General features: G+C 45.5%; 1 protein-coding gene, 1 non-coding gene and 1 pseudogene across 2 annotated transcripts; all 3 read left to right on the forward strand.

The window, feature by feature from the left end:
* Window positions 1–26,042: 26,042 nt before the first annotated feature.
* Window positions 26,043–60,445, forward strand: mesd (mesoderm development LRP chaperone). Its single transcript, XM_038813332.1, has 3 exons — window positions 26,043–26,245; window positions 29,449–29,681; window positions 59,258–60,445. The coding sequence occupies exons 1-3, from the start codon at window positions 26,093–26,095 to the stop codon at window positions 59,487–59,489; spliced, it is 618 nt and encodes a 205-aa protein (XP_038669260.1). The 5' UTR covers window positions 26,043–26,092; the 3' UTR covers window positions 59,490–60,445.
* Window positions 31,961–41,721, forward strand: LOC119974422 (annotated as a pseudogene).
* Window positions 42,437–42,690, forward strand: LOC119975310. The gene has a single exon (XR_005462727.1). It is a non-coding gene; the product is annotated as a small nucleolar RNA SNORA53 (small nucleolar RNA).
* Window positions 60,446–60,948: the final 503 nt, after the last annotated feature.

Raw genomic sequence — 60,948 nt, forward strand, 5'->3', positions numbered from 1 at the left:
AGATTCCCTTTGCTAAAGCGCATTAGTGAGCCAGATGGGATTTTACAACAATCAATGATCATCATTCGACTTTTAATTCCAGATTTTATTGAATTCAAGTTCCACCATTAGCCCTGGTGGTATTTGAGCCCGGATCTCCAGAGCACTATCCTGCATATCTGGAGTACGAGTCCAATGACAACACAATAATAATAATCTTTATTAGTGTCACATTAGGCTTACATTAACACTGCAATGAAGTTACTGTGAAAATCCCCTAGTCGCCACACTCCAGCGCCTGTTTGGGTAAAACTGAGAGAGAATCCAGAATGTCCAATTCACCTAACAAGCACATCTTTCGGGTCTTGCGGGAGGAAACCGGAGCACCCGGAGGAAACCGACACAGACACGGGGAGAATGTGCAGACTCCACACAGACAGTGACCCAAGCCGAGAATCGAATCCAGGTCCCAGGCACTGTGAAGTGACAGTGCTAACCACTGTGCTACCACTGAAAGTATAGCAGCCCCAGCATTCCAGATGATGCACCCTGAGGGAGGACCTCCCCACTGGGAGCTCAATGTGGTTGAATTTATCTTGGTAATTTATGACACAATTGCAGATTAATAAAAACTTTTGAAGTATTGCTGAATAGATGCTCTTGCTATCAATTCCATCCTGTAGGAAAACAAAGGTAGTTTCAAGGAAATTATATTGTATTGGTAAACATTAGAAATAAGGTATAGTTTTAAGTGGGTTTAATTTAATGTTTCTGTGTCTGGAAGGGTAAAACCTACAGTTAGATTCATGCTGGACAAAGGTGTTTGTATGTGTGGGGGTTGATTAAGTTCCAACTATGTTCCGATTGTGCTTAGTGCAAAGAATAAATAGGGCAGCAGAGGTATGTGGGTGTTGTTTAGCAACTGGGGCTTATAAGGTAGAGAAGCTTTTAAGTATAAATTTAGTTAATTTGGTTGCAGTTGGAGGTAGGTAGTGAGAGATAAGAAAGCTTTCACAGCAATTCTAGAAGCAGTTGGTTTAGAAGGCGAGAGAGGGAACATCTCTCTCAGCCTTTCCAGAAGAAAAGTCATACGATGGAGTAATGGTTAAGAAAGCAAGTGTAGAGATCTGAAGAGCAGCTAGTGAAGGAAACAAGAGAAATGAAGGTAAGTTTCCAAGAAGTCTGAGGTTAAATATACTAGACCAGAAAACCGTTCAGTGAAGACAGACAGAGTTAAGAAGAATGCTCAGATGCCAGAAAGATATGTGAAGTGATTTTCAAGTTTGTGGGATTTTACGACAGCGTGTGGAACGTGAGTTAAAATAACTATGGAAATCAGTGGTGGGATATCAGAACTTGTATAAAAACAGTTAAGACAAAGGTGTTGAAAAATCCTGGACTGCGTTCGTCATTAAAACTGAAGAGGAAGCTTTGCATGGAAGTGTCATTTGGAAAACCTAGTCTGGATTTCGGAATGCAAATTGCTGAGGGAAAGCATAATTATGAAAGGAGATTTTAAAGCATGTTTTTGGGAGTGGAGTTTGGAAATTCTCACGTGACAATCATCTAGGGGGCGATTCTGAGGAGACATTCACAAATATTCACCTGGGGTTCAGACTGGGGAGTGCCTAGTGTGCTGAGAAGGGACTTTGTGTTAATGAGACATTGTGGATTAAGATGCATTTTGTAATCCATGTTAATCCTAAAATCTGTGAATAATGGTTGAGCTAAGGGGAGAGTAAAGGCATATTGTATCATGATTCAATTTTTCATCTTTAATAAATGTGTTTTCCCTGTTCAAGTTAATTAGCAGTCCTGTGACCCTGTTCCAATACCTTTTATTTTTATTTTATTTTTTAAAAAATAATTTTTATTGAAAAATTTTGAATTTATACAACAATAGTATAATACCAAAAATAACAATAATATTAACAATCATAAACATTCGCCCCACCCCCATGCACAACACAGCATTTTAACAACAACGCAAATTAACACAATGTAAAGTTACAGAATAGAAACTACAATAAGGAACACACACACACACCCCCCCCCCCCCCCCCGGGTTGCTGCTGCTATTGACCAATATACCTATCTTTGCGCTAGGAAGTCCAGAAAAGGCTGCCATCGTTTATAGAACCCTTGTATTGATCCTCTCAGGGCAAATTTGACCCTTTCCAGTTTTATAAATCCCGCCATGTCACTGATCCAGGTCTCCACACTTGGGGGCCTCGCATCCTTCCACTGTAGCAGAATCCTTCGACGGGCTACTAGGGACGCAAAGGCCAGGACACCGGCCTCTTTTGCCTCCTGCACTCCCGGCTCTACCGCAACTCCAAAAATCGCAAGTCCCCACCCTGGTTTGACCCTGGATCCAACCACCCTCGACACCGTCCCCGCCACCCCCTTCCAGAATTCTTCCAGTGCTGGGCATGCCCAGAACATATGGGCGTGGTTCGCTGGACTCCCCGAACATCTGGTGCACCTATCCTCACACCCAAAGAACCTACTCATCCTAGTCCCGGACATGTGGGCCCGGTGCAGCACCTTAAATTGGATGAGACTAAGCCTCGCACATGAGGAGGAAGAGTTGACTCTCTCCAAGGCATCCGCCCAAGTCCCGTCCTCTATCTGCTCCCCAAGTTCCTCCTCCCACTTAGCCTTCAGCTCCTCCACTGACGACTCCTCCACCTCCTGCATTGCCTTATAGATGTCAGACACCTTCCCCTCTCCGACCCACACCCCCGAAAGCACTCTGTCCATCATCCCCTGCAGGGGCAGCAAAGGGAATCCCTCTACCTGTCGCCTAGCAAACGCCTTTACCTGCAAGTATCTGAACATGTTCCCTTGGGGAAGGCCAAATTTATCTTCCACTTCCCCCAGGCCCGCAAACCTCCCGCCAATAAACAGGTCCCTCAATTTGCTGATGCCCGCCCTTTGCCACCCCCTAAATCCCCCACCCTTGTTCCCCGGGATGAACCGATGGTTGCCACCCAGTGGAGCCTCCATTGAGCCCCCTGTTTCCCCCCTATGCCGCCTCCACTGTCCCCAGATTCTTAGAGTCGCCACCACCACCGGGCTCGTGGTAAACCTCTTAGGGGAGAGCGGCAACGGCGCCGTTACCATGGCACCCAGGCTCGTACCTCTACATGATGCCATCTCCATTCTTTTCCACGCCGCCCCTCCCCCCTCCATCACCCATTTACGCACCATTGACATATTGGCCACCCAATAGTACCCCAGAAGGTTGCGCAGCGCCAGCCCGCCTCTATCCCTCCCTCGCTCCAGGAACACCCTCCTCACTCTCGGCGTCCCATGTGCCCACACAAAGCTCAGAATACTGCTAGTCACTCTCCTAAAGAAGGCCCTGGGGATAAAGGTGGGCAGGCACTGAAAGAGGAACAAGAACCTCGGAAGCACCGTCATTTTGACGGACTGTACCCTCCCCGCCAACGACAATGGCAGCATGTCCCACCTCTTGAACTCCTCCTCCATCTGATCTACAAGACTGGTGAAATTATGCTTGTGAAGAGTCCCCCAGTCCCTGGCCACCTGCACCCCCAGGTACCTAAAGCTCTCCCCTGCCTGCCTAAGCGGGAGCCTACCAATTCCTTCCTCCTGGTCGCCAGGGTGCACCACAAACACCTCACTCTTGCCTAAATTTAATTTATAACCTGAAAAGGTCCCAAACTCAGCTAGCAACTCCATCACCCCCGGCATCCCTCCCACCGGGTCCTTCCAATACCTTTTATAATAAAACGTGAAAGCTACGGTGTTTTGAGGCAGGGTTCATTCTGGAATCTTCCTGTCCAGTTAGTACATCAACTGGAATAGTAACTGTTGTGTATTTATAATGATTTCTACAGCAGCATTGATTCTAAACAGGGCACTGTAAGATAATGCAAGCATGATGTCATTGAGGTGATGTCATCTCCTTAATAAAACTCCTTCATTTGTTGAACCTCCATGGCCTCCTTGCCTCAAAGTCCTGCAAACGGCAAGGTACAAACAGAAACTGGCGACGAGGAGGCCGAACGCTTGCAGCCGCCCTGAGCAAAAATAAATTGTCGAGATATTCAAAGAAAATAACTTTGAAGAGAAGGTCTCCATGTGTTCCAACCCAGAAAGAGCCCGATAGCCGCGAGTAACAATTACTCTGCAGCAACAAATCTAAAGCTGGGGGTGTTTTAATACAAGGGAAACAGGCTGAAGCCCAGGTTGTGCCTTGTTCGAAGAGGGGAAAAGCAAGGTAGTGCTCAAAATCTGTAACACACTGCACGCATACAGGTCCTTCCATAGAGAGAATATGGCAGGAAGTTTGGGTGCTGTGGACTGTTTGATGAGAATACATATACCGAACAATTTGACTGTTAGTACAAACTAACAATATAGCGGAGGATAGTTTCTTTGAATATCTCGACAATTTATTTTTGCTCGGGGCGGCTGCAAGCGTTCAGCCTCCTCGTCGCCAGTTTTTTTTTGTACTCCGGGCGGATGGGGAGCTGGTGGTAGGCGGACTTCAAGTCTACTGTGGAGAAGACTCGATACTGCGCAATCTGATTGACCATGTCATATGCGTGGGAGGGGGTACGCGTCGAGATACGTATACCGGTTGATGGTCTGACTGTAGTCAATGACCATCCTGTGCTTCTCCCCAGTCTTCGCTACCACCACTTGAGCTCTCTAGGGGCTGTTGTTGGCCTCAATTATCCCCTCCCGCAGAAGCCGTTGGACCTCCGACCTGATGAAGGACTGTACCGTCTGCTCCTAGTGGCGACGGGCTTGCAGTCCGGGGTGAGGTTTGCAAAAAGTGAGGGTGGATCGACCTTAAGGGTAGTGAGGCCACAGATGGTGAGGGGGGGGCAGGGGCCCGCCGAATTTCAAAGTAAGGCTTTGGAGGTGGCATTGAAAATCAAGACCTAGTAACAGGGCAGCGCAGAGATGGGGGAGGACATAGAGCCTGAAGTTGCTGTACTCTACACCCTGAACGGTGAGGGTCGCGACACAGTACCCCCAGATTTGCACGGAATGGGATCCGGAGGCCAGGGAGATTTTTGGGGAGTACTGGGAGGGATCAGCGCCTTTCCGTAGCAGGGTGGATGAAACTCTCTGTGCTCCCGAAGTCAAAGAGGCAGGTCATCTCATGCCCATTGATCTTTACCGTCGTCGTAGCGGTCACGAGGTTGCGGGGCCGAGACTGATCGAGGGTAATGGAGCCTTAGGAGGTTGAGGGACCTGTTTGTGGACGGGAAGTTCGCGAGCCTGGATGAGCTGGAAGGGAAGTTTAGGCTCCCCCCCGGAGAACACCTTTAGGTACATGCAAGTAAGGGAGTTTGTCAGGCAGCAGGTGGCGGGGTTCCCTCTGCTGCCGCCGCGTGGGGTTCAGGACAGGGTGCTCTCGGGGGTATGGGTTGGAGAGAGGAGGATCTCTGAAGCATACCAGGTGATGCAGGAGGTAGACGAGGCCTCGGTGGAGGAGCTGAAAGGTAAATGGGAGGAGGAGCTGGGTGAGGAGATTGAGGAGGGGACGTGGGCAGATGCCCTGGAAAGGGTGAACTCCTCCTCCTCTTGTGCAAGGCTTAGACTCATACAGTTTAAGGTGCTGCATAGGGCTCATATGACCGGGACAAGGATGTGCTGGTTTTTTGGGAGCGAGGACGGGTGTATTAGGTGCTCTGGGGGCCCAGCAAACCATGTCCACATGTTCTGGGCATGCCCAGCGCTGGGGGAATTTTGGAAGGGTGTAGCAAGGACGGTATAGATGGTGGTAGGATCCAGGGTCAATCCAGGCTGGGGACTCGCAATATTTGGGGGTGCAGTTGAGCCGGGAGTGCAGGAGGCGAAAGAGGCCGGTGTTCTGACCTTTGTGTCCCTAGTAGCCCGGCGGAGGATTCTTCTTCAGTGGAAGGATGCGAGGCCCCCAAGCGTGGAGGCCTGGGTCAACGATATGGCGGGGTTTATTAAATTGGAGAGGGTGAAATTTGCCCTAAGGGGGTCAGTGCAGGGATTTTTCAGGAGATGGCAACCATTCCTAAATCTCCTGGCAGAACGGTAAAATCAAAAGGTCAGCAGCAGCAGCAACCCGGGGCAGGGGGGGGGGGGGGGGGGGGGGGGGGGGGGGGGGGTTGTCTCTTTGTTTTTGTTTTGGGTTGAATCTTTGCCAACGACGGGCGTTTATTTATTTTTTCTCTTTTGTATATACGGGGGGGGGGGGGGGGGGGGGGGGGGGGGGGGGGGGGGGGGGGGTGGTTGTTCTTTTTGTTCTTAGAATTTTCTGTTACTGTTTGCTTTTTTGTGAAAATGTGAAAATTTGAATAAAAATTTTTTTTTTTAAAAAGGGTGATGGAGCCGAGCTGCAGAAGATGTTGGGAGGTCCCGGGCTGATCAGCGGTGGCGGAGGTATCAGCAGGCGGCGAACGGCCAGGCGAGCACGGGTCCTGATGCACGGGTCCTAAATGGCCTCGAAGATGGCGGCGCCCACGGTGCGCACATGGCGGGCAGCATCAAAGATGGCGCCCACAGGCCGCAAGTGGCTTGTGGTGGAGAAGATGGCGGTGCCCCTGGATCACACGTGGGGGGTGTAGCAATGCCGGGCCTGGAAACAGCGACGACCAACCGGGCCTGGCAAATGGAAACAAAGTGGCCCTTCTTCCTGCACCTGTTGCAGGTCGTGCTCCGCGCCAGGCAGCGCTGCCTGGGATGTTTGCTCTGGCCACAAAAATGACATTTGGGCCCTCCGGAGTTGGCTGGCTGCCACGCGGCGCAGGCTTGCTGTGTACTCGAGTCGGGAGTTGGTGGGGCCCACGATGCCCACAACGGTGCTGCGTAGCCGGAGGTGTAGGCCTCCAGATTACGGGAGGCCACTTCTAGGGAATTAGCAAGCTGCACAGTCTCTGCAAGATTGAGCGTACCCCTTTCCAATAGTCGCTGGCGTATGTACGTAGACTTAATGCCCGTGACATAAGCGTCTCTGATTAGTAGTTTGGTGTATTGGACTGCTGAAACTGCCTGGCAGTCACAGTTCCTACCGAGAATCTGTAGAGCCCGCACAAACTCGTCCAGAGTCTCCCCCGGGAGTTGCCGTCTCGTGGCCATTTAGTGTCCCTTTAGGAGCACCATCGCTTCTGTTGCCATGGATGTGTGAAGACCGGACACTGAGCAGCAGATTGTTGATGCAAGAATGCCATGTGCAGAAACTGTGGACGAAAGGGCCACATTGAGCTGGTATGTTGGAAAAAGAAGCAAGTTTTGGACAAAGGTAACAAAACGCAAGAGCTAAATAAAGCAACTGGCAAAGAGAACAGGGGAAAAAATGTCCACGTGATACAACAAGGACGAGAGAAAAGACTTGATTCACAGTCTGAGGGTGAGTTGTCATTGAATGTGATGCCCATTGCTGATGCTACAAATAGATACTGGATTGCCAAATGGACAGCCGGTAAAGATGGAGGTGGACAGTGGGTCAGCAGTCTTGTCTGTGCCAGAGACTGTGTACAAAGAAAAGCTCCGTCATATCCCACTGAGACCTTCGGAAATTGTGTTGAAACCTTACACTGGAGAAGTGGTTCCGTTGAGGGGCCGTATTGATGTAGCAGTACAATTACATAGGCAGACGAAGATTTGTCCTCAAACATAGTCAAAGGAAATTATCTGGCTCTAATGGGTAGAACTTGGTTGGAAAAGATCCAACTAAATTGGGTTGAAGTAAACCTAATGACAATTCAGAATCAGACCGTACCAAAATCCTGAAGAAACACACTGTTGTTTTCAATGGTGAGCTGGGAATATGAAGGACATCTCAGCGAAGTTGAAGATCAAAGAAGGGGGTCAGGCAAAATGTTGAAAGGTAAGGTCAGTGCATTATGCAATCAGACCGAAGGTAGAGGTGGATTTGGAATGATTGGTGAAGACGGGAGTCCCGGAGCCTGTTAACATTGGTGAATGGGCTACCCCAATTGTACCAATTATAAAAAAAGATGGATCCGAATGATTTGTTGTGACTTCAAAGTAACTATTAATCCTGTCCTCTGTGCGGAACAATACCTCTGTCCCTCATTGACAACCTGAAATGAAAATCGCTTATTGTCACGAGTAGGCTTCAAATGAAGTTACTGTGAAAAGCCCCTAGTCACCACATTCCGGCGCCTGTTCGGGGAGGCTGTTACGGCTGTTACCTTTTTTGCAGGGTTGGCTGGAGGCCAACACTTTAGCAAGATCGACCTAAGCCAAGTATATCTGCAAATTAACGTAGATCAGGAGTTTGCAACAGCCCCTGACGAGTGTGACACATAAAAGGTTATTTCGACACAGAAGATGATCATTTGGCATCACTTCAGCTCTGGCATTGTTCCAGAGAGCAATGGACCAAATCTTAAATGTGTTAAATGGAGTCCAGTGTTACCTGTTAAAGATGAGGAAGAACATCTTTGGAACCTGGATTCCACATTACAAAGATTAAAAGATTATGGATTAAGAGTCCAAGCGAACAAATGCAAATTTTTCCCATCTTCAATCAAATATTTGGGACATGTAAGTGATGCCAAGGGACTTTGAAGATCAAAGCTCTTACCAAGGCACCCGCACCTCAGAACGTTAGCCAACTTCAATCCTTCTTCGGCTTACTAAATTATTACAGATGTTTTGCCCCCAGTTTGGTGGCCATTTTGAAACCCTTGCATAATCTTATGTGTCAAAATAAAAAGTGAAAGTGGGTGGATTAATCTGAGAAAGTATTAGTGCAAGACAAGGAGGCGCTGCTCAAATCAGAAGTCCTGACACACTTCCTATCCCTATCGCTACAGTTAGCCTGTGATGTATCACCCTATTGTGTAGGGGCAGTGGTATCTTGCAAGTTACCGTCAGGTGAAGAGAAACCTTTGCATTCAGAACATTGAGTAAAGCATAAAGCAATTATACGCAAATCAAGAGAGAAGATGTATCTTAGGAATTATCTTTGGGACAAAAAAGTTCTATCAATTCCTGTACCGGAGGCAATTCACATTCTTGCCAGACCATCGTCCATTATCGGCAATGTTTGGGCCACATACAGGAATTCTATCACTGGTAGAGAGCAGAATGCAGGGATAGGTATTGATGTTCTCACGACATATGTGTACTATCAAGTCCTATCAGTCAATCCTTCATGGCAATACAGATGGGCTTTCCCGACTACCCTAACCAACTAGTTCATCAACAAGTAGTTCGAGAGGCAGCGTCTTCTACTTTAAACAGATTAGAGGGAAGTTATCAGCATTAAGGCCAGGATTCTCCATTTGAGAGAATAAGGGCTGATGCCAGGACTGATTTGGTCGTGTTCTACAACCACGGATGCGGTACCGGTTCCAGAGCAATTCAGGATCCGTTAATGGATTAGCAACGGCGCCACATGGAACTAGGGCAATTCCAATGAAAAACGGTGTCTGATTTGCCGGGCTGGAAATTGGCACTCGAGAGGCTGACGAACTCCAGCTGCATATCATTACTCCACTCCCCACACACACTCATTCTGGCCAACAAGGTGGAAACCCAAAGAGCAACACCCGATTTTGCCGATGCGGAGCTCGACACCCTGCTAGACATTGTGGAGGAGAAACGGGGCACCGTGTAGCCCATGGTTGGAAGGAGGCAGCCATCTGGGCCTGGGCGCCATGGGCCCCACAACCAGGAAACGCCAGCAATGCCAGAATAAGCTGCACCTCCTCCTCAGGGTTCCAGGGTGAGTAGCCATCACCATGTCCCTGGCACCAATCCCCATCCCACATATCCGTAACTCCCCAGTCCCCCCTGAGGGCAACCGAACCCCACTCTCCGGCAGTCTGCAAGCACCCCACTCTGCACTGCATGCCGGCACCCATACTGCCCGCCATGGCCAGGTACCCTGCACCTCGTGTAGGTGGAATAACCTTTACTCAAAACATAGACAGATGGGATTGTGAATTCTAAATGGATCTATTCGGGGCGGGGGGGGGGAGGTTTCATCACATGATGTCCCATCTCTAAACGCCCTGACCCCATCCTCCCTCGATTGGTCACTCGGCATGTCCATCCTCGCAGCCTTCCTATGCCGATTGTCGTAACAACACAGAAATAACAATGGTCCTTTGGCCAATTAAGTACATGTTGTCTCTCTGTGAAGTAATCCGGTCTTCCACTCTATCCTTGTGGCCCTGGAGGCTATTTCCCTTCAGGCGCTCATCCGATTTCCTCTTGAAATCATTGATCATTTCCACCAATCTACAATCCTCTCAGGCAGTGAGTTCCAAGTCATTTTCACTTGCTGCATCAATTTGTTGAATAATAAGAATAATAATCGCTTGCTGTCACAGTAGGCTTCAATGAAGTTACTGTGACCTCACACCCTTTTGGAATAGTGGCAACACATTTCAACAGTCTTCACAGAAGCGCCATCAAAAATTTAATCCCAAACCACAAAGGGAGATATTAGGACAGGTGAATGAAAGCTTGGTCAAAGAGACAGGTTTTATAGATTGATCACCCAATTATAAGTCTCATCGATTTCAATGGTAAATTCAATGTAAGTAAGGGGCAGAACGGTGGCGCAGTGGTTAGCACTGCTGCCTATGTCACTGAGGACCTAGGTTCGATCCCGGCCCGGGCCACTGTCCATGAGGAGTTTGCACATTCTCCCCATGTCAGCGTGGGCCTCACCCCGATAACCCAAAGGCAGGGTAAGTGGATTGGCCACGCTAAATTGCTCCATAAATTGGAAAAAAAAGAATTGGGCACTTTAAATAAACAAAACACCCTTGTAAGCAAATCAATTGATCTGGAATTCACAGTCAGAGATAAGCCACTCAGTCCAAAGGGTCCATGTTAGTGCTTTTGTTCACCAGATTCCTCCTCCCACCATATTCCATGTCACCCGAACAGCGCAGCCTTTCTCCCTCATATATTTGCCTCGATTTCCTTGAAATGCATGTGCTATTGGCCTTGAGTATTCCAGAGATCCACATCCTTACTGTTCTTTGGCCAAATAAGCTTTTCCTGCATTCCTTATTGGGTTATTAATATTCTAAATTACCGATTTCAATCATGCTGACAAAAAGGGACATGTGAGTGATTACACGGATGTAATCTAACTAATGGGTTCACATGATTATATTACAGTATCATAAAGCAACATTAAGCAGGTTATAACCAATAAAATGAATCTCCAGATTAGATTACAACCTTATAATTGTTGGCTGGTGTCTGGTCGTTGCAATATTTACAGCTTCAAAATGTTGGGAGATTTATTTGCTTAATACAAGTATGCCATCCCTGTGCTCACTGGTCTATTGGCTGCTAAATCCACTGAAGTTTCAATTTTAAAATTCTCACTCTTATTTTCATGGACTTGCCCCTCCCCATCTCTGGAACTTCCTCCAAGGCTACAACCATCTGAGTTATCGCTATTTCTCAAGGTGCAGATTTAGCAATGTCCCACTCCCTTTGTAATACCCTTAGCAGCTGTACTGTTATCCGTATGGACTCTGATGTTTGGGATTCGCTCCTTAAACCACTCTAACCTCTTGATATGATCCTTGAAAACCTATTGCCTTGAGTGAGCCAATCATAACGTCTCCATCTTTGGCTCGGTGTTCATTCTTTTATGTTCATAATGCCCCTGTGAAGCACATTGGAAAAATTTACACCGTTACAAGTATTAATGCAAGTTATTCATGGTGAGCTTTCTGCTCTCAGTCATTTAATGATTGTCCTCAATTTTGACCCTCTCTCCACATCCATTCCCTGTAAATATTAAAATATCAGGTGTTAGGATACCGGACCAGACCCCAACTTTTGTTAGGATACCAGATAAGAACACCAAGCAATGTTTCTATTTGTAAAACTGTGAGGGAAAGGATACCTCACCCCAGGAGTGATGCCTCTGACCAATAGTTATCTTTTATGTTAAAACAAAGTTTAATTTAAGCACAGAATTAACCACATCAATATCAAAGAAACAAGTTAGGGTTAGGTGGATTGGCCATGCTAAATTGCCCGTAGTGTCCTAATAAAAGTAAGGTTAAGGGGGGGTTGTTGGGTCATGGGTATAGGGTGGATACGTGGGTTTGAGTAGGGTGATCATGGCTCGGCGCAACATTGAGGGCCGAAGGGCCTGTTCTGTGCTGTACTGTTCTATGTTCTATGTTCTAAGTCTACAATTAACAGTTAAACAGTTTTTAAATTAAAGGACAAACTTGAACTTACTGTCTACACCTGCAACTAATTCCAATTAAGAAACCCAATACAGTTGAAATGCCACTGGTAAATAAAGTTAATAAAACAGGTTACTTGCTTATCTGTGCAGTCCTTTGGAGAGAGTTCCTTTCAAGAGCAGATCCAGTACACTTCTGCTTAACCTAACAGCATTTGGCAAAAGTGCTGAAATCCTGAAAAACTACAGACAGGCCTGGCTCTTCCCATTAATTACATCTGTATCCCACTAGTCACAATGACCTGCTTAACTAGGACTGACCACCACTCCCTCATAAATTATCTACACTCCAGGGAATCTCCGGCAATCAAAACAGTATTCCAGCAGCCCTTTATCTGTAACCATAGATATGGTTGGAACGAATGATCACCTCACCTTTTACGACTCTTTAATTACAGCTTTAGTGGATACACTGCCGGTATGTATTTTAAAGCAGAGTTTTTCACAACATTACTGCCGCAAATGTGAAATATAATATATAACAATTTCTACATTCATCACACAGATTCAAACAACCTGACCCCAGTCAGGCTCCATTCCTGTCCCGTTAAGTTTCAACACACTGCAATCAAACCATTAATGAAGTGCCGACAAAAGGCAGGGAGGGCACTTACTAACATTCCAAAGTCGCGGTCTGTTGATATCATTGCCAACATGACTTAGGTTGAACTGGAAGTGAAGAAGAGGCCCAAGTTGCATGAATCGCAGCATTTATGAGTTTCAGACTCTTAAAATACTAAGAACCTGCACTCCCAGCACTGCTTGTGGGCAAAGAGGCCCCTGAATGTGCTCCCCAGGCCTCACAAAGAAGCATTTTGCCTCCAGACCGACCCTGATATAACCCCCCCCCACCCCCAGTACTCCAAATTGTTACCGACAGCTAATGCTCCCTTCCTCATGCCTGGGACTTTCCCCAAGGGCCTCTGGCTGCTCCTGGTTTTCCTTCCTGCCAGCCTCCCTTATCCATTTGACCAACTGCAACAATATTGAAACAAGACCCGACTGTTCGATCCACAGGACCTCCATGTCCCTTTCTAATTTTTTTCAGAGGATTACCCGCTCTCTGCACCCTCCCTGGCTCCCCGTAAATATTGGGCCATAGATTTTATTAACAGAATTCGCTGTCACACTGAAGCAATGTTTAGATGAAAATTAATATGAATTAGTATTAAGAAAGAAAGAACTGGAATTTTGAAACATCTTTTATATCTTCAGGATAGTTGGAGGTTTCTCGCAGTTCAGCGTATACTTGCGAAGAGCAAGTAGGTATTATGTAGGAAAATGCAGCAGCCAATTTGTACAGTTTCGTCTCACAGACAGAAGATTAGAGAAATACCCAGTTTGGTACTTTTATTTGATGGGTGATTATTGTCCAGGGTACCCATTGGACAGCTTGAGGCAGGCACGGTCAATGTCCTATCCAAAACACACCGGCCTAGAAATTCAAATATTCTGCCCCTGCTTTTCGGATATTACAAGAGCTCCCTCGCCTCCAACATGGTGGGCTAAAAGTGAAAGTGCATTACAAGCCACGGATTTTCCTGTCCTTCGTATTGGGGTGAAGGGCAGGAATTCAAAGTGTATAGTTCCCACACCTGAATATGGTCTTAAGCCCTTTCCATGTACAAGTAAGAGGCCTAACGCCTATTTGATGGCCCACTGCATGCTTGCCAACCAGATCTACCTGTAGCCTACTTGACAGTCCTTAAAGGGGCAACCTGCTGCATGAAACTAACAAGGCAATATACTTACCTGACTGTGAATCTGGGAGGACCCAGGTAGGCTTGTGACTCCACATTGAAATCACAGGTCGTTGGCCGCCAACGCATCGTCCAGACCCAGATCACCATGATTTTGCATCCCTTGACCACTGTTACTGAGAGCAGATAATCCTCGAAATCACCCTCCTAACAGGATGATCACCTTATAGATTGCCCCGTTTCCCAATTTCCCTTTTCTCTGTTCACTCTATTTCCCATTTCCCCTGCCTTCCCAATCTCCGTGCTTCCCAGCCCCTCCTTCTCAATTCCCCTCTTTTCGGGCCCCCTCTTCCTTTTCCCAGTTCCTATCTTCTCAGTGTCCCTTTCTTGAGCACCCCTTACTGTTGCCCCATTTACTCAAGGGCAGCTAACAGTCAGTGTTGCATCAACCTGACCTTCCACTCCTTTTCACCAACGAGCTGCCTGGGGATGCTGACCAGATATGCACAGCCCATGACAATGACGTCCAAGGCCTAAGTTAGTGCATACCTTGGATCTCATCGGATTCATCGCTGGACCACCTGAGTGCCCACAAATTGGCATGCCCATGTTTCGAGACCAATATTTCCAACAGAGCAGCACTCCCACACTAAACTCTCAGCCTAGATTTCATGCTCAAGTGTTGCAGTGGGGATTACGACCAACCATCATCTGACCAATTGGCAAAGATATCAATAAGGACAGTTGAGTGGGGCACTCAAGTAGTGTCGCGCGACGCCGTACGCATCTGAGGATGTCTATTCAATAATTTTTTTAAGCATTGCAATGCAAACAAATTCCATGCCACCACCGCAATCTCCCTCTCCCCGCCCACTGCCCAGCAACCCCGCCGCACCACTTGTATCACAGAGAGCCAGTGATGAATAGGAATGACTAGCTTCACAAAGGAGACATTCGGATAACATCATAAACCACAACAGGGAAACGCAATGAGCTTGTGGTTATTTGAACCACGGCATGGGATTATTTGCATTGCATTCCTTTCCTCAACGGTTTAAATTTGTTGTTTTGTTCTGAAATTGGACACAGTCCTGTTGTTGCTGTGTGATATTTTCACAGCAATAAGTGTATTAGTTAGGGTCAGGATGCTACATTGTCATAACATCCTGCCGGAGTGGCTCCATTTGTCATGTCATCATTTTGTGATTATTGTTCTTTTTCATCCATAGCTAATTACTGGGAAATAACACTGCACTTTTTGATTAACAGATTGTTGGTGATAAAGGTGTCAGCTTTTTTAAATAATTGTTTCATGGATGGTATTTAGAAAGCTGCCATTTAGTTATCCTTCCTCGCTTGCTAGGGCACATTCTATTTGAAACGCTGTTCTTGAGAAGGCTCTTGCACACACTTTAAAATCCATACTCTCGCTACTAACTTCATCCCTCACCCTGGGAGCTGCAACCTTGGTGTCATATCTGACTCCAAGATGAGTTTCTGACCGGCCACCCACATCAGGATCAAGGCCACGTATTTTCACCTCCAGAGCACCACCCAATTCTGCTCCTGCCTCAGTTAATCTGCTGCTGAAACTCCCATTAATGCCTTTGTTGACTCACAACCATGGGAGTATTTACAATGAAACACAGTGTGCCCTGGCACGGAGCTCCCAAAGGACAGGGACCCCCAAAATGAAGGGTGTGGAGTGCCTTCAACCGGAGTACCAGGGAGGAAGAGGCTGACTGTGAGACCCAGGCCCCAGGGAGGAAGAGGCTGACTGTGAGACCCAGGCCTCAGGGAGGAAGAGGCTGACTGTGAGACCCAGGCCCAAGGGAGGAAGAGGCTGACTGTGAGACCCAGGCCCCAGGGAGGAAGAGGCTGAATGTGAGACCCGGGCCCCAGGGAGGAAGAGGCTGACTGTGAGACCCAGGCCCCAGGGAGGAAGAGGCTGACTGTGAGACCCAGGCCCCAGGGAGGAAGAGGCTGACTGTGAGACCCAGGCCCCAGGGAGGAAGAGGCTGAATGTGAGACCCGGGCCCCAGGGAGGAAGAGGCTGACTGTGAGACCCAGGCCCCAGGGAGGAAGTGACTGACTGTGAGACCCGGGGCCCAGGGAGGAAGAAACTGACTGTGAGACCCGGAGCCCGAGGAGCAAGAGGCTGACTGTGAGACCCGGAGCCCGAGGAGCAAGAGGCTGACTGTGAGACCCGGGCCCCAGGGAGGAAAACGCTGACTGTGAGAACCGGGGCCCAGGCAGGAAGAGGCTGACTGTGAAACCCGGGCCCCAGGCAGGAAGACACTGGCTGTGAGAACCGGGGCCCAGGCAGGAAGAGGCTGACTGTGAGAGCCAGGCCCCAGGGAGGAAGAGGCTGACTGTGAGACCCAGGCCCCAGGGAGGAAGAGGCTGACTGTGAGACCCAGGCCCCAGGGAGGAAGAGGCTGACTGTGAGAGCCGGGCCCAGGGAGGAAGAGACTGACTGTGGGAGCCGGGCCCGAGGAGGAAGAGGCTGACTGTGAGATCCAGGCCCCAGGGAGAAAGAGGCTGACTGTGAGAGCCAGGCCCCAGGGAGGAAGAGGCTGACTGTGAGACCTGGCCCCAGGGAGGAAGAAGCTTACTGTGAGAGCTGGGCCCAGGGAGGAAGAGGCTGACTGTGAGACCCTGGCCCCAGGGAGGAAGAGGCTGACTGTGAGACCCAGGCCCCAGGGAGGAAGAGACTGACTGTGAGATCCAGGCCCCAGGGAGGAAGAGGCTGACTGTGAGACCTGGCCCCAGGGAGGAAGAAGCTGACTGTGAGACCCAGGCCCCAGGGAGGAAGAGGCTGACTTTGGGAGCCGGGCCCGAGGAAGAAGAGGCTGACTGTGAGACACAGGCCCCAGGGAGGAAGAGGCTGACTGTGAGACACAGGCCCCAGGGAGGAAGAGGCTGACTGTGCGACCTGGGCCCAGGGAGGAAGATGTTGTGATTGTAGATCTGAGTAGATGCAGGCAGGCAGCATTTGAGGTAGCCGTAAGTTAAGCTCTGAAGACAGAACAAATTCACAATAAAGCATCTTCTCCACCTTTGAGACTACGAGCTTTATTAAGACATGAGGAACAACACATGGTACCAGCAGTAGCTTCAGACGCTTACTACAGGACAACTCAGCTGCAGACACAGAAAGAACAAAATGGCATGGAAATCTCCTACTGGACATCCGACTTGGGAAGCATCGCTTATTCGAGGATGTGGCTTGGAACCCCACCTCAACTGGACACGACCAGCAATGTAAGAAATGTCTGGAAAATATTTAAACAAATGTTCGATTTTTATATCATAGCTAATGATGTAGCAGCAGCCTCAGACGAAATTAAAATAGCAATGCTCACCGCAGGACATGAAGCTAGGAAAGTATATAATGGTTTTAAATACTCAAAAGCTGAAGACAGCAACAACTTACAAATAATACTAAAAAAATGTGAAGAGTACTGTAAGGAATTTGAACAGCACGGTATGCTCAGAGGCCAAACTGCACAGAGACTGAGTGGTGCAAAACTCTACAAACAGAAAGGGTTCAGTCAAGAAATCGCGAGTGAAAAGTACATATCAAAAAGAAGAAATAACTTGAATTTTTCACAAAGCCAAAACGCTGCGGTCCAGTTCAGATCGAAAGGAAAAGGTAACTTACAACTTTCAGAAAGAAAAAACGCTGAAATCCGTGATAAAATGGCGTCGGAGCACATTTTACAGTCTGTGGCAGACAAAGAACAAAAAACTGCATCTGCGCATGCACAGGAAATGGAAGCCGCGCATGCGCAGTTTAAAAAAGTTTGTGTTGCTGATCGTTATGTGCATGCGCAAGCCACCCATGCGCAGTGGACACAAACCCGCACAGTACAGGAAGGCCGATTTGCGTATGCGCAATTGATTCCTACGCATGACGTCATGAGCGTCATGACGTCTGAGCATTCGGACCACGCCTACTTAAAAGGGAAATGCCCGAAAATTGAAAACAAGATATTTAAAGCTGTAAAACCAAATTTTCTTGCCTCAGAACACAGAAAAACACCTGAACTTAAACCAGCAGTTGACAATAACTCTCACAACACTCTGAAAAAAGCAGTCTGCACCACCCAAAGTGAAGAGAACAAAAAGAAATCCGAAACAAAAAAAGATGATTTGGTTTTCGAAGATTACTACTCAGACATGGCTGAGTTATTCGGATATGCTGATCACAGCATCAGCGACACGGTCGCAAAGCTCAACATGAATCTACTCCTGGTAGATGAATCCAACACCATGGTGCCATGGCAGATCGTCGATACATTGGATGACAGCAATACCCAAGAAGAAGACGACGCCACACAGAGAGCACAGAAAGACTCCACAGAGAGAGCGATGACAGGCTCCACAGTGAGAGTGATGAAAGACTCCAAAAGGGAAGCAAGCAAACACTCCCTGGCGAACACCATGCATGAACAAGACCATGAAGGTCAACCCGCCGTATCTGAGCAACCGCAAGCAGACTATGAAAGTCTACCAAGCTCACATGAACAAGAAGAAGACAACGTACATCTACCCACTGCATGCGAAAACAGTGACAAGGTGATCACACTCGACATACAGGAGGTACAGGATCACAGCGAGACTGACAGTTCTCAGCTTGTCTGTACAGAAGCACAGAGTAGGGCCACCCAAGAGTCCAGTGAGACAACATCAACAGAAACCATGCAGATTTTGACTCCAGAAGAGGAGCACCAAGAGTCCTGTGAGACCACATCAACAGAAACCATGCAGATTTTGACTCCAGAAGAGGAGCACCAAGAGTCCTGTGAGACCACATCAACAGAAACCATGAAGATTTTGTCTCCAGAAGAGGAGCGCCAAGAGTCCAGAGAGACCACGTCAATTGAAATCGTGAAGATTTTGACTCCGGAAGAGGAGCACCAAGAGTCCAGAGAGACCGCGTCAAATGAAATCATGAAGAATTTGACTCCAGAAGAGGAGCACAAAGGAAGCAAAGACGAGGAATCAAATCCACCACAAATGACTGATGTCACCAGCATCAATGCAACATCAGATCAGTCTCACCATTCTCGAGACGAAACGTTCAATGCAACAGATTCCACAAAGGACACGCGCACCAATCACTGTGACAATGACTCAAATTATCCACACGGGACACTCATTGAGCATAACAAGAAAAACAAAAGCCAAAAGAAGCACAGAAGAAACGAGAACAACAACAGCAAGAACAAAAGCACCATGAAGCGCGACAGAACAATAAAAATCGCAAGAAGCACTGCAGAAACAAGAACAACAACAGCACCAACAAAAACTACAAGCACAATGACAAAAACTACAAGAAGAACAACAAAACCAACAAGAAGCATAACAAAGATAGCGACAACAACAAAGACAGAAACGACAAAAACAGCAACACGAACGGCAACGAAAACTACAAAGACAGGAACGACAGAAACAACAGCAATGAAACAACGACTTGTACAAAATGGTACAACTCTGCACATGAAGGACAATGCCACAGCACACTGCAAAACAATGACAAGACTACAAACATGCCATAGGATGACAACGAATCGCACAAACTCACATCTGCTCCAGAACAAGCAAGAACACCAGCTTTCAAGGCAGATGACATAATAAATCGATACCACAAGCACAGAAAAAAGTCCATGTCAGTCAACATCAGTGGTTCGACCATGCAAACACCTCGGGATGACGCATTGGTTACTTAAAATAACAAGAACACCGACAACATTCACCATGTCAACAACAACAAAAGAAAAAACTCAGTGAAGAAATTCATCAAGTTTGGACTCATAAATGTTTTTATTAAGAGTGGACTCATAAATATAAATTGGCTTTGTAAAATATGCAATAGCACCATCACTTGCAAAGATACACATATCATAAGTAACTGTTTTGTACAATTTTCTTTAACGATGTACAGAAAATATGTAAAGAAAAAAGGGGATGTGGTGATTGTAGATCTGAGTAGATGCAATATAACTGAGCAAGCACTAGAGGGAGCACGGGAGAGCTATAAATATAAGGGACAGGAAGTGAGGACACTTCACGGAAGGCAGAACTGGTAGCAGGACACAGGACAGGCAGGCAGCATTTGAAGTAGCCGTAAGTTAAGCTCTGAAGACAGAACAAATTCACAATAAAGCATCTCCTCCACCTTTGAGACTACGAGCTTTATTAAGACACGAGGAACAACACAGAAGTGACTGACTGTGAGACCCAGGCCCCAGGGAGGAAGAGGCTGACTGTAAGACCCAGGCCCCAGGGAGGAAGAGACTGACTGTGAGAGCCGGGCCCCAGGGAGGAAGAGGCTTACTGTGAGACCTGGGCCCAGGGAGGAAGAGGCTGACTGTGAGACCCGGGCCCCAGGGAGGAAGCGGCTGACAGTGAGAACCTGGCCCCAGGGAGGAAGAGGCTGACTGTGAGAGCCGGGACCAGGGAGGAAGAGGCTGACTGTGTGAGCCAGGTCCCAGGAGGAGGAGGCTGACTGTGAAACCCAGGCCCCAGGGAGGAAGAGGCTGACTGTGAGACTCAGGTTCCAGGGAGGAAGAGTCTGACTGTGAGAGTCATGCCCCAGGGAGGAGGACGCTGACTGTGGGACCCGGGCCCCAGGGAGGAAGAGACTGACTGTGAGACCTGGGCCCCAGGAGGAGGAGGCTGACTGTGAGAACCATGCCCCAGGAGGAGGAGGCTGACTGTGAGAGCCGGGCCCCAGGGAGGAAGAGGCTGACTGTGAGACCCAGGCCCCAGGGAGGAAGAGGCTGACTGTGAGACCCTGGCCCCAGGGAGGAAGAGGCTGACTGTGAGACCCATGCCCCAGGAGGAGGAGGCTGACTGTGAGACCCCGGCCCCAGGGAGGAAGAGGCTGACTGTGAGAGCCGGGCCACAGGGAGGAAGAGGCTGACTGTGAGACTCAGGCCCCAGGGAGGAAGAGGCTGACTGTGAGACCCATGCCCCAGGAGGAGGAGGCTGACTGTGAGACCCGGCCCCAGGCAGGTAGAGGCTGACTGTGAGAGCCAGGCCCCAGGGTGGAAGAGGCTGACTGTGAGAGCCGGGCCCCAGGGAGGAAGAGGCTGACTGTGAGAGTCATGTCCCAGGCAGGTAGAGGCTGACTGTGAGTTCCGGGGGCAGATGGGGAAGAGACTGACTGCGAGACCTGGGACAAGTGAGACACTGTGAAGCAGAGCCCTAAGTTATGGAGAGTGTGTGGAAGAAAAGGTTAATTGGATGTGTGGAAGTGGAAGTGAGTGTGTGTGGGAGAGAGAGTAAATGTGTGTGGGAGGAGAGAGTGTGTGTGTGTGTGGGGGGGGGGGGGGGGAGCGAGTGACTGCGTGTGCGGAGTAGTGAATGTGTGTGTGGTTGTGAGATAGTGAGTGTGTGTGTGGTCGTGAGAAAGTGAGTGTGTGTATGGGAGAGAGTGTGTGTGTGGGACTGAGGGAGTGAGTTTGTGTGACAGAGAGAATATGTGTGTGTGGCACTGAGAGAGAGCGTGTGTGTGCATGTGAGACTGACAGTGTGTGTGACTGAGAGAATGAGTTAGTCTATGTGTGTGGGAGGCCCATTCCAGGAAATGGATCCGTTCATTCTGGAGTGAGTCAATCCTGACAGCCGCCTCTCCCCTGGGATGTGCCACCTGGCATTGTATGCAGTTGGCTACTGGATGTTTTTCAAGGGGCTGCCTCCATCGCAGTAGGAAGTGGCAGACAGGAGTTTGGCACTAGCTCACCAGGAGAGGGAAGCACATTCTGCAGGTAATTCCCTCACTCTCGCACTGAGGCGAGGACAAGTCAGACCACTTTAGGCCTGCATTCCCTCAGAAAGAACAACATGTTCTGCTTTTCGGCTAATGTCCTCTCTTCCTTTCTGTTAATGCAAGCAGGAGTGAATAAGCAATGGTCTCTATTGTAGAATCTCAGCAGCAGGGCTGCACCTCTTTTGGCTTCCCAACCTAATCAACATTTCACAAGGATCAAGACTTGGGTCACGTAAAGCCAAATTCTCCAGGAATCTAGAGATTTCTTTAAACCCCAGAAGTTCTCTCAATCACTTCATTTATTCTGTTGAAAGCATAACCACAATAACTAAAATTAAAAGGTATCATGTATTTTGTAACAATGATAACTGGTCAGAAATTAAGGTGTGCTTCCTTATTCAATAAATAGTATATCAGGGAAAAGATCATTGAAGGTGCAGGCAAGAAATGACTTCCTTACTCAACATGTTGGAAAGTAATGGATTTAATCAGTAGCAGTACTCAGCAGATGATATGGGAATCATAGAATTTCACAGCACAGAAGAAAGATACTTGGCCCATCATTGTAACTGCACAGTTCCCGTAAAAAACAATGGATGGGATCCTCCGTTGGCTGACACCGGAATCGGGCGGACAATTGCGTGGCAGCCAAAAATCGAGGCCGGTGCCCAGCTTCCGACGGAATGCCATACTCCGGTGCCTCAACAGCAGCCTGAATGCATACAACGCCACATGTACAGTAAATGCTGTTGGCATATCATTAACGGGTCCGTACCAGTATTCTCCGGGGCTCCCGCGATGCTCTGCCTCTGCCAGGAAGAGTTACAGATGCCGAGGTTCACTTGTGGTATTAAAAATCGGGAAATAGGCGCAGCGGCGGATACGGGGGAGAGTGGGGTAGTGGGGCATCTTCCAGGGCTCGGGAGAGTAGCAGGGGTGACCGGAGCTAGGCCATGCAATTGGGGTGACCTCTGGTACTGGGGTATCCAGGCACGGATAGCCATTGGCGCGGCCTGCAAGGTAGCCATCCTGCTGCGCACCCTACTGACCGCCCACGGTTGCATAGTGTGACACCGGCTGCATGGGTGCACCCACCACCCCCTCACCCCCCAATCCCTCCCTCCATCATGCCTCCACCCCACAAACACCGCCCCCCCCCCCACCCCAACCCCCGAACCAGGAGCAGTCTGCCGGTGGGGCATCACAAATTCCACTCAAGGGTAACATTGGCCTCTACGGGAGGGCGCCAGATGGGTACCACAGAGCGTACCTCTGGCATGTGTCGCGCCAGTCACCAGTATCCCAGCCGGCACGGGCGGGTGCTGAGACCAGAGGCCCCTGCGGTGTAGGGAATCAGCTGGGCCAGGGGTGCGTTCCGGAGGTCTCATGGGTACTGATATTAGGTCTCCTGTGTATCGGCAGTGCCTGTCATTTCAGGTCCTGCCAGACCAGGCATGCCGCTGAGCACGGGGACCGTATGGGACATCTGCCAGATTATGCCGCACCTGGAACAGCGGGGTATGGGGGAGGGAGGTGGGGAGGGGGGACAACGGGGAAGGGGGAGGAACAATAGACCGATCCAGAGGGCAATGAAATGCACATAGAGTCAGTTAAATGAAGGACAAACTAAACCTCTCTGTCTGATAAAGGAAACTAGCGCGGGCGAGAAAAATGTGATGTGAATATACACAACTCTTTATAATTATGGGAAATGCCAATAAAAAGATTTATTAAAAAAAAGAAGTAACCTCACTGACTTGTTGCACATTGTACATACTGCAGCCACAGTGCACCATTGGATATTGCATTTGGTTGTAAGAATAGCTTTCAAGGAAACACTCCAGGTGGTGACAAACCTCTGTTGTTGCAGCTGCACTCACTAAAGCAAGATAAACGTACTTCTGTAAACAACTTGCACTCTTGTACCAGATTTCTATAGAATCATAAATTGCGAAAATACAGAATAGGATCTCTACAATGCAGAAGAAGGCCATTCAGCCCATCAGGTCTGCACTGACGCTCTGCAAGGTCACCCTAACCAGGCTCCCACCCTATCCCTGCAACTCCGTAACCCCACTAACCTGCACAACCCTGGACACTAACGGGGCAATTGATCAAGGCCATTCCACCAACCTGCATATCTTTGGACTGTGGGAGGAAGCAGGAGCACCTGGAGGAAACCCATGCAGACACGGGGAGAATGTGCAACCTGCATACAATCACCCAAGACCGGAATTGAACCCGGGCCCCTAGTGCAGTGAGGCAGCAGTGCCATCCACTGTGCCAGCATGCTGCCCCTTCATGTCTGGTTTGGCTCTTTGAAAGAACAATTCCACTTTTCCCACTCCTTGCTCTTTCCCTTTAGTTGTGTGAATGTTTCAAAGGTTAAGGGGCGGTGGGGGGGAGTTGTTGGGTTACGGGTATAGGATGGATACGTGGGTTTGAGTAGGGTGATCATTGCTCGGCACAACATCGAGGGCCGAAGGGCCTGTTCTGTGCTGTACTGTTCTAAATTCTAAAGTATATGTCAATTCTCCTTTGAAAATTACAATTGAATCTGCTTCAATTCTTTACAGGTAGTGCATCCCAGCTGCCAGTTCGCACACAGATACAACAAGTGATTGGGAAAGCAAATGGCAGGTTGGCCTTTATTGTAAGTGAATTGAAATACAAGAATAAGGAAGCGTCGCTACAACTGAATGGGGCTTTAATGAGACCACATGTAGAGCACTGTGTTCAGTTTTGGTCTCCATTTCTAAGAAAGGATATACATAATTTGAAGGCAGTGCAGCAAAGGTACTTTAAATTGGTTCCTGGGATCATACTCATAGAATTTACAGTGCAGAAGGAGACTATTCGGCCCATCGAGTCTGCACCGGCCCCTGGAAAGAGCACCCTACTTAAGCCCACACCTCCACCCCAACCTCGCAACCCAGCAACCCCACCCAACCCTTTTGGACACTAAGGACAATTTATCATAGCCAATCCACCTAACCTGCACATCTTTGGACTGCAGGAGGAAACTGGAGCACCTGGAGGAAACCCACGCAGACACGGGGAGAACGTGCAGACTTCGCACAGACAGTGACCCAAGCCGGGAATCGAACCTGGGACCCTGGAGCTGTGAAGCAACTGTGCTAACCACTATGCTACCGTGCTGCCCGGGATGAAAGGGTTGTCTTACAATGAGCGGCTGAGTAAATTGGGTTTATATTGTCTAAAGTTTGGAAGAGTGTCCAAAGATGTGCAGATTAGGTGGATTGGCCATGCTGGCTGGGTTACGGGGATAGGGCAGCGGAGTGGACCTGGGTGAAGTGCCTTTTTGAAGAGTTGGTTTGGACCCGATGGCCGAATGGCATCCTTCTGCAAGTACGGATTCTATGGTTCTTTGAATGAGAGATGAACATATTGAAACATACAGGATTCTGAATGAAATTGACAGGGTAGATGCTGAAAGGTTGTTTTCCCTGTCTGGGGAACCTTGGACATGGCAGCAGTCCCAGAAGACGGGGTTTCTCTTTAAGACAGAAAAGTGGAGACTTTTCTTCACTGGGTGGGTTGTGGATCTTTGGAATTTTTTATTACCGAGGATGATGAATCCTCCATCGTTGAGTATGTTCAAAGCTGGAGTAAATTTTTGGTGTTTCGGGGAACCAAGGAGTACGGGGAGCGGGCATGAAGTGAAGTTGTGGCAGACCTGTTTCCGCCCCCAAACCCAGGCTACTAATATATATCTCAACGAAGTCCAACAAGTTTGTTTGAAATCACTAGCTTTCCCAGTGCATCTCCTTCATCAGGAGAGTCACTAGCTTTCAGAGCGCACCTCCTTCATCAGGAGAGTCACTCACTAGTGAAAGCTAGTGATTCCAAACAAACCTGTTGGACTTTAACCTGGTGTTGTAAGACTTCTTACTGTGCCCACCCCGGTCCAACGCCGGCATCTCCGCATTATATCTAAATGAGCAGTGATCCTAATACTGGCTCCTGGGAAACACCAGTCCAAACTGGGAAGAACAATTCACTGTTACTTGCTGCTTTTTGTCTCTTTGCCAAATTTGTACCCACGCCGCTGCTGTCCTATAGTCCCAAGGACTTCAATAGTTTAATGGAGTAAATCTGTCAGCAGCTGTGTCAATGAATGAGAGGGTGCTGCAGAGTTACACTCCACCCAGCTGTTTGTCTGGGCGCGGCAGCGGCTACCAATCACTGCGGACGGGGCGGGGCTTCCTACGGTCAATGGAATCCCTATTGGCGACTGTTCAGTGACATGACGGGGGCTTGGCACTGGCCCCGCCCAGCGCGCACTGGGTGAGGCGCGCGGAGTCGGCCGGCGGCAGGCGTGTGGGGCGCGCACGTTCAGCACGCCTGGTCAAAGCGGCCGCGCTGCGGGAGGGCGGCCTTGGCTGTGTGAAGATGGCGGCGGCCTGGATTTCGGTGCTGATGTTCCTGCTGCTGTGCAGCACCGCTGCTGGGGAGGAGGAGGGTCGGCCCAAGGCCGCCAAGAAGAAGAAGGATATCCGCGATTACAACGATGCCGACATGGCGAGGCTGCTGGAGGAGTGGGAGGTGCGGAACCCCCGTGTCTGTGTGTGTGAGAGAGAGGGGAAGGCCCGAGGGTCGCGGCGGCCTGTGGGGGGCTCGGGGCCTAGCCTCTCTGGGCCATGAGCGGGTCTGGAATAACCTGATCCGGGTTAAATCCGCTTCCAGGGCCGGTGGGGCACATTCCCCATTACAAAAGAGAGGAAATGCGCTTTATGGCACAGAATAAAATAAATGATTGATATTCCTCTCAAAATTAGTGTAGCTGCTGCTATCGGGATCACAGCATCCTGCCAGGAGAAGGCCTTTCAGCCCATCATCCTGCTAGCTCTTTGAAAGAGCTAGTCAGTTATTTACAGACCTCAGAACAATCCTTTAGAAGTTGCTTCCACCACCCTTTCAGCTAGTACATTCTAGATCACATCTTGGTGCTGAGACTGTTGAGCAACACCAGCATTTTATGACAACCGCTTACATTTGTACAGCGCCTTCAATGTTTCAGCATCTTGTTTTACATGGGCCTTAAAGAGCCATATTTGGCGGATCAGTCATAATCTCACTGAGTGGCGGAGCAGACTCGATGGACCATAAGGCCTACTTCTGCTCCTACATCTTATGGAACGGAGCCACTTGGAGAGGAGGGTGCCCAGAAGCTTGATCAAGGAGTTGGGTTTTGAGGTGTGTCTGAAAGGAGATGGGGAAAGGCTAGGGAGGGGATTCCGGAGTTTGGGGCCTCAGCAGCAGAAGGCATAGCCACCTATTGGGGAACAATTAAAGTTGGGAATGTTTGAGGCTAAAATGAGATGGGTGCAGAGATCTGAGGTTTGTGTCGCTGAAGGACGAGAATTTCAAAATCGGGGTGTTGCATAACTGGGAGCCAGTGTGTAGGCCAGCAAACACTGGGGAATGCAGCACAGAAGGAAGCCAGGCCCATTGCATGTGTTGGCTTTCTGAAATAGCTGACCATTTTTTTCACTCTTTTCACACTCTTTTAAAATGAATTTTCAAATATTTATTCCCCTCATTCAAAGATTATTATGGATTGTGGGCATTAACATCTCATTCTTTTGGTGATCTTGTAACCACTAGTAAGCAGCAGGAACCATGACTTCAGATGTGGCTGAGAGCCAACCAGAAGCTAAACAACCAGACTGGGCCTAGATTTCCAGACTGCAGTCTGGTTTTCTGATGTCTCACAACTCTGAATCAGCTCTTTGGCTTCAAAGAATAGGACAACCCCTGTCATTGACAACATCTTGCAATGTCGCAAACATCCCCCTATGCTCGTAAGTGAGGATATAAATAAATGAAAGGTATTGCAACTGAGCCCAGACCAAAAGCTTGTTTGGAAATGTGAAGGCTTTTAATGATAAAAGCTAAACTGTAGATGCTGGAGACATGAAATAAAAATGAAGTGCTGGAAATACTCAGCAAGTCAGGCAGCATCTGTGGAGAGAGAAAGAGATAACATTTCAACTCCTGTTCAGAATCGAGGAGGTTTTTAAAAGTGCAGACATTAGTTGAGAGCTGTAGGTGTTCCAGGAGGGAGTTCAGATTATGGATCAGGTGACTGATGGTTTTACCAGCAATGGTGGGATGAATTTAGAAAGATGAAAAGAAAGGCTAAGGTCAGTAGACTGAAGGGTATAGGAGGGGTTGTTAGTTCAGAGGTAGTTACTTTGGAAGAATTTGAAGTTGATGATTTTAGAATGAGTGAGGAAGGAGGCTGATGGGGTGAGAAGGGATGGCGCAGCAGTTAATGAGCTGAGGTTTGGACAGTTGAAGAACGGCAGATCATCTGAGCAGCCAAATGAAAGACCCCAATCTGAGGGTCTCAAAGCAGCAATAAATACTTCTAAAATATTTCATAATTTTCATTCCATGACTGGGGCAAACATAGCAACCAGTTGGCAAGTTCAAAATACACCAGGAGTTGATACGATAATTGGTGAGGTAACAAGTGGCGAGGAGGATACCCTTAGATTACAGGAGGACATAGACGGGCTGGCCAGATGGGCTGATTATTGGCAAATGGAATTCAACCTGGATAAGTGTGATATGATGCACTGGGGGAAGGACAAACAAGGCAAGGGAGTGCATGATAAATGGCAGGGCCCTAAGAAGCACAGGATCAGAGGGACCTTGGTGTGCATGTCTCATACTCGTCCCTTAAGGTAGCAGAGCAGGTGGATACAGTGGTTAAGGATATGGCATACTTGCCTTTATTAGCCGTGGCATAGAGTTCTGGAATCCACCTCGTAGGAAGGATGTGGTAGCACTTGAAAGGGTAGAAAGGAGATTTACCAGGATGTTGCCTGGACTGAGCGTTTTAACTCTGAAGAGAAATTGGATACACTTGGATTGTTTTCCTTGGAGCTGAGGATACCGAGGGGGGACATGATTGAGATGTGTAAAATTATGAGGGGCATAGATGGAATTGTCAGGAAGAAACTTTTCCCCTTGGTGAAGGGATCAATGATCAGGGGGCATAGATTTAAGGTAAGAGGCAAGAGACTGAGGGGATTTGAGGAAAAACATTTCCAGAGGGCGATGGGTATGTGGAACACACTGCCTGAAAAGGTGGTGGAGGCAGAGACTCTCAACATTAAGTCTTTAGATGTGTACTTGCGATCCCAAAGCATACAGGGCTATAAGTCAAGTGCTGGGAAATTGGATTAGAATAGTTAGGTTGTTTTTGACCGGCACAGACTCGTTCAGATAAAGGGTCTTTTCTGTCATCATATTGCAGATAAAAAGTATTGAGACCAGATTTGTGGATGCCAGACATTACACACTGTCTTTCCAGTTGAGGGATTAGGTATTAAAATCTTATGTCTTGAAAGTTGTTTCTGTGTATATTCAGCCTTCAGCAGGATGTGGTCTGTGGTTAAGGTACTGTGGACCCTTTCCACTATGATTCTTTAAATTATTTAAGGCAATATTCACTTTATGGAAGAGCCCATTCAATTATAAGAACCTAGAGAGTTTAAGTTACATACTGGATTGTTGTGCTTTTGGACTTTTGGCAGTCGAGCACGATGATGTAGCGTTCAAATTAATCTGTAAATCTGAAATCATTAAAGAATATGGAAGAACACTTAACAAAATGGTAGTTTACATGAGGTCCTTGCTTAATGTCATCCGGCACAGTGCTGTTTCACATTAACTTCAATCTCCCAATTAACATGTTATTCTCCAGCAGAAATTTGTTATGCTTTATCTTTGTGCAGAAAGACGATGATATAGAAGAAGGGGACCTACCAGAGCACAAGAGAACATCTCCACCGATAGACTTTTCCAAAATTGATGCCAGCAATCCTGAAAACCTTCTGAAGATGACCAAGAAAGGCAAGACCTTAATGATATTTGCCACGGTGTCTGGGAATCCCACTGAGAAGGACACTGAGGAGATCACCAGTCTTTGGCAAGGCAGTCTGTACAATGCAAACTATGATGTCCAGAGGTAAGTGTCTTGAGTATTGTGGCTAAAACAAAAACTCTGTGGATGACTTGTGAATTGGCAAAACTAATTGTAAAGCTTAATTTTAGGATATTTGGCATTGTGGCACTATTGTTCCATGATGATGAAAATGGATCTCCCATCTGTGCCGAATGACACAAAAGGGAGCTTTAAACTGATTTCTACTCTTGTACTAACAAATGAATGGGTGTCTTTTCAGTCTAATCACCCATTCAGTGATCCCAGCGACAAAATGCACATGCTTGGATGTAAACCGATCTTGTGTGAAACTTCTTTGTTGAATAACCACTGACTTTACTGCCCATGTATGAACAGTTGCTGTTTGGATGGCGAAGTTGGACTCTGTTAGTATTTTTGGATCTATTCCCCAGTATGGGTCATTACGGTGAGGAGCTATTTAAGCAGGGATTTAAAGATTGCTTTAAGGAGCATATTGTTAAAAAGACTGGCATTAACAATTAGTTTTTTCAGATAAAGTTATAAAGGATTATTGATAGAGATACTGTAAGTGAAGATGAGGTGCTGACAGTCCATAATTTCATGAAATAGTCTAGCAGGCTCAAGGAACTGAGTAACCGTCTCCTTCTCCCATATCTAATATTGGTTTAACTCAGTTGGCTCCACAGCTGGTTTATGATGCAGAATGAGGCCAACAGCGTGGGTTCAATTCCCATACTGAGGTTATTCATGAAGCCCCCAACCTTGCCCCTCGCATGAGGTGTGGTGACCCTCTGGTTAAATCACCACCAGTCAGCTCTCCCCCTCAAAATAGGAAAGCATCTATGGTCATCTGGGACTATTGCAACTTTACTTAACATTGCTGCTGCAATTACAGGAACATTTTCTGTATTTGGAGCTGGCTGCTTTGGAAGACAGGCAGATGATGTGTGTGTTAATCCACGCCCTACAGCAAAGCCTCGTCTCCAGTCGTCTCTTGATATTCAGGTCACTGGGCCAAGACCTCGCTCCGCTGGGACCATGTGGTGGTTGGTGTTAAACGGCCACCCCAAGTTAAAAGAATGCACAGGCAGGCATCTTCCACCCCAACCCCACCCACCCAAATGAATTTCAGGACCTGGATGTCAGGATCCTTATGGTCAACACCAACAGAACTGAACACTGCAACGCCATCATAGCCCGGGAACTCCAATGACATCACATTGACTTTGCTGCCCTGAGGGAGATACGACTGGCAGTAGAAGGCTAGATTAAAGAACAAGGTGGCGGATGCACATTCTTCTGGAAAGGCAAACCAGAAGAAGAATGTCGTCTCTACGGCGTCAACTTTGCCATAAAACAAATTGGTCGAACATCTCAATGAACCCTCAACTGACTTGGCGAACGCCTCATGATCCTACGGCTAACCCTGGCCCAAAAGCAGCATGTCACATTCGTCAGTTCCCACGCCCCAATCCAAGGACGAAACAAAAGAGGCATTCTACTCCAGTCTTGACCAATCACTGTCCTGCATCCCAAAGGGAAATGAGCTGATTCTCCTCGGTGGCTTTAATGCTAGAATCGGGAAGGATTAAACCTTTTGAAAGACCCGAGGGAAAACAAATGCCAACGGAGTCGTCCTCCTGACAATGTTTAGAACATGATATGGTCATCACGAACACTGTTCCACCAGAGGGACAAGCAGAAGAGCTCATGGCAACACCCCCGCACCACGCCCTGGCACCTAGTAGACTAACTAAACCATCGTCCGAGCAAGGGACCCCAAAGATGTCCGCATCACCCGTGCCATGACCAAAGCTGACGATTGCTGGACGGACCACCGACGAATCCGCTCTACCATCACTCTGGCCACAAACCAGCACATACGGAAAAACTCTTGTCGCGGGAAACAATGTTACGGGACTTAATGATCCTGAGAAGAAAGAGATACTTATTCAGAGCCCCACGGCTAGGCAATGGCTAATGTGCCAGAGCTGCAGAATGCCCACACCACCTGGTCCTCCTTAAAAGCCACTATTGGCAACATCTGCGAGGAGACAGTAGGGCCCTCGACCAGGAATCATAGACTGGTTCGACGAGAATGACCAGGGTCTCCTTGACCACAGATGCAAGGCATTCCTGAATTGCCAACTCCACCAAAACTCTAGGTGAGAGGAAACAAGCCTACAGGCAACTGAAGGCCAAGGTGCAGCAACAAACTTGCACGGTAAAGAACAGATGGTGGGTGGAAAGCGCAGGAGACTTAGCAACTTGCTGACAATCATGATGGGAACGGCTTCTGCAACGCAATTGAAACCATCTACATGAGTACCCAGGGACCTACACCTCCGAGAGGCAAAGATGGAGAGGCGTTCATGAAAGACAGAGTGGCAGTCAGTGCCAGCTGGAGGGAGAACTTCAAGGACCTCCTCAACCAAGCCACGGCCTTCGTGCCATCGACATCATCAACAAGGCATCTGGCACAGATGGAAACCCCGCAGAAGTATTAAAATGCAGTAGGAGAGGCACTATTCACAGGAATCCACAACCTCATCGCCTTAGTCTGGAAGGAAGAGAGCATGTTGGATGATCTCAGTGATGCATTAATTGTGACCATCTTAAAAAAAGGAGGCTGGTCTGACTGTGGAAATTACAGAGGGATTTCTAAACTCTCTGCCACAGGAAAGGTTGTGAGACTCCTGCCAGTGGCAGAGAGTTCCTCCCTGAGTCTCAGTGCGGCTTCCCACCCCCATCAAGGCACAATGGACACACCATTCTCCGTGACATGCAAGCCTCGATCCTCACAATCAGAACAACCATAGACCCAATGCGTGTGCAAACTGGGTCAAACAAGGCTGCATCATCTGCACCAATGCTCTTTGGATTGGATTGGATTTGTTTATTGTCACGTGTACCGAGGTACAGTGAAAAGTATTTTTCTGCAAGCAGCTCAACAGATCATTCAGTACATGGAAGAAAAGGGAATTAAACAAAATACATGAGAATACATAATAGGGCAACACAAGATATACAATGTACTGCATAAGCATTGGCATCGGTTGAAGCATACGGGGTGTAGTGTTAATGAGGTCAGTCAATAAGAGGGTCATTTAGGAGTCTGGTGACAGTAGGGAAGAAGCTGTTTTCTCCACCTTCTTCACAGCAACATTTCATCCCATCACCTCAAAGCTCCCCATTGGAATGGAGTTAACCTACTGGACAAGCAGGAAACTGTTCACCTCCGTTTCCAGGCCAGAACCAAGAACACCCCGACTTCTATCATTGAACTGCAGAACGCAGATGACCCCTGTGTGTGTGCGCACTAAATTATCGTCGGCATTCCCCGAGGCATATGAGAGAATGGGCCTCAGAAACATCTGAAAAACATAGGTTCTCTCTCAGCCCCCCCGATCATAAAGATCCACGATGAGCCCTCAGACAATAGTTCCCATACTTCGAGAGCCTTCTCCCGGCGCAAACAGACAACGACTATGAAATCCAGCATCGACTCCAGTGTGCCAATGCAATTTTCAGACAGCTGAGGAACAGTGTTCAAAGACTGAGACCACAAATCCAGCACCAAGCTCATGGTCTACAGAGCAGCTGTGGTCCCCGCCCTCCTGTATGCATCAGAAGAAGGACAATGTGCAGGAGGCACCTCAAATCCCTGGAGAGATATCACCAACGTTGCTGTCGCAAAATCCTGCCAATCCAGTGACAGGATAGGTGTACCAATGTGAATGTCCCCTCCCAAGCCAATATCGCCAGTATCGAGGCACTGGTCACGCTCAATCGGCTGCAATGGGTGTGCCATATTGTCCGCATGCCCAACATAAGACTTCCCAAAACAATTGCTCTACTCCAAGCTCCACACTATCCGCGAAGGCGCCAGTCACCTCGAATGCCACAGGGTGGAGCATGTGAAGACCAAATGCAAACAGCGGTAAGACAGCACAGAATCCAGAGTGTCTCACCCACCCACCTCATCAAAGACCACCTGCCAAACCTGTGGCAGAGTCTGCGGATCCAGAATTGGATTATTCATCCACTGCGGAACCCACCTCGCTGGGGTGGGTGCAAGTCACCTTCGATCCTGAGGGACTGCCCAAGAAGAAACAGTTTTAGAAGGTAATCATGTTGTAAACTTGGACCTGGCCAGTTACACTGTCTGTGGCTGAATATATGCTGCCGAATGGATTATTAATTTATACAGTAATTATTGACTGTGTACTGAGGGACACATATGCAGAGTTGCCAAGTTTTGGATGAGATGTTAAACCAAGGTCATGTCAAGTAAATTTAAATGTAAAAGATTACAGCACTATTCAAAGAGGCACATAAGGGAGTTCTCCTCCATGAGGGTGATGGGTGGTGTAGTTGTAATGTCACTGAACTAGTAATCAAGAGGCCCTGGCTCATGTTCTGGGACACTGGTTCAAAACCCAGCATGGCAGCTGGTGGGATTTAATTAATAAATCTGGAATATAAAACTAGTCTCAGCAATCTACCATTGATTGTCTTAAAGTGCTTTAGGAAATCTGCCATGCTTACCCGGTCTGGCCTACATGCGACTCCAGACCCACAGCAATGTGGTTGACACTTAAACTGCCTTCTGAAATGGCCGAGCAAGGACATTTAGAGATGGGCAGTATATGCTGGTCCACATCCTGTGAAAGAATAAAGAAAAAAAATCATGGCAGACATTTATCCCTCAAACATCCTCGCTCGATAATATTATTATCCCATTGCTGTTTATGGGATTTTACCACATTTTGTGCATTCCAAAGGTTCTTCATTGGCTGTGAAGTGTTTTGTCCTGAGGCCATAAAAGGCACTATAGAAACATCAAGTTCTTTCTAACACTTGGAACAAACGTTATCATTATTTGCCGACTTTGATTAAATTACTGCTACTTTATGTTGTAGCTGTTCTGAAATAATATAACTACCAGGCAAAAGATTGAGTAAATGCCAAACCTGTCTCTGTAGTTTGTGTTTAAAGCTCACAGTCACAATTGGTATGGTGCAGAAGAAAACCAATTGGTCCACCCTGTCTGCACCCACCCTTTAAATGACCATCACGATTTACCTCTGCACATTGTTTCTTTTCAAATAATTATCTAATGCCCTCTTGAATGCCTCGATTGGGCCTGCCTCCTCCACAGTTCTAGAAAGTGCATTCCAGACCCAACAACCACTTTTCGCATCACCATTGCTTCTTTTGCAAATCACTTTAAATCTGCTCCCTCTCATTATGGATCCTCTTTCGAGCAGGAACAGTTTCTCCCTATCCACTCTGTTCACCTCCCCCCTCAAATTTTGAATATAACTATCACATCTCTTGGCCCTCTGCTCTCCAAGGAAAACTGTCCCAACCCCTCTAATCTATCTTCATAATAGACATTACCCAGCCCTGGAACCATCCTTGTTGACATCTTTGCACCCTCCAATGCGTTCACATCCTTCCTAAAGCATGATGCACAAAACACAATACTCCAGATGAGGTCTAACTAGTGTCTTGTATAAGTTCAGCACAACCTCCTTTCTCTTAATACCACTACTCATAAGCCTATGATTATTATTATTTCGCATTCAGGTGGATCCTGGAAAATATCAGAGCATCTTAAAAGGGTTTGCTATCACTGTGAAAGAAAATGGTATTCATGGCCAAGGGAAAGGATGGGCTCCAACCTTCATTGGCTATTTAATGCAAATTTGGTTTCTATGAGGTTTTCAAGAATGTTTATAATGAATTGCTGGGAGAAGAAAATGCATACCTCTGGTGCACTTCTCTGTATTTTCCTGCATCAGCCAGTGCTGAATTCTTTTCTGATATTGCACTTGCTCCAGTGGAGGCTTGTACGGTTTGAATTCAGACCCAACTTGGTTATGCAAACAGTCTGAGAGAAGCTTTTCCTGAAATGCATGCCGAAGAAGGCATTTGGGCATTCTACAAAGGTGCTGCCCCTCTGTGGATGAGACAGATTCCCTACAAAATGATGAATTTTGCTTACTTTGAGCGCACGGTTGAAGCACTGTACATGTATGTGGTGCCCAAACCTCATGCTGACTAGACCAAAGCTGAGCAGCTGGTGGTGTCTTTTGTTGCTGGTTATATTGTTTTGTGCTATTGTGTCTCACCCTGCTGATTCTGTGGTGTTGATGCTGAACAAGGAAAAGGGTAGCTCTGCAGTAGAGGTTCTGAAAAGGTTTGGACTTATGGGTGTGTGGAAAGGGCTGTTTGCCTGTATTATCATGATTGGTACTCTGGCTGCCTTGCAGTAGTTTATCTATAACTCTGTTAAGGTGTTGTTATGGACCAGGGCTTAGAAACTCCAAAGTGTATTATGAGGTTCACCTGACCTATAACTTTTATGTTGAATTTGGCTAGGATGAGCCCAAGAGCCTTCACTTCAGGTATGATTCATCAGACTTCCTAGGCGCTTTTATCAAAACAAAGCTTATTATAAGAACGTAGTTAACATATATAAAACAATTTGTTATCAATTACAAACATGAAACAACACACAACAGCTACAGTACTCTATGTATATAACTCTTAATGAATCCCCCTTAGCATCTGTTCCAATTCCATACATAAGAACATAAGAACTAGGAGCAGGAGTAGGCCATCTGGCCCCTCGAGCCTGCTCCACCATTCAATGAGATCATGGCTGATCTTTTGTGAACTCGGCTCCACTTTCTGGCCCAAACACCATAACCCTTAATCCCTTTATTGTTCAAAAAACTATTTATCTTTACCTTAAAAACATTTAATGAAGGAGCCTCAACTGCTTCACTGGGCAAGGAATTCCATAGATTCACAACCCTTTGGATGAAGAAGTTCCTCCTAAACTCAGTCCTAAATCTACTTCCCCTTATTTTGAGGCTATGCCCCCTAGTTCTGCTTTCACCCGCCAGTGGAAACAACCTGCCCGCATCTATCCTATCTATTCCCTTCATAATTTTATATGTTTCTATAAGATCCCCCTCATCCTTCTAAATTCCAACGAGTACAGTCCCCATCTACTCAACCTCGCCTCGTAATCCAACCCCTTCAGCTCTAGGATTAACCTAGTGATTCTCCTCTGCACACCCCCCAGTGCCAGTATGTCCTTTCTCAAGTAAGGAGACCAAAACTGAACACAATACCCCAGGTGTGGCCTCACTTAACCTATCCAAATCCCTCTGCAGACTTCCAGTATCCTCTGCACTTTTCGCTTTACCACTCATCTTAGTGTCATCTGCAAATTTGGACACATTGCCCTTCGTCCCCAACTCCAAATCATCTATGTAAATTGTGAACAATTGTGGTCCCAACACGGATCCCTGAGGGACACCACTAGCTACTGATTGCCACCAGAGAAACACCCATTAATCCTCACTCTTTACTTTCTATTAATTAACCAATCCTCTATCCATGCTACTACTTTAGCCTTAATGCCATGCATCTTTATCTTATGCAGCAACCTTCTGTGTGGCACCTTGTCAAAAGCTTTCTGGAAATCCAGATATACCATATCCATTGGTTCCCCGTTATCGACTGCACTGGTAATGTCCTCAAAATATTCCACTAAATTAGTTAGGCACGACCTGCCCTTTATGAACCCATGTTGCGTCTGCCTAGTGGGACAATTTCTATCGAGATGCCTCGCTATTTCTTCCTTGATGATAGATTCCAGCATCTTCCCTGCTACCGAAGTTAAGCTCACTGGCCTGTAATTTTCTGCTCTCTGCCTACCTCCTTTTTTAAACAATGGTGTCACATTTGCTAATTTCCAATCCACCGGGACCACCCCAGAGTCTAGTGAATTTTGGTAAATCATCACTAGTGCATCTGCAATTTCCCTAGCCATCTCTTTTAGCACTCTGGGATGCATTCCATCAGGGCCAGGAGACTTGTCCACCTTTAGCCCTATTAGCTTGCCCACCACTACCTCCTTAGTGATAACAATCCTCTCAAGGTCCTCACCTGTCATAACCTCATTTCTATCAGTCACTGGCATGTTATTTCTGCCTACCACTGTGAAGACCGACCCAAAAAACCTGTTCAGTTCCTCAGCCATTTCCTCATCTCCCATTATTAAAACTCCCTTCTCATCCTCTAAAGGACCAATATTTACCTTAGCCACTCTTTTTTGTTTTATATATTTGTAAAAACTTTTACTGTCTGTTTTTATATTCTGAGCAAGTTTACTCTCATACTCTATCTTACTCTTCTTTATAGCTTTTTTAGTAGCTTTCTGTTGCCCCCTAAAGATTTCCCAGTCCTCTAGTCTCCCACCAATATTTGCCACTTCATATGCTTTTTCCTTCAATTTGATACTCTCCCTTATTTCCTTAGATATCCACGGTCGATTTCCCATCTTTCTACCGTCCTTCCTTTTTGTTGGTATAAACCTTTGCTGAGCACTGTGAAAAATCGCTTGGAAGGTTCTCCACTGTTCCTGAACTGTTCCACCATAAAGTCTTCGCTCCCAGTCTACCGTAGCTAGTTCTTCTCTCATCCCATTGTAATCTCCTTTGTTTAAACACAAAACACTAGTATTTGATTTTACCTTCTCACCCTCCATCTGTATTTTAAATTCCACCATATTGTGATCGCTCCTTCCGAGAGGATCCCTAACTATGAGATCATGAATCAATCCTGTCTCATTACACAGGACAAGATCTAGGACCGCTTGTTCCCTCGTAGGTTCCATTACATACTGTTCTAGGAAACTATCGCGGATACATTCTATAAACTCCTCCTCAAGGTTGCCATGACCGACCTGGTTCAACCAATCGACATGTAGATTAAAATCCCCAATGATAACTGCTGTACCATTTGAAAATGAAATGAAAATGAATGAATGAAAATCGCTTATTGTCACAAGTAGGCTTCAAATGAAGTTACTGTGAAAAGCCCCTAGTCGCCACATTCCGACGCCTGTTCGGGGAGGCTGGTACGGGAATTGAACCGTGCTGCTGGCTTGCCTTGGCCTGCTTTCACAGCCAGCGATTTAGCCGTGTGCTAAACAAGCCCATTTCTACATGCATCAGTTATTCCTTTGTTTATTGCCTTTGTCCCACCATAACGTTACTATTTGGTGGCCGATAGACTACTCCTATCAGTGACTTTTTCGCCTTACTACCCCTGATTTCCACCCAAATGGATTCAACCTTATCCTCCGTGGCACCGATGTCATCCCTTACTATTGCCCGGATGTCATCCTTAAATAACAGAGCTACACCACCTCCCTTACCATCCACTCTGTCCTTCCGAATAGTTTGATACCCTCGGATATTTAACTCCCAGTCGTGACCATCCTTTAACCATGTTTCAGTAATGGCCACTAAATCATAGTCATTCACGATGATTTGCGGCATCAACTCATTTACTTTATTCCGAATACTACGAGCATTCAGGTAAAGCACACTTATGTTGGTTTTTTTACCTCAGGTTTGAATCTTAACATCTCCAGTTTTATTCCTTTTAGTATTACTGGGCCTATTCTCTGAGCTCCCCTCAGTCACTGTACCTTGTACTGTTGCCCTTTTTGATTTTTGACTATGTCTTCTCTGCCTTGCACTTTCCCCCTTACTTCCTTTTGCTTCTGTCCCTGTTTTACTACCTTCCAACTTCCTGCATCAGTTCCCATCCCCCTGCCACATTAGTTTAAACACTCCCCAAAAGCTCTCGCAAACATCTAGGACATCGGCTCCAGTCCTGCCCAGGTACAATTTGTACTGGCCCCACCTCCCCCAGAACCGGTCCCAATGCCCCAGGAATTTGAATCCCTCCCTCTTGCACCATCTCTCGAGCCACGCATTCATCCTATCTATCCTGACATTCCTACTCTGACTAGCTCGTGGCACTGGTAGCAATTCTGAGATTACTACCTTTTGAGGTCCTACTTTTTAGTTTAACTCCTAACTCCCTGAATTCAGCATGTAGGACCTCATCCCGTTTTTTACCTATATCGTTGGTGCCTATGTGCACCACAACAGCTGGCTGTCTCCCCCCCCCCCCCCCCCCCCCCCCCCAGAATGTCCTGCAGCCGCTCCGAGACATCCTTGACCCTTGCACCAGGGAGGCAACATACCATCCTGGAGTCTCGATTGCGTCCACAGAACCACCTGTCTATTCCCCTTAAGATCGAGTCCCCTATCACTATAGCCCTGCCATTTTTCTTCCTGCCCTGCTGCGCAGTAGAGCCAGCCACGGTGCCATGAACCTTGCTGCCGCTGCCTTCCTCTGGTGAGCCATCTCCCTCAACAGTATCCAAAGCGGTATATCTGTTTTGCAGGGAGATGACCGCAGGGGACACCTGCACTGCCTTCCTACACTTGCTCTGTCTTTTGGTCACCCATTTTCTATCTCCCTCAGTAACTTTCACCTGCGGTGTGACCAACTCGCTAAACGTGCTATCCACGACCTCCTCAGCATCGCGGATACTCCAAAGTGAGTTCATCCGCAGCTCCAGAGCCGTCAAGCGGTCTAACAGGAGCTGCAACTGAACACACTCTTGCACGTGAAAGAGCCAGGGACAGTGGACGTGTCCTTGAGCTCCCACATCGCACACGAGGAGCATGACACGGGTCTGGGATCTCCTGCCATGTCTTAAACCTTAGGTAAACTTATACAACTACAATTTCAAAAAAACGAAAGAAAAATAAATAAATTAGACAATGAAAAGAAAAACTACTTACCAGTCACTTACCAGGGTTAAAAAGCACCTCCTCCCCACCCAGCTTCAAATTCCCAAACTCACTCTTGGTTGTGCCTCACTCTGGCTGTGTCTTCTCTGGCTCACTGGGAGAACTCACCCAGGGTCTCAGATGCTCTCTGGTTCTCTCCCTGCAGATTAAAAGTTACAGGCCAGAAGAAAGAGAACAAAACAGTAGAGAAAAAGCACCTTCTCCCACTCTGCACCGAATTACCTCACTGCACCAAATTACCAAATTGCAAATCCCACTCTGGATGTGCCTCACTCCAGCTGTGTCTTCTCGACTTGCGCAAAGCTTACTGAGTGCGCTTTCTGTCTGTCTTTTATACAGACCTCAGCTAACCAGGATGACTCAAACTACCTAAACTTCATAGAGAAGAATACAATGTGCACCTTTTGTGCCCCTAAACAGGCCTCAGGTGACTGACAGATAACTGCCTCTCAGCAATTAGGGTGGGGGCAGCTTCAGCCAATCAGACACTAAGTTACACACTGCACTTTTAACTGAAAAACAGCAGAATTAGACTTACCACTTACCTTTCCTGAGCACCTAACTGCACCAAATTACCAAGTTGCAGTTCCCACTCTGGATGTGCCTCATTCCAGCTGTGTCTTCACAAAATCCAATAAACCAAAACCCCTTTCAAGGGTGTGGCCAGCACACTGTAGTCTCACTTGAATGGGACTGGTCCTTTCCCTGAGATTCTGATCCAGTTCCAACCAGAAGATTTAAAACTCCTTCCGGAAAGCAACTCTATCTTTACAGTTCCCAAGGCAGTTTGCCACACTCACACACCCAATGTCCTTTCAGCTGGACAGCTTTAAAATAAAAAAACAGGGAAACACTGCTATTTTCTTCTGCAGTCCAAAGGCAACAAACCGAAACTGAAACCCAAACACTAAACCCCTCTCACGTGACAGCCAGAGCCGAGCTCCACCCGCAAATAACATCACGAAAGCCATGCTACAGGTCATGTGGCAAGAACAAATCTTTATTAAAGGGACACCTACATGACCATGTACTTCAGGCTTCCTCGCCCACCACCTCCTGAGATGCCAGCATCACTGAAGAAAAAACTTGGGTTGTGGGAAAATACATGGACTTAATTTGTTAACCCTGGTTCAGCCAGATATGTCGCTTCATAACACATGTAAAAAAAGAGCAATAGCATCATGTCTGTAATGTTGATGAGCTGTGGCAAAGTGCAGAGCATTCATCTTTGATTCCAAATAAAGAACTATGACCCAAGTTATAGATGTGTAATGTATAATTGGTTTATATACAGGGTCTGTTTCACGACTATTTTAAATACAGTTGAGATTGAAACAAATTTCATCTGTAAAATCGGTATTGGTAAAAAGTTTAACATCTTTGTATTTATTTTTCACCATCATAACTGATCAACAAATGTAAACGTTTAACTTCTTAGATGTTTCGGAACCACAAGGTCATGCTGCAGCTGTACATAACTCTGGTGCGGCCGCACCTGGAGTACTGCGTGCAGTTCTGGTCACCACATTATAGGAAGGATGTGGAAGCTTTGGAAAGGGTTCAGAGGAGATTTACTAGGATGTTGCCTGGTATGGAGGGAAGGTCTTACGAGGAAAGGCTCAGGGAATTGAGGTTGTTTTCGTTAGAGAGGAGAAGGCTGAGAGGTGACTTAATAGAGACATATAAGATAGTGAGGGTTAGATAGGGTGGACAGTGAGAGTCTTTTTCCTCGGATGGTGATGACCAACACGAGGGGACATAGCTTTAAATTGAGGGGTGATAGATATAGGACAGATGTCAGAGGCAGTTTCTTTACTCAGAGAGTAGTAGGGGTGTGGAACGCCCTGCCTGCAACAGTAGTAGACTCGCCAACTTTAAGGGCATTTAAGTGGTCACTGGATAGACATATGGATGAAAATGGAATAGTGTAGGTCAGATAGGCTTCAGATGGTTTCACAGGTCGGCGCAACATCGAGGGCCGAAGGGCCCGTACTGCACTGTAGTGTTCTATGTTCTATGTTAGCTTGTGCCTAAATTATTGACATTTGTAAATTTAAATGCTAGTCATTGGAGATTTGGTTGGGACAGTTTTTTTAAAAACACGCGCTCCTTAGATCCACCTTTGGGATGTGTCTGTTAGGCCTCACTGGTAGATCTCTTTTCACCCTGGTGTTGGGTTCTCCAGTGGGCTGGCGGGTGACATTCATCAACTTCAGTGGTTGTACAGTCAAAGGTGCTTGAGTCATTGGCGTGTCAAAGTATTATACCTGCACAGTAGCCCCTCTGTTCTGATGGGAATAACCTGGTATTTCAGGCTATTTCTGCCATCAGGACTTTGCTGCTGTGTGGACATGTTTATCAAAATCCATCTGGTTTAAATCTTGCAATGAAATGTGAGATGTTTGTAAGCTACTCTGGCTGCTTAATGATGACAATTGCCAGTTATGCTAAATTGCCATTTGATTTAGAAATGCCTGCATAGGATATCGATGGAATAAATGGAGGTACCATTGCATTACCTACATTGGCCATTTTAAAGTGTTTTAACCTGACTAACATTAAAATTGAGCTCAGGCACTCCTTTGTATCTGTTAGTACTATTGGTTGTTTCGCACTGAGTTTTGGTTATTGGATCAGTAAGCATTAAAGAATATTTGCAACAATCAAAACAAAAAAATATTATTATTATGATTCCATATGCATTGTTAAATGCTCTCGCCACCTGTCCTTCCACCTTTAGTGATTTGTGAATATATGCATCCAGGTCAATTATAGCCAATTGGGCTTTGGCTACAATTGTAGTCAGACAGATTAAGTTGTTGTCTCCTGATTGTCACTCTTGCAGTGAATAATTTAGACTGCTTAAGCAGTATTAACACGGTACATTTAGATTTTAGTGTTTATTTCAATGATCAAGAAAATGTATTTAAGTCTCCCAATTTAGGGTGAGTACACTGTACTGGTTTCAATGTGGTATCCAAAGATGTGCAGGTTAGGTGGATTGCCCATGCTAAATTGCCCCTTTGTGTCCAAAGATGTGCAGGTTAAGTGGGGTTATGGGGATGGGGCGGAGGGATGGGCCTAGGTAGGGTGCAGTTTCAGAGTTTCGGTGCAGATTCTATAGGCTGGATGGCCTCCTGCACAGTAGGGATTCTATGATTCTACGACAAGTTTTATGGGCGTAAGCTAAACAAGCATTTCTTTGATTTGAATTGATCTTGAACCGTGCAACAATTTGTTTTGTAGCCATGGTCCTGTGATTTGGTATATACAGTGATTAGGACCTTGGTCAATATAATGACTGGTGACCATGCATGATGTTTATATTCGTATAGTCTTCTAACTTAGGCTGTGATTGGAAGAAACCTTTTGTGTTGTAACATTTGAGTGAAGTGTTAGGAAGGAAGTGATTGGAGTATTTGGGATGATGAACATGTTTCAAGTTTATTACTACAATGCTAAATTTGCAGCTTTCTCTCTAGTATTAGTACTAATGTATTAGTACTAATGGCACCTAGTGATAACATAGAAAAGGCGATAGATTTTTTAAAAGCAGATATTGCAGTTACATTGCAGCTATTGTAGATTTACTTCAAGAATGTCAACTTAATTATGTTACAGAAGGCCCAAGTTAGAAAAGCAAGAATTCTCGGTATATATAAACCTAAAACTATATAATCAAAACAGCAACGCAGATATATAATCCCTCCATTGATAATCCCTCTGTTGCTATATAAAAAAGACATAAATAATTTAATCTGTATGACTACAATTCTGGCAAAGCCCCATTAACAGATACTTTATGTTCGGGGATTATAAAGCAATTAACTTTACCTGTATATTTGTTTCTCATTTGAAAACGTTGCTAGACTAGAATCTTGCCATCTGATGCTCTGTTACCTGCTGCATAATGTGCTGTAGCTCTCGGAATAACTTGATATTGAATTGTTCCTCTCTTTCTTCTCTTCTTCTTTCCCCCCCCCCCCCCCCCCCCCCCCCCCCCCCCACCAAATGCCACGTAATGGGTTGTTAGCAAAGTTGAGCTTCATGGAATAAATTGGACGGTGGCAGGAAGAATACAACATTGACTTGTGTGACAGGGAACTGTGAGCAGTGGTGAATATTTTTTTTCCAACTGGAGGAAGTGGGGTTTTCCAGGGGTCGGTATTTAGACCATTGCTTTCCTTGGTGTAAGGGCACAACTTCAAAATTTGTGGCGCAGAACTTGGAAATATTGCAAACTGTGTGTTTGGGGCGGGGGGGGGGGGAGGGGGAAGAGACATATAGGAACAAAAGTAGGCCCATCAGTCCCTTGAGCCTGTCCTGCCATTCATGAGATCATGGTTGATCTGTGCCCTAAATTCGTATACCTGCCTATGGCCTGTATCTCTGAATATCTTTGCTTAACAAAAATCTATCTAATATAATAGCTGTTCTAGGTTCAACTGTTTGTGGGATATAGTTCCAAACCTCCTCCACTTTTTAAAGCCAAACCTCTACCACCTTTTGAAGTAGTATTAAGTAGTACTTCCTAACATCTCTCCTGAATTGTCCAGCCATAATTATTAGACGATGCCTTTTAGTTTTAGAATTATTTACCATGTCTTTCCCTGTTAATATCTTAAATACTTTGATCAAATCACCCCATAACCTTCTAAATTCCACTAGAAACGAGCCCAATTGGTGTAATTTCTGCTCTTAGTAGTCCAGATATCATTTTCAGTAAACGTACCTTGCCCTCAAGTGAGGAGGGTAGTGATGGATTTCGAGGGATAAACAAGCTGGTGGAATGAGAGGATAAGTAGCAGTTGAAATTTAGCATACAAGTGTTGTGTTTTTCAGTTAGCACTGTTACTGCACAGCGCCAGGGTCCCAAGTTCGATTCCCGGCTTGGGGCGGAGTCTGCACGTTTTCCCTATGTCTGCGTGGGTTTCTCCGGGTGCTCCGGTTTCCTCCCACAAGTTGAGAAAGACGTACTTGTTAGGTAATTTGGACATTTTGAATTCTTCCTCTGTGTTCCTGAACAGGTGCCGGAATGTGGCGCCTAGGGGCTTTTCACAGTAACTTCATTGCAGTGTTTTTTTTTTTAATTTAGAGTTGCCACTAATTTTTCTTTTTGTTTTCCGATTAAGGGGCAATTTAGCCCGTCCAATCTACCTAACCAGCACATCTTTGGGTTGTGGTGGTGAAACCCACGCAGACATGGGGAGAATGTTCGTGTGGAGTTTGCACAGTGACCCAGGGCCGGGATTCGAACCCGGATCCTCAGCGCCGCAGTCCCAGTGCTAACCACTACGCCACATGCCACCCTTTTCATTGCAGTGTTAATGTCAGCCTACATGTGACACGAATGAAGATTATTATTATTCATGTTTATTTGTAGTTAGAACAAGGTCACTTTAAGAGTCCTTTTGTGTCGTATTGATAACTTCATTGACTATTTGCATAGACAAATGGTCAGTCTACCCTTGCAGCCTGTCGAGTAAACACCTTTCTAATAAAGCTCTTGTTTGTTTGTACCTTTGTGGTCTGCAAGCCTATCCTTTTAAAATTACCACTGAGAAAACTGGCGATAAGGAGGTTGGAACTATGCTGGCCGACTCCCGGAGAAGTAAAAAAAAAATAGAAAGATTGTTGATCTGTACGCAGCCATCCGAAAAGGATTAAGAAGCCAAAAACCAAAGCTGGTGACGGAAGAGTGTCAAATATTGGCAGCCACCACCGAAGGGACCAAAATTGAACGTAGATTTTGGGGAAGCAAGATCAAAAAAGAAACTTGCCACGTGCTTTGCCCGAAAAATCTGCAATAGTACAGGGTGCACTGAATAGCAAGTACCCTTCAACAATAGTTTAGAGCTGGGAGCGTTCAAAAGGAAACCAGCTGATCTCAGGGGTACCTTCTTTGGATAAAGAAGCAAGGTAGTGCTCAAAATTTCACAACAACATTGCTTACATGGGGTGGCACGTTGGCACAGTGGTTAGTACCGCTGCCTCACAGCGCTGAGGACCCGGGTTCAATCCCCGTCCTGGTTCACTGTGGAGTCTGCACATTCTCCCCGTGTCTGCGTGGGTCTCACCCCCACAACCCAAAGATGTGCAGAGTCAGCGGATTGGCCATGCTAGGTGGATTGGCCATGATAAATTGTCCCTTAATTGGAAAAAAATAATTGGGTACTCTAAATTAATCTTTAAAAATACGTGCTTACACAAGCCGTTTCCTTTAGTAAAAGTGGTGAGAATGTTTGGCGACCGTATGATGAGAAAAGGTAGTGGAGCTTATATATTGAAAGATTCGATTATTTTTTTCTAAGCGAATAAAACTGCAGCCGATATTGTAGTCCCAACTTTTCAGAGTACAATGGTGGGGGGACATTTAACCTCTTGTGAAGTCTGGTACAGCCAGAAAAACCAGGCCCACAAACCTATAATGAGATTGTGGAGATATTGCAGGGCCACGTCTCGCTGTCGTCGCTGAGCGGTTCAGGTTCCATTAACGTAACCAACAAGAAGGTGAATCAATCACAGTTCGGAACTACTTCGAAGAAATTAGATGAATACTGTGAATTTGGCGATGTCTTGAATGACACCAATAGAGATAGACCAGTGTGGGGGTTAAGAAGCAAAACTATACAAAAACAGGCACTATCTCCATGGAATAGCAGCTAAGGAAGCCCAACAATTAAGGTCAAACATTAGAATCCATAAAATGCCATCTGAGAGGCAAACATGACACGCGTTCAAAATTGCTACCAATGTGCTAAAACTGCGCACCCAGCAGCAGGTGCAATAATGCAAAATGCAGGACTGTGGTAAAAAGTCACTCATCGAACGTGCATGTTGGGGAAAGAAACAAGTTCCAAAAAACTATAAAAAGCAAGAATCAAGTGTCTCACACGGACAACCGAATAGACAGAAAAAGGCCCATTGCGCGAAGACCAGAGTCATAGTCAGATGACTAACTTGTTGAATGTACTGGCCATTGCGTGTGCAACAAGCTGTTGCTGGGTCATGCCTTCACTGGATGGTCAACTGGTGAAAAGGTGGACACGAGCAGCAGTTTCATTGGTACTAGAAACTGTTTACTAAGAGAAACTACAACATGTTGCCTTAAAACTCTCAAAAACAATACCAGAAATCTATACTGGGAAATAGTTCCATTGAGAGGCCTTATCAGTTTAAGTATGCAGCTAAACGGGCAGGTCGCAGACTTGTCCCTGCATATAAAGGTAACTATCCAGCCCTAATGGGGAGAACCTGGCTGGAGAGAATCAAGCTAAACTGGGCCGTGGTTAATCACATGTAGGAGTCCAAAGCAGGCCTACCGAAGATTTTATAGAAACATGTCTTTAATGGAGAGTTGGGAAGCATGAAAGAGATCTCCATCAAGATTAAGATTGAAAGCCAAGTCAGGTGCTTAAAAGACTGGGCCAGTGCAGTGTGCCATCAGGCCTAAGATCGAGGAACAATTGGCTAGGCTGGTCAAGACGGGGGGGGGGGGGGGAGGAATCCTCAAACATGTTAATGTAAGTGATTGGGCCATACCACCAGTACCCGTGTTGAAGAAAGATGGTTCGGTATGCATATGTGACAATTTTAAAGTCACTATCCCTCTGGTACTGTGCAGAGCTCTGTATTTAATTGATTTATTTGCTGGGTTGGCTGGCGGCTATAATTTTCTTTAGGCAAGTGTGTTTCCAGATAAATGTGGATCTAGATTCGCAACAATATATGACAGATGAGACATGCAAAGAGCTATTCTGATATGGAAGACTTGCATTTGGCACCATGTCACACCTGCGTTGTTCCATCCTGCCATGGATCAAATTCAAAGTGGGCTAGAAGGAGTCCAGTGTTACTTAGATGATATCTTAGTGTCATGTGAATGTCCCTTTTAAGAAAGGTTTTTGTTTTATTACATGGCTTCAGTGATGTCATTGTGTGGGTGGTGCTGGGCTGTGGCTCTGTGAGCTGTTTTAGGTTTCGCTTTCACATTTTGGCTGCTGTGGACTCAAAACAGAAGTGTTTTGGCCAGTCTCTCTCTTTTCATTTTAAAGAGTTGTTCCAAGAAAAAAAACATTGATTATAGCTACCTGCTGTTTTGGCAACTTAAAATATATAGTTTGCTTTCCAGAAGGGTTTAAACCTGCTGATGAGACTGGGTCACAATCTCGGGCAAAGGCAGTCTTATTCAAGTGAGAGTGCCGAGTGCTTGGCCGTGCCCTTAAATAAGGGTTTTTTGGTTTAAGGGATTTTGTTTTTGAATTGGAACAGTTAAGGGGGAAATCATTAAGGGTTATACATAGATTACTGTAGCTGTGTGGGGTCTTTGTTAGTAATTGATAAAAATTCTTGCTGTTTGTTTATATATAAATGCTAACTAAGTTCTTAGAATAAAGTTTATTTTTATTAAAGTGACCCGGCAGACTGTTGAATCACACCTCGATAGAAGGCTCTTGTGCTCACCCTCGCCAAATTCAACAAAAAGTTATAGGTCAGGTGAACTCCATAATACACTTTGGAGTTTTTAAACCCTAGCCCATAACATTAGTTACTGGAAAGAATGAAGAAGGACATTTTCAAAATTTAGATGCTACACTCCAGAGACTAGGAGATTACGGACTACAAATGCGGAACGATAATTGAATTCTTCAAATCCTCTATTGAATACCTTGGAAACATCATAGATGCAAAGGCACTGCACATATCATCTTCAAAAATAAAAGCTATAAGTGAGGCACCTGAACCTCCAAACATAATCAACTTTGATCATTTTTGGGCTTGTTATGGGAAGTTTTGCCCTAATCTAGCAACTTTTCTGGAGCCGTTACACAATTTATTGTGTCTGAACAGGAAATGTGGATGGATCAGTGCAGTTGTAGGTGAATTTCAGGCATCTGCTTTTTCATGTTGACTGCAGTCTCTGGTAGTTCTGATTTAGTTTGGACGCCATTCGGAGTTGTTTCAACCGGAGTTGACATAGTGTTCCGAGGTTGACCTGGTGTTGAAGTTTTGTCAACTGCAGTACGGTCTTCCACAGTTGTTTCTGGTATTGTCAGGTTCTCAGAAATGTTTAAAGTCTTCACTTGGCACAGTTTTTTGTGGACTCTCAGTTAACTGTTTTTTAATTTGTAAGTAAATTTTGATACAGTTCTATTGTTTCATTACAAGAATCTCCAATGTAAAGGGGGAGGAAGTGTTATGTATTCATTTTTGTTCCTAGTTGGAATTGGCTGTTTGCTGGCAATCTATCCGAACAGCCTGTAAACACCTTTCCAATAATAATCTTTATTACTGTCACAAGTAGGCTTACATTAACACAGCAATTAAGTTACTGTCAAAATCTCCTAGTCGTCACACTCCAGCGCCTATACAGGGAGAATTCAGAATATCCAATGCACATCTTTTGGGACTTGTTGTAGGAAACCAGAGCACCCAGAGGAAACCATGCAGACACTGGGCTAACTTGCAGGCTCCGCCCAGAAGTAACCCAAGCAGGAATCGAACCCGGGACCCTGAGGCTGTGAAGAAACAGTGCTAACCACTGTGCTACCATGTCGTCCTCGTGCTCTACAAGCGTGTCCTTTAAAAATACCAAACTGAGAAGTGTGAAGTGGAATATTTTTGTCGGGAAAACAAAGAGGTGATACAATTCTAAAGCGTTGCACAGCTATAGAGACAACTGAGACGTATGCACAAAGATGCAAGGTTTGTTCAGGAATAGTCAGCATGGCTTTGTCAAACGGAGGTTATGCCTAACCAATTTGATTCAATTTTCTGAGTGCGTGACTAAGTGTTTAGATGAGGCTAGTGCAGTTGATGTAGTTTACATGGATTTCAGCAAAGCATTTGACAAGGCCCCACATGGGAGACTTGTAAAGAAGGCAAATGCATATGAGGTACGGGGAACTTGATAAGTTGGATTCAAAGCTGGCTGAGCTGTAGGAAACAAGGGGTGATGACAGACAGCTGCCTTAGTGACTGGAAACCAGTGTTCAGTGGCGTACCACAGGAATCTGTGCTGGGTCCCCTATTATTCCTCATTTATATAAATAACTTAGATGACAGTGTGGGGGTTGGATCAGTTAGTTTGCGGATGACACAAAGATAGGCCGGGTGGTTAACAGTGAGCTGGGAGTCTTGGGTTACAGGAAGAAATAGCCGAGATGGTCAAATGGGCAGAAAAGTGGCAGATGGAATTTAATCTTAAAGTGTGAGGTGGTGCACTTTGGAAGGAGTAATTTCACAAGGAAATATTCAATGAATGGCAGCACACTGATCCTGAGGAACAAAGAAACTGTGTGTTTGTAAATAGATCTCTGAAGGCAGAAGGGCAGGTTAATAGTGTGGTTAAAAAGGCACATGGTGCACTTGCCATTATCAATCGTGGCATAGATTACAAAAGCAAGGAAGCCATGCTGGAGTTACATAGAACATTGGTGAGGCCACAGCTGGAATATTGTGTGCAGTTCTGGTCGCCATATTTTAGAAAGGATGTGATTGCACTGGAGGGGGTGCAGAGGCGTTTGACCAGGATGTTGCCTAGGATGGAGCATTTATGAAGAGAGGTTGGATAGGCTTGGGTTGTTTTTGCTGGAGCAGAGAAGACTGAGGGGCGATCTGATTGAGGTGTACAAGGTTATGAGGGGCATGGACATGGTGGATAGGAAACTGCTGTTGAAGGGTCGGTTATGAGGGGACACATGTTTGTGAGGGGCGGGAAGTTCGGGGGGATTGGAGGAAAAGCCTTTTACCCAGAGGATGGTGACGGCCTGGAACACCTGGGAGACTGGTAGAGGTGGTTGCCACACACAATGTACCTGGATGAGCACTTGGCATGTCTTAACATTCAAGGCTATGGGACAAGTGCTGTCAAATGGAATTAAGATTGGCAGATCAGGTGCCTTTCATGTAGCTGTACAGACTCGATGGGACGAAGGGCCTTTCTGCACTGAAATTTTCTGCGATTCTGTGAAATCGCTGACATTTACAGGGCAGGTTAAAAAAGTGGTTAATGAAGAGTATGATAATGTGGGCTTCATAAATAGGAGCATAGTGTACAAAAGCAAGGAAGTTGTGGTAAACCTTTATGAAACAATGGTTCGGCCTGGAAAAATTGTGTTCAATTCTGGGCACTATCTTTAGGAAGGATATGGAAGGCATTAGTGAGGGTGCAGCAAAGATTTATGAGTGGTTCGAGGGAGGAGGGTCTTGGGTTACATAGATTGATGAAGCTGCGATTGTTATTCTTGGAGAAGATACTGTTGAGAGGAGAATTGATAAGTGTTCAAAAGAAGCAAAGAACAAGTAATAAAGGTGATTGACACATTGTTGTGCAAAGTGCGGTTAGGGTCTGGAATGCATTACCCTTAAGAGTGTGGTTGAGGTAGATTAATCATGGTTTTCCAAAGGGAATTGGGTAAATGCCTGAAGAGAGAATTGAGGGGGAAGGCCAATGGCGTGGAACTAATTGAGTTGCTCTTGCAGAGAACTGGCAAAGACGTGAATGGCCTCCTATGCGGTAATGTCTCAATGATTCATCCTCCATCTCCCCCCCCAACAGTTTTCTTTGGTTGATGTCCATGATGTCCAGCTCTTTGGTAACTGACCAACCAACCAGATAAAACAGTTTGGCATACTTTATCAAAATCTAAAATTACATTCAATACAGCACATTTCATGATTTCTGGAAAGTGCTTTACAGCTAATGAAGTACTTTGAAATGTAGTCCCATGTTGTAATGTAAGAAACATAGCAACCAATTTGCACACCGCCCGCTCCCACATACAGAAATGTGGTGGTATTGGCCAGATAATCTTTTCTTTAAATGTTGAATTGGGGATAAGTATTGACCAGGACATGAGGATAATTCACCAACTGTTCTCGAAATAGTGCTATAGTGCATTTGGGCAAGTGGATGGGGCCTCGGCTTAACGTCTTCTCTGAAAGACAGCACCTTCAGTGCTGCGGGACGGCATCGGCATTGCAGTGTTAACCCTCATCTTTATATTGAAGCCTGGTGTGGGAAAAGAACCCAGAAGCTTATGACCAATGCACCAACTGTGCCACAGCTGACACCAAGAACCTGCCCATCCTGTATACCTCTTAGATTTCTCTTATTCTAATGGGGGGGGGGGGGGGAGGGGAAAGCAGTGTGTTTTTGTTTGACCTCATACTTAAAACCTCGAACAACTAATTAGGAAGACCAATCGTATATTCACTTTTGTTACATAGAGAATGGAGTAGAAGGTTAAAGAAGAATTCCAGTTAGTGAGGAGGCACCCGGGGCACTGTTTTCATAGCCTTACCTCAGGAAGGATACTTGCCCTGAAGAAAGTGCAGAGAAAGTTTCCTAGACTGGTTCCTGGATTGAGGAGATTGTCCTGTTTCCTAGGGTGAGGTGAGGGGATTGTCCTATGAGGAGTGATTGAGTAGATTAGGCCTAGTTTCCGGAGTTTGGGAAAAATGAGAAGTGTTTTAAATGAACCAAATTAAGGAGGTTCCCATGGTAAATGCAGGCGGGAGAGTCTAGAACATGGGGTTACCGTCTCAATGAAGGGTTGGCCATGAGGTGAGGAGAAATTTTTTCACTGAGGGTTGTGAAGCTTTGGAATTCTATACCCCAGGTTCCTGTACATGCTCAGAATGCCAGTGATTGATCGATTTTTGGATATTAAGGAAATTAAGGAATAGGGAATTGTGTACAAAGTTGGTGTTGATGTCGCAAAATAGTGGAGCAGGGTCAAAGTACCAAAAGCCCTATACTATTTCCTATCTCTTACATTCTGCGTTAATACTAAAGCAAAGTAATATAGATGCTGGAAATCTAAAATATAAGCAGAAAATATTGGAAATACCCAGCAGGTCAGAATGCATCTGTGGAGAGAAAAACATTGAACATCTCAGGTTGACCTTTCATCAGAACAGGACAACTTAACAGATATAACACTCTTATCTTCATGGACTTGATATCTTTCCAAAACTGGATAAGGTATTCTAACTGGCCTACCCAATAATTGTCATAGGTTTGGTTTACAAAATGTGTGTAACCAAGTATGGCCATGCTCACTTTTTTCCACAGGCAAGTACATTTTTCAAGTCATCAGTTCTGAATTTAATTTAATTTGAAAGAAATTCCGTATGGAAAAACATTGGTTTCAAAGTTAATTAACATTTGCGTTTTGGTACTTTTTAAAAACTTGTAATCTTCCGTGAAGTTGCTGATTTTAAAATTGTTTTAAAAAAACTTTTTTGTGATTAAAATTTGGTACTTGAGATACAGCTTCCTGTTCCGTCGCTTCTTTAAATACTGGTACGATGTTTAATCTTTGACCTTTCTGAGGTGAATAAAGTGAGTATCACAGGGTGGCGAGAAAAGGGGATTATGCAAGTAGTTGACTGACTCTTACTGTAGTACTAAAGCAGTATTTATTTTCTATAATGTCATTGGTGTGTCCAGCTTCAGACCTTGTTTGTTGGTCAGGATAGCAGAGCAGTGCTGCAGGCAACTCACTGCAGGGCGTTGGCTCTGATGTATCACATCTTGATTAAAGGGCTATGTGGGAAACACATTTTGGTGACATGCTTCAGCATGAAATCAGCATTTCACACATTGATTGGTTGGTGTAGAATTGTACAGCACAAAAGGAGACCGTTTGACCCATTGAGCTTACATTGACTCTTTTGAGGAGTAATCTAGTTAGTCCCACTCCGTGCACCCTCTGTCTCCAGTTCCATGTGCCATATGAGAGTACCTTTAAGAAGTGGGTGTGTATATAAATATCTATAGTGAGAGTACCTTTAAGAAATGGATGTGTATATAAATATCTGTAGTGAGCGTACCTTTAAGAAATGGGTGTTTACTACTGCAGTGGTGTCAGAGTGGGTGGAGCTGGGCTGTCTGTCAGCTTTTTACTTGTGTTTTAGGCTGTTTCCTGCAGGGTGTGTTTTAGTTTCGTTTTCAGTGTTGGAGCTGAAGCCAGACAGAGCAAGTGTACTGTTGATCTCTGCCATGAAAAGACTATCTCTTGATCATTTGGTGAATTCAGAATTATAAATGTTCTCAGTAGTGAATGTAAACCTAATGTGCTTCTGTTAAAAGGTGTTTCCTTTGTCTTCTGGATGTTGTTTGGGAAGTTATTAAGGATTACTTAGTGTTGTATTCTTTGGGGGTTGTATTTGAATTGATGGTTGCTAAGGTGTTCATTATGTTTTAAAAAGGTTAACTTGAGTTCATAGAATAAACATTGTTTTAAAAAATATTTTTCCATTTCTGCTCTACCACACCTGTAGAGTAGGCCGTGTGCTCCCCATACCACAATCTATTAAAATTTGTGGGTCAGGTGAACTCCATGATACACTTTGGGGTTCTCTGAACTCTGGCCCATAGCACATGTATTTTTTTCCTTTCATTTGTTCAGTTTTTGAAGGATATTAATACATCAGTATTCCTTGATCTGTCAGGCAGTATATTGCAATTCCTGACCTCGTGTTCATCTCTGGCTCTATTGCACCCTCTGGTGTCGACCCTTTAGCCATCAGCAAGCGTGTGTGTCGTCTTAATTCACTATACACCCCTTCTTTATTTTAGTCTCCTTTATCAAATCTTCTCAGGCTTCTCGGCTCTAAGGAGAGGAGCAGCCTCCACTTTCTCCAGTTATACACGTAACTGTAATACCGCATCCCTGAAATATTGCAGTAAATCTCTTTTGTACTTTCAAATCTTCTCATTCTTCTTAAGATGCTCAGAATTGGGATACTATTCCACAGAATTGTTACTTGCTGACTTTTTTGTATCATCTCTATGCCAAGGATCCTATTTGCTTTATTAACTGTTCTCCTAACCCTTTCTGCTACTTTAAAAGATTCATGTTAAGATTTAAAAGATTCAGGAGCGGCACAGTATCACAGTGGTTAGCACTGTTGCTTCACAGCACCAGAGTCCCAGATTCAATACCCGCCTTGGGTCACTGTCTACGCGGCGTCTGCACGTTCTCCCCATATTTGCGTGGGTTTCCTCCGGGTGCTCCGGTTTCCTCCCACAGTCTAAAGATGTGCAGGTTAGGTGGATTGGCCATTCTAAGTTGTTCTTAATAAGAACATAAGAACATAAGAACTAGGAGCAGGAGTAAGCCATCTGGCCCTTCAAACCTGCTCCGCCATTCAATGAGATCATGGCTGACCTTTTGTGGACTCAGCTCCACTTTCCCGCCCGAACACCATAACCCTTTATTCCTTTATTCTTCAAAAACTATCTATCTTTATCTTGAAAATATTTAATGAAGGAGCCTCAGCCTCTTCACTGGGTATGGAATTCCATAGATTCACAACCCTTTGGGTGAAGAGGTTCCTCCTAAACTCAAATCCTAAATCTACTTCCCCTTATTTTGAGGCTATGCCCCCTAGTTCTGCTTTCACCCACCAGTGGAAACAACCTCTCCGCATCCATCCTAAAATATCATAGGGCAGCACGGTGGTGCAGTGGATAGCACTGCTGCCTCACGGCGCCGAGGTCCCAGGTTCGATCCTGGCTCTGGGTCACTGTCCATGTGGAGTTTACACATTCTCGTGTTTGCGTGTGTTTCGCCCCCACAACCCAAAGATGTGCAGGGTAGGTGGATTGCCACGCTAAAATTGCCCCTTAATTGGAAAAAATGAATTGGGCCAGACCTTTCAGGTGTAGTTTAAACGCTTTTGCAAATGATTCTCAATCTATTATTCATTTTAAATCTGACATTGACAGATGTTTGTCAATCCAAGGTATTAAGGAATCTAGGCAAAGATGTGGAGTTAGGTCACAGGCCAGCCATGATCTAATTGACAGAACAGGCTTGAGGATTAGGTGATATACTGTATATCAAAAATACCAATGGTCCTTTTGTTGAACGTTGTGAATTTCCACTGTTGCCTCCATTCAGTCTGAAAAAGGATTTTACTGGAGTTCTGTTTTCTATCCATTAGTCAACTTTGCATAATGCAATCTGGCAGAATCAACGTGGTTTTTATATGAGGGAACTAGTGTTTGAAAAATGTATTGGAGTTCTTTGAGGATCTAACCAACGATAGGGATAAAGGGAACCAGTGGATGTAGTGTATTTAGATTTCCAGAGGACAATTGGAACGGTGCCATGTAAAAGGTTATTACAGAAGGTAAGAGCTCATGTATGGGGGTGTGATATGTTAGCCTGCCTGGAGGACTGGCTAAATAACAAAAAATGGATCGTTTTCAGATTGGCAAATGAGTGGAGTGCCACAAGGATCAGTGCTAGGAATCTTGACTATTTAAGAACTATGTTAATAACTTAATGAAGGGACCAAGTGTAATGTAGTCGAATTTTAAAAGCTGGGTAGGAAAGCAAGTTGTGAACCGAGTTAACAGTTTGCAAAGGGATATACATCAGTTAGACGAATGGGTGAAAATCTGACAGAAAATGTGAGATCATCCACTTTCACAGGAAGAATATAAAAGCAATTTAAAAAAATTGATTCATCGGATATGGGCATCACTGGCTGGGCCAGCATTTATTTTCTATCCCTAGTTTCACATGAACCGAGTGGCTTGCTTGGCCATTTTAAAGTCAACCAAGTTACTGTGGATCTGGAGTCACATATAGGCCACATGGGGTAAGGTTGGCAGATTTCCTTCCCTAGAAGGGCAGTAGTGAACCCGATCGTTTTTTATGACCATTGATAATGGTGTGATAGTTATCATTCGACTTTTAGTTCCAGATATTTATTGAATGCCAATTTTAAATGGAGAGAGATTGCAGAATGATGTGGTGCAGAGGAATCTGGGTGCCCTTGTACATAAATCACAAAAATGTTAGGATGCAGGCACTGTAAGTAACTAGGAAGGGAAATGGAATGTTGGCCTTTATTGCCAGTAAGTAGGGAAGCCTTTTGACAATTGTACAGGCATTGATGAGACCACATCAAGAGTATTATGTGCAGTTTTGACCTCCTATGAGGGACTACTTTGAGGGATATATTTGCCTTGAAAGCAGTTTAGAGAAGGTTCGCAAGGGAAAAGGGTTGTCTTATGAGAAAGGGTTGGTCCTTTTCTCAATGGAATTTGGAAGATGGATTGAGGGATTCTATTACAATTTGTAAACTTCGGAGGGGTCTTGGCAGGTACATGCTGTGAGGATGTTTCCCCTCATGGAGGTATCTAGATCAAGGGACGCAGTTTAAAAATAAGGGGTCTCCCATTTAAGATGGGGATGCGGGGAATTCTAGCCATTGAAATTCTCTTCAGAGAGCAGTGGAGGCTGCGTCACTGAATAAATTTGAGGACGAGTTAAAACACATTTTGATTTTCAAGGGAGCCTATGGGGGACAGGCAGGAAAGAGCTTAAGGCTATGATCAGATCAGCTGTGATCTTACTAAATGGCGCAGCAGACGCAAGGGGCCGAGTGGCCTATCACTCCTATTTCTTGTGATCTTTTATATCCATGCTGCCCCTTTCATCCTATGGGCAATATCAAACCCATTGTGTGGTTCTTTATGACCTGCTTTGGAAGTCCATGTACATAACAACACCAACTGCACTGCCCTCACTGTTACTTCATCTGAAAATCTCAAATCCAGTTATTGAACATGATTTACTAATGTGTCCATGCAGGCTGACACCTTTATTAGTTCATTCTTACCAAAGCAGCTGTTACGTTTTCTTCCAGATTACTGATTCATATCCAAGGAACATCCTGCTGCACAAATTCCCCATTGCTCTTGAGTGACTAAATTAATGTTGTGGTGATGCTGACTTTGCATTTGATTTCTTTATTCTGATTCAACATTTGACTAATTTAGTTGGTGATTTATAGTCCCTGTGGCCAGTGGTCAACATCCTAGACTCTGCACACTGGCAAACAAGGCACACTATCATCTGGTGACTCAAACATTTAATTTTAAACTTAAAGGAGGACCAATGGGAGAAGGAAATAATTTGTTCTCACTGTTGTAGTAAAGTTTGTTCTCACCCAGCTTCTGATGCAGTGTACAGGAAGGATTAGACTGACGAGACAGTTTACTTTTCTGATATTTAGTTTTTCAAATGTCAGAATATATTTTACTCATGGTCTTTTTAAGATACCGGTTATGTTGTGTTGTTTATAGATGGTCTGGGGTTGAGAGCAGGGATATAGTATTTGAGAGGAAGCTGTTTTACCTGACCTGTTCCATAAGGCCATAAAATGTACTCCTGTGAGGGTTGATCTAAAATGGCCATATCCTGATATACATTCAGATTCTGGTTACTATCAATGATGAAGATTTCTTTAAATTGGCAGCAGTTTGGGCCTTCTGGAAAATGTGGTGGGTGGGGGGTGGCACAGTGCTTTTGTCACTGGACTAATATTGAAAGACCCAGGGTAATGCTCTGGAGTCCTGGGTTCAATAAAAATCTGGAATTAAAAGTTTAATGATGACCATGGAACCATTGTCGATTGTCGTAAAACCCCATCTGGTTCGCTAATGCCCTTTTGGTATTGCCGAATTCTAATCCTGAAGGTTTGTTAGATTAAGTACAGAGGAGCTATTTTTCTGGTCAGAATCGGGAACACAGTAGCTCAAATCTTAACATTAGTACTGGGGAAGCACTTTTTCCACACAAAAGGAACATGAGATCTGAAACATTGTCTCCAAAAAACTGCTGAAGTTAAAATCTAGATTGTCCAGTATTCTGCCAACTGTTGGGGTGTGGTCTATGATTGTAATACATCTCTGCATTAAATCACCAAAAGCGCTTCTAGCCTGGGCACAAAGAATGGCAAGGCCTGATTAAAAGTGCTGCAAAAATCAGTAACTGTGCCAGTGGATTTGTCTCCCATCACCATGCTGTGTTCCATAGTGCATCCATAATTTTGATCGAGTTATTGGGATATTGGGCGCTTTCACTCTTTTCACCTTCCCATTTCCTTTTCCAGATTTGTTGTTGGTTCTGACCGTGCCATATTCATGCTGCGTGATGGAAGCTACGCTTGGGAGATTAAAGACTTCCTGATAAATCAGGATCGCTGTGCAGATGTCACTGTTGAAGGGCAAACCTATCCTGGAAAAGCAGCCGAGAAGAAGAAGAATGAAACCAAGCCCGATAAGAAGAAAAAAGAGGCAACGGGTTCACAGAAAGACAACCGAGCAAACAAAAATGAACTATGACACAGTTGAGTTAGAAAGATGTTCAAATGACCAGATGAAATGAAATTTCTTTTGTATTCGATTACCTTTTTGATGTTTTGAGATTTCTTAGTATGGAGCTATTATTGAATCTATGGTGCTAGATTTTCTAGCCCGCCAGATTTTTGGAAGGGAAACTGCAGTGTGAACTCCACCTAATGTTCATTCCTAATATGAAGGCACTGCATCATCTTTCCTGGAGTTGCAACCTTTTAAAAAGGTACAAATGGAAATCTCTGAGTACAGTTGCAGACTTCATAAATCAAGTTTGCTGCCTGTACCTTGCACCTCAGCACTGAACGGGATTTCTCTTCATTTTGATTCACGTTTGTGATTTAAGTACACTTTGATACACAGACCGTTATTTTCTATTGGTGCCTTTTATGAGCAGTGACATGCACATGTCTCTAACTTCAAAATGAAATTGTTGAAAATATGAAGTACATGGTCCCTAAAAATGTTATGTATTAAATTGATTTCAGAATGTTTCAGACAATACTTGGGCACATTCTGTAGTGCATTCATGTTACTGTAATGTCTTTACTCCCATCAGCTTTCATGGTGACTCAGCAGAATCTGCTATATCTGATATGTGTTGTAGCTGCCATACATCGTACGTTTGTCAGTCTTTTCGTTTCATATTTTTTAATGGGACAGAAAAGCAGTTCACCTGTTCAATCACTTCAAATGTCTCTATTAAAATGACAACGTATATACCACTTTTTTACTGAACTATACACTTGGCATGCTCTTTTTTTTTACAGAGTGAAATAACAATGGGATCTTGAATGTACAATACAGTAGAACAAGTCATCATTCAGTTGCTGTAGAATGTTGCCTATGTTTTCTGGCATTGTAGAAACCATTATGACGATACTTTACAAATGGTTGGACTATTGTATTGAAATTTACTGATAAAACCTCACTTGCTCAAAGGAGGCAGTGTTTGTGTTGCTGTTTTCTGTTGTAATGACTAGATTGCACTGCTGCAAGTTGTTTTCTCTAGTGTATTCCAGCTTTCTGATTTTTGTTATAATGTTGTAGACACACCATACAGGTGGCAACTGGTGCTGCACTGTAATATTTTCACAAGTGAACAGTTTCTGAAGAACTAAAATATCCAGCTAATCGTGAAGGTGGTGGGGGTGTTGTGGAATGGGGGGGAGGGGGTGAGCTGCATCTATCTGGCATAGTTGTGTAATTCGGTTTGCTGCAATCCTTTCCTGTGCCCAGAGAACAAGATATATCAGAGGCTTCAGTTTGGTATCGCCCACTCAGCTTTGGCCTTTTCATCTCATAACTTTTTGTGCTTTCTACAAATGTTTTTCAATGCTTTGTGTTAATGCAGTACAGTTGGACCAAACACTGTACTGAAGGCAGAAAAGCATGTGATTACTTGTGGCTGCGATTGTGGAGGTCCAAAAGAAGACATTCCCACTAA

This window comes from Scyliorhinus canicula, chromosome 12, assembly GCF_902713615.1.
Source record: "Scyliorhinus canicula chromosome 12, sScyCan1.1, whole genome shotgun sequence".
NCBI classification, from domain to species: domain Eukaryota; kingdom Metazoa; phylum Chordata; class Chondrichthyes; order Carcharhiniformes; family Scyliorhinidae; genus Scyliorhinus; species Scyliorhinus canicula.

Coding starts and splice junctions, on each gene's coding strand:
- mesd (XM_038813332.1), top strand. CDS start 26,093: ATGGCGGCGGCCTGGATTTCGGTGCTGATGTTCCTGCTGCTGTGCAGC. Junction 26,246..29,448: donor GGCTGCTGGAGGAGTGGGAG/GTGCGGAACCCC, acceptor ATCTTTGTGCAG/AAAGACGATGATATAGAAGA. Junction 29,682..59,257: donor GCAAACTATGATGTCCAGAG/GTAAGTGTCTTG, acceptor TTCCTTTTCCAG/ATTTGTTGTTGGTTCTGACC.